At 45.7% G+C, this 72,089-nt stretch overlaps 2 protein-coding genes across 2 annotated transcripts; one reads left to right on the plus strand and one right to left on the minus strand.

Moving 5' to 3' along the window:
* Positions 1–3,572: 3,572 nt before the first annotated feature.
* CYB561D1 (cytochrome b561 family member D1) lies at positions 3,573–13,837 on the plus strand (the record flags this gene model as incomplete). Its single annotated transcript, XM_081010660.1, has 3 exons — positions 3,573–3,702; positions 6,708–6,745; positions 9,721–13,837. 3 exons carry the CDS (start codon positions 3,573–3,575, stop codon positions 10,216–10,218), a joined length of 666 nt encoding a protein of 221 aa, XP_080866786.1. The 3' UTR covers positions 10,219–13,837.
* Positions 13,838–31,505: 17,668 nt separating this feature from the next.
* AMIGO1 (adhesion molecule with Ig like domain 1) lies at positions 31,506–40,286 on the minus strand. The gene has a single exon (XM_081010913.1). The coding sequence runs from the start codon at positions 39,143–39,145 to the stop codon at positions 37,568–37,570; it is 1,578 nt and encodes a 525-aa protein (XP_080867039.1). The 5' UTR covers positions 39,146–40,286; the 3' UTR covers positions 31,506–37,567.
* Between the last annotated feature and the right edge of the window lie 31,803 nt (positions 40,287–72,089).

The following is a 72,089-nucleotide window of genomic DNA, read 5'->3' on the forward strand; positions in this document are numbered from 1 at the left end:
GAGATATGGGGCAGTCACTGTGGCCAAGCAGCCATTTTGCCCCCACCCCAAAGACAGCGAGGTGAGATGTGCCACAGAATAGTTGGGACTACAGCAACTATCAGTCCAGTCAGCATGGCCCAAGGTTCACAGATGATTGGAGTTGTAGTTCTTCAGCAACACCTGGAGGGCCACAGGATTTCTGATTAGGTGCAAAAGTGTGGTAAGATTCTCCACATGGCAGGACAGATGGCCAGTTAACCAAGTGACAACTTAATGTATCTGTGCATATGAGCACTTGGGAAGCTGCCCATCTATTGCCTTGCCAAGTGGTTAGAAGAAGCAGACCAGTCTCCTTTTTCTCTTAATCAGGTGCAGAAGTGTTAAACAATTCTCACCATCTGGTTGGGCAAGATATATGAGGCCTCATCGGGGGAGGTGGCAACATTTTCTGGGCCCAGGGATGCATTTTGAAATCTAAGAAACTTGTGGGTACCAGAAAACACCCATTTCATAGAAGAAAGACTGGTGATGCTCAGCTACCCCCGAACAAATGAAACAGTTTTTAAAGGCAGCTATCGTGCCTCTCTGCAAGAAAAGACAATCATCCCAAACAAAAACAGCTCAACTTTAAAAATAAAATTGAGAAGGGGGCTGAGTGGGTCACAAGGGAAGTGCCTGAAGGTGCTGTGGTGCATATGTGCATCAGGTTGGGGACTTCAGGCCCGCATCCATGCATTGGTGTCTTACTGTCTGTATTCTCCCCACAGTATGGAGGGGAAAATAACAAGATGCTTCCAGCCAGATCCCATGCATTTTTATTCCTAAGCATGCCAAGCGTTGCAGCCTCCATTGCATGACAAACTGCCCCAGACCCACACAATGCACCCATTGGTTGTGTGAAGCAGGCCTCTTATGCCGCCTTTGTGCATTTCCCCTGCTATGGCTTTAAAGCTGGTTCACAATTTGCATTTTGAATTCTGGTACAAGCCTTGTTTGAAGAGCAAAATACGCGTGTGGAGTTGTCAATTGCAAACGGCACGCGTTTAAATGGCTACTTCTGCAATAAACATGAAAATGGCGACCAGCAAAGAATTAGACTTGTGCTTCAGTATTTGTTGTGAATAAAATCCAGCCATTTAAATTTATTTGTGCCATTCACAACTGCTAAGACTGCAGGTGTATCTGGTACCTGTTGTATTTGAAAGTGCAGATTGGCTGTTCTACCATAGACTTGTTCCATGTGAGGCCTGGAGCTTCCTGACAGAGACTTTATGTCACTAATGCGTCATTAAGATTCAGTTTTTCTATTCCCTGTCGGTACATGGCCACACACACCTTTTTTAACCTTAGATTTTTCAAAGGTATTCCACTGCCTCTCCCACAGCAGTGTGCAATCCTTGATGACCTGTTTCTGTGCAATGTTTCCTGACTGCTCCCTCAATCACTACTCTCTTTCCCTCCACCACATGCATGCATATAAATCTGTACTTGCTTGCATGCACCTTAAACACACACACACACACACACACAGAGAGAGAGAGAGAGAGAGAGAGAGCGCACCAGGAGAAACATTACCAATCCCTAGTTCTCATGTATTGCCAGGAGGGAAACTGAGGCTTGTGCTTTGGAGGAGCTGAATGGGAAGGGCAACATCAGTGCTGTTTTTCATAAATACAGAGGTCTTGCACAGGACTGATACCCAGTTATCCTGCAATTCTGATAAAGAGGTTTTGTGCAATATCTCTTGTGTTGCTGCTATATCTTCACCACACACATTACAACCTTCCCTCAACGCTTCAAAAAGTGCCTACGAGCTCCCACACCAGCAGTAAGGGCAGTTGTAAAGGTAAAGGTAAAAGACTCCTTACAATTAAGTTCAGTCACGAATGACTCTGGGGTTGTGGCACTTATCTTGCTTTATTGGCCGAGGGAGCTGAAGTTTGTCCACAGACAGTTTTTCCGGGTCATGTGGCCAGCATGACTAAGCCACTTCTGGCGAAACCAGAGCAGCGCACGGAAGCGCCATTTACCTTCCTGCTGGAGTGGCACCTATTTATCTACTTGCACTTTTTAGCGTGCTTTCAAACTGATAGGTTGGCAGGAGCTGGGAACGAACAATGGGAGCTCACCCCATCGCGGGGATTCGAACTGCCGACCTTCCGATTGGCAAGCCCAAAGCTCAGTGGTTTACACCACAGCACCACCCGCGCTGTGGAACAGTGGGTGGAACACTGTGGAACAGTTGTAGAACAGGCTATTTCTATTTAACAAAATTTCTGTACAAGAGGAAATCCTGATAAAATCGGGGGGGGGGGGGCGTTTACAGGCTGGCATTTTTATAATGGCAATCTCACTTGGACAGTGTGAAAAACCCATGTGCATAAGAGGCACCGATCCCACAATAGTGCTCTTAGTTCTCCGGTATCTTCAGAATGGAAACCTGCTTCCCCCAAAATTGAACTTTTGGTGACGGGGGAATGCACTGGAAAGTATGGGATATTTGCTTGTTGTAATTTTGTCTAACCTCCCCACAAACAAATCGGAATAAATGCTCATTAAATATAGCCTGCCCCACCTAGCAAGCAAATCAGGTTTGAATGCTCAGGGTCCTCTGGAAACAGCCACACATATAGGGCAGTGGATTAGCAGAGCCCCCTTTCTCCCCATGGTCGCATAGCTACACCAGGAAGAACTTTCTGATGGTAAGAGCTGTTCAACAGTGGACCGGACTCTCCCGGAAGGTGGAGAGAGTCCTTCCTTGGCGGTTTTTAAGCAGAGGTTGGATGGCTACCTTCCAAGGATGCTTTAGCTGTGACTCTTGCATCGCAGGGGGTTGGACTAATATCCGTCCAACTCTATCCTTCCTAAGGTGAGAAATCGCGGAATTTCCACCCTACTTGAAAACGACACCCTTTCCCCTAGAAGCCTTACTCCTTTGGGGCCTCAGTCCAGTATGCCTGAAGGAGCGTCTCCACCCCCATCATTCTGCCTGGACACTGAGGTCCAGCGCCAAGGGCCTTCTGGCAGTTCCCTCGCTGCGAGAAGCCAAGTTAAAGGGAACCAGGCAGAGGGCCTTCTCGGTAGTGGCACCCGCCCTGTGGAACGCCCTCCCACCAGATGTCAAAGAGAAAAATAACTACCAAACTTTTAGAAGACATCTAAAGGCAGCCCTGTTTAGGGAAGCTTTTTAATGTTTAATAGGTTATTGTATTTTAGTGTTTTGTTGGAAGCCGCCCAGAGTGGCTGGGGAAACCCAGCCAGATGGGCGGGGTATAAATAAATTATTATTATTATTATTATTATTAGGGCGGGGATGGAGAGGGGTTGCGGGTGGGGAGAGACGAAGCCTGCCCCAGGACGGAGCCGCATCTGCTGCCTGCCCTCAAGGCGAAACGGGTGAGACCAAGTGGTCACGCCGCGCCCACGGTGGCCCTTTCCCGATTCCCTTTCAGCTCCCCCCGAGAGACCCGCCCCGTGGCCTGGGCTCCGCCTCCCTCCCCGACAGGTGTGCGTCGCCACCTGCAGCAAGCCGCACCCTGCCGGCTCCTTTCCCCGTCTGTAACAACAGCCCAAGGCGGAAGCGTTCTGCAATGTCAGGCGCCCCGGCGAACGCGGAGCGGCGCACCCTGCGCTGGCTGCGGCGGGGCTGCGGGGTCCTGGCGCACCTCGCCGCGCTGGGCACCACCGCGCTGCTGCTGCTGCTCTCCAGGCCCGGCACCAGTGAGTTGACTCTCCCTCCCGCTTCCATTCCCAAGGCAAAGTAACGGGACGAAGGGGGGGAAAGGGCACCGGTTCCTCTCCTGGCCCAGGATGCGCCTTGGAAGACGTGCGCCACGGCCACGTTTTTAGGGTACCCAATTGCTGGTCCCGATGGCTCGCTTTCACAAGGTTAAGTGGCTCCCTGCGTTTTCTCCATGGTTAGGCCTGCTCTGAGTCGACCCACTGAAAGTAATGGGCTTGGCTTTAGCAGAGTTGAAAGCTTTAGGTTCCCCTTACCTTTCCAGGCTACACACAGGAGGGATTCTACGATCTTTGCAAGAAGGAGAGGTCGATGATTGATGTAAAAATGAGCGGACTGCAAGTGATTTGACAGGGTGGTTGAAGGGATGTTAACAAGGCGACTACACACACAGGCAAGAGACCTGCCACTATCACCACCGAAACAGCATTAAACAAATGTGCACACAGCATTGGCTTGGCTGTAGTAGCAGTTTAGCCAGATGTCCTTGCTCCATTTGCAGTTTCACACTTGTGAATGGACAGCCAGCCCCCAGACACAATTATTCTCCATACTGCACCCACATTTGAATAATGCACAGGTAATTCTAAATGGAGCTTTGTCTAAGTAGTTCACCTGAAACAGTAATCCCAACCCAGTTTGCTTCAAGATATCCCTGTCACTTTCTGCAATGAGCTCAAAAACTGGTGGATTAAAGATCTTACACCCTTGTATAAGCCACTTTGTGGAGCTACTTCAAATGTTATTAACCTATGTAGTAGTAGTAGTAGTAGTAGTAGTAATAAATAAATAATAAATAAATAAATAAATACATACATACATACCAGTTTGGTGTATGTAAAATTGTGCAGCCCCCATATTGATTTGCATGTGCAGCAACAGTGTGCATCTTTTCACTGATTATTGTGTGTCTGTGCTAAGCTGAAGCCATTTATGGTAAGGTTACCAGACGTCCCCGTTTCCTAGGGACAGTCCCCAGATTTACAAATCAGTCCCCTGACAAAATCCATCTATTTAGTAGGAAGTTGAAAAGTGTCTCCGTATTCACTGAAAAAATATCTGGTAACCTTAATTTATGGCCTCAGAATGCTCCACCTTTCCCCCAAGGAGCTCAAGGTGGCATACATGACTCTCCATATTAACCTTGCAACAACCCTGGCTGGTTACACTGACGTACAGTGACTGGCCCAAGGTCATCCAGTTAGCTTCATGACTGAGTGATTGGGGCTAGAACCTCAGTCTCCCAGGTCTTAGTCCAGCACTCTAACCACTACATCACAGTGGCTCGTATACATGCAGGAAAAAGGCATGTGCTTAACTGTTGCATATTACAATACCTGTATACACATGTCTTTTCCTACATGGAAATACAGGAGTTCATAATATTTTGAGGTGGATACAACAGCTAGTTGGGGCTTTGTATTGTAAGAGGGCAAGGATATCCATGTTCTGGCTTTCTAAAATCCATGACTGTAACCTCATGAAAGGTATTGGACTTAAGCTTTTAACTGAGCAATTCAGTCCCATTTACTTCAATGGGAAGCCAAAATTCTGGGCATAATTTCCCAGCTTGCTACTCTGTCTGGCCCATTTGCATAGTTCAGTACAGCTACTCAAGCTTGTTCCCATATATTTTAACATAGCATTATATTCTGCCTAGTTTTCTGCAATCATTTAAATGCTATAGCTGCCTTTTGTAATTTATTAATAGCCAGTGTGGGTGTTTTTGCGAGTCCTTTCTAGTGAAGTCTGGAATGGTTTTTTATCTTCCGTTCTGGCTGCTGGAAGTCTTATTTTAGAACATGACAGCTCTATAGTACATAATGGATGTTTCTTATTTCAGAATCCAGCAGCTTCAGTGAACTTTATAGGGCAGACACACCAGATCTCTGCAGGCTCTTGTTTTTGAAATTTTGATCCGGCAGTCCTATTGTGTCTGTCTGTGTTAACATAGTTTGGCATTTTTTTTAGGTTTGAGCTTTTTATACATGCTTTTAATAACTGGGCATGAGTCAACCACAGCTAAGCACTTTGAAATGGAGAGCTTCCATTGGAATTAAGCACATGCATAAGTCTTCCACTAAAATCAACAAGGCAATTAATATGCAGTTACAATCTGATTCCTACTGAGTTTGAGTGGTTCATGCTGTATCTTAGGAAGATTGGGTGGTATTCAGCTAAGTTTTTTATTCAGAGCACTGCTATTACAATCAATGGACCTAACTTAGCCATGTTTATTAATTTCAGTGGGTTTACTCTGAGTAAAACTTGGTTGAATATCACCCCTTGTTTCTCCTGAACTAGAAAGGAATAGCTGAGGCCCGCCCATTGGGAAAAGTCTTTTCCTCCTTCCAGCTTTTGAATTAGAATATCTTTCTAACCCTAGTCTTAATAGAACAGGAACATGGGGGGGGGGGGGGAATCCACCTACTATAGAGCAGAAGTTCTAAAGTTTCGTATGGTTGGAGAAGTCTTTGTATGCTCACTGGACTTTTTAAGAAGCCCTCCACTTCTGCCATAGAACCCCTGACTGTTGCAAAGGATGCTTCAAGGGACACAGTCCACAGATACAGGATTCTGGCTAGGCCTGCACAAATTAAAAATTCATTTTGTGTTCCCTTGTGGGTGCTTATAGCAGGGGGAGAGCAGTAGCGGTGGCCATCGTGGGCAAGATGCCTATCAGGAAAGTTTGTTTGCTGCTACAGGTACTGACTTTATATTGAGGTGAGTCTGAAAAGTCCAGATCAGGTTGGTCCAAGCTATGGCAAACACTGCCTCATCTGAAACTCTTGCAAGAAGCATTAACGAGAGTTCCTTCCACATGCCATATGTTTGGAAAACTTGCAGTGATGAGCAATATACATGGTTATGAGAGATCAGACTTCCTAGCTTGAAGGGGCTGCTGCAATCAAATCTGTTGTTGAAGTCATGTTTGTTTTTGGACTGGAACACAGTTTTGGCTAAGCATTTTCTCTCTTTCTTATAGGTTTGTTTTCCTGGCACCCTGCGTTCATGTCAATAGCAGTAAGTTGCTTCCTGCTTCTTCAGTACATCTGAGGAATGTTGTCTGTTTTTGCCTAGGGAGAATATAGCAGAAAGCCTAGAGATGTGTACACACTCTAATCTTTTAGAGAGGTGGAAGGGCTTCTGTCCTCCTTTCGCAGCTGACAATGCACGCATTAATTTCTCCCTGTAGTGAGCCTTTCAGATAAACCTGTATTTGCAGTGCCTTGGGAGGTACTTGCTAAAATCCAAAATGCTCTCCAGAAGCTCTGCCAGCACTTCTAAACGGACATGTGTTTTCGTTGTGGCTATATTTCAAGCACGTTTGCGATAATGGCTCCAATAGGACTCTCTTACACATGCTTAGTGGGGTTTTCTTTAAGGCGGGAATGGGGAATCTGTGACCCTCCAGATGTTGCTGGACTTCCATCATTCCTGGCCAGTGGCCCTGCTGACTATTGGGAGGCTACATGTTTCCCATCCTTGTGGTTTCCCCCCACACTTTTACAATGACATACTATGGCCAGCATCATTCTCCTTGTCACATCACCCCAACCCCCTAAGTCTTTTCACTTCTGACCTTGAGTCACTTTCCCCCTTCATGTGCTTCTTGGGTATGTACTAAGTAAACGATTATGTTACAGCATTGTGTTGAGCTGTCAAGCTATCAAACAGAATAAAGGTAAGTTGGGGAGGCTATTGTTCTTGCAATAACATTTCTTTTTGTCCTATCCTATTCTTTTTATCTGCTGTAGCGGATTGGTGTTTGTGCTTCTTTTAAGAAAGAAAAAACTCTGCAAAGCTTTCTGTATGCTATTTCAATATTTTTTAATAATAATAATAATAATAATAATAATAATATGCATGTGCCTTCTACTGCTAAAGAGGGGACATCTCCAGAGATGCCTCTCCTCTGACAAAAGGAGCAAATTGCCTGCCAAAGATTTTCTTCCCCTTCCCCACAGCATTACATATGTACAAGTGGTGACACCACTAGACAGAAACTGCTCCCACTCTCCTGAAAAAGTGATTAGCTGTTCGTAACCTAAGATTGCACATGCCATTTCCCTAGCAGATAGTCTCTGTACTCATAATACTGAACTATATTCTAGTAAATTATTGTGTTTAATTTGTGCATTATTTTTTTACAAGCCACCTTGGAGGTTTCTTTGGAACTGAAAGATGGGATTAAAATGGTCTCATAAATAAACCCCAGACTGGAACCATCTAAAGTCTTGGCAGCTAGTCTGTTGCACGCACTTGCAATAAATAACTTTTCTTTTGTTGCAAAATGGCACCTCCTAGCTTGGCCCCTTGAATCTTCCTTCAGCAGTTATGCTGCATCTGAAGAGTCAAATATGCCTATCATTGCCAAGAATGAAAGTACTGCCCTATATCAAAGCTTCTCTGTGAACATCTTGCTCTCAGCCAGGAGCCAATAACGTTTGGATTTCAAATAAAGGCCACAACGTCTTACGTTATGCAGCTTTTAAAAGAAGCTGTGGATTGGTAAGGCAGGTCAGTATGATAGTGACCTGTACTTTTGATTCAGCACTAAAGTGCATACCAAGAAGTAAAGAGAAAGTGTCCTGGGGAAAAACTGGTATCTTTCCCCACCCTGTGGGATGTCCACAAATCTCAAGAGCAAGCTAGATGTGTAGGGCTGCACACTTCATGCAGATCCCTCAGCCATCTAATTCAGGCATGTAGAGGAGCATGGCTGAAAGCCCACCATGACTGTTGACAGTGCTGTGAGTGCATATGCAAAGGATTAATGTTATGTGCTAGCAATGCCTTTACAGAGCTGTTGCCATAAAGCTGTACTTCCCAGTGTTCAGGGAGCTGTGATAGTTAATCCAAATTAAAACTGCTTTTAAGCATACACTATAGATGTACATCTCATTTCTCTGTTCTTCCTCTGCTGGAGGAAAATGACTTATTCCACTGCAGGGCCACTGTGCAAATAGCAACAGATAGGTAGTTTCAATGGTAGGTTGACCATATGTTTTCTTTAAAAAGGATGCAGCCAATACATGCCAGACTTGGCATCTTGACCAATCCTCAGATCCATTATTATTATTATTATTATTATTATTATTATTATTATTAGAAGTGGGCCTAATAGGTGAAGCAGTAGCGGAGCCCAAAATGGTCCAGCAAGTTCAGAACCAGCACCAGGCTTTGGAGTGCCAATGGGAGGATGCCCCTCCTCCTGGTCACTGCCAGTCCTGCCCATTTGCTTAGCCTCTCCCTATGGACCCAGTCTGCACAACCACCCCAAGGGAGGATGCATAGTAAGAGAAGGATGTTGCTGGTAGGTGAACCAGCAGGGACAGCAAGGAGGAGGAGAACCACCTGGGCCAGGAAACTTCAGGGTCAGCAGCATTCCTCTGCACAAGGATGTCAGCAGATGCCCAGTGGTGCTAACTCCCAATGCCAACCCTGTCCAACTCTTCTTGGTATGTTATAAGCCACCCTAGATAACACCAACTCATGAGACCCGTTTATGTACTTGGCAGAAGAGCTCCCCCTGCCACACCGGACTGTGTCAATTCAGGTTGCAAATGAGAAGTGTGTTCTGAATGCTCTTGAAAAATGAACAACACTCCCCATAATCAACACCCATACCTGGATATAGGGAAAACAACATGCCGGGGAGAAGGCTGGGTTGAATACTTTCCCCTGAACTGCTAGTCATAAGTGTACAGGGAGTTTATTAGCTATTGGAGCATTGCAAGCATGCATTATTTGACACTTGGCTGCCCTGAGTAGTGAATGAATGAAAGGTGTAGGGTATAGCTCCACTTTTAACTTAAAAACCAGCCAATCTGCAGTCTGAAGTGGTGCCATAGAGGCTTACTGCCTGCTATGTCTAAGTACATAACTGGTTCCAAAGCTTTGGCTGTGCTTCTGTGCTTGTTGTTTTGAAGATTATTTGATTGGGAAGGTGACTCGGGCTCCACTGCTAGGTTGCTAATGGGTTCTTGTATTCCCAGTTCTGCCTGTGCCTGACGGAAGCCATCCTGATCTTCTCGCCAGAGGGCCTCCTCTTCTGCTCCTGCTCCCAAAAAATGAAAGTGCAGCTGCACTGGACTGCCCAGACGCTGGCCCTTGTGGCTGCCACACTGGGCTTGGCCTTCATTGTCTCCAGCAAGAACCGGAGTGAGCTTCCACACTTAGTCTCCTGGCACAGTGTTCTGGGCCTCCTGACTCTCCTGGCAGCTTGTGGGCAGGTCTTGTGTGGATTCTGCCTTCGCTTTCCTCGGCTGCTGAGGATCTCGTCCGTGGGTCGCCTCCGGCTCGTCCACATGATGTACGGACTGATCGTTTATCTGCTAGCCACCTTCACTGTGGCCCTGGGCATTTATTCTGACTGGTTTCAGGCCCAGATTAAAGGGGTGGCTTGGTACTTCTGCCTGGGGTTACCTTTTTGTCCTGCTTTGGTTATTGTGAAACAGATTACTAGAACTTGTAAGAAGAGACAGTACATTTGAGTCTTGGATCCCATCAGAACCCACTGGAATCAATATCTCATCCCCATTGTTTTCTCCTATCCTTAGTATTTATAACAGCTGAATTTAGCCTTCTGTTGACACCTGATTCTGTGTTTTGTGTGCTGCGCCGTGTTTTGTCAAAGTGACATTTTGTTTTGTTTTAGGTCAAGTACATGCTAATACTAGTACTCCAGCATTCTGGAAATATGCTGATTCAATTTTCCAGCTCATTGATCAGGTAGACTCAAGTGCTTGGCTGAGCCTCATGCTTGAATCTAGGGTGCTTTTCCAGAAAACAGGATCAACAACTTGCTGCCTGCATGTTTGCAGTAGGACTTCATGACTACTGTGTCTTCAAAAATAGATGCATAGAAGCAATGGGGTTGGTTTTGAGCAATGTTTCATAGTTTCTTGTGTTTCTTAGATTCTGAAATGCTTCAGTAATTAGATGTGTAGCTACCCACAAGCTAGGAACTTCATGAGTTATACTCACCTGGTTTCTGTGCTTCTGGAATTGTTCTTCCCTCACCTGTCCAACGCCTGTGCTCTCCTCATGGTGATTCACTCCCTCACCAGTTCCTTCTTTCTTTTTAGAACCATAGAATTGTAGAATTGGAAGGGACACCAAGGGTCACCTAGTCCAACATCATCATCATCATCATCATCATCATCATCATCATCATCATTATCATTATACTATACACCACCTTTTCTTGTGGGGAGTGGGGAGTTTCAAAGTCTGGGAGCAGCCACTGGGAAGACCCTCTTCTGTGTCCCTACAAAGTTTGTCCTGGAGGGTGATGGGACCAAGAGAAGGGCCTGCCCCGAAGATATCAAAACCCAGCCAGGCTCCCAGAGTGGCTTATATATTATCCATTAAAACAAGACAGCCCCTGCCTCAACTCTGCCTTGCAGGCTTACAATCTTAAAAAGAAGATGCTATGCCACACAAGGCAAAAAGGATGTGGAAGGAAGGGGGCAGGGAATCAAACTCAGGCACCAGTTCTTAAAATGACTAGCTGCCATCATTCAAGACTAGGAGGTGCCTGGGGGAGCTTGTCTTTCAGCAGAGCTGATGGAACGAGCTTTGCCTCCCATCACTTCCACTGATGACTCAACATGAGAGCGCTCTTAGACCTTGTTGCTTAAGCAGCTGAAGCAGCAGATAGCTTGGACCTCAGCTGGGTAGGGCTTTATAGGTCATATCCCACACATTGAACTGTCCCTGGAAGCAGACCCACCTTACTTCTGTGATTGTAAGTTGTTTCAAATTGTTTTTAAGTTTTAATTGTAACCTGCCCTGGAACCTAAGGGTGAAGGCTGGGTTGTTGTTATTCTTAAGGAATGATGTGTATGCGTGTGTTATAGAAGTTAGAGGTCACCGCTTCACTGGAACACGAAAGAGCAGGGTTAAGTGGCTAGCCCAAAATCAGTCAGTGAATCAATAGAGAAAGTGGAAATATTTTGAATACCTCTAAGGATGTGCAGGGCAGCCTCCCCCTGCTGGGAGCTGAGCAGCGGCACAGACTGGCTGCATGGATTAGTGGCAGAGCACATTATGAGTTTGCAGAAGGCCCAGGTTCGATCCCTGGCTTCTACACATAAAGGGATCAGGCAACAAATCACAGAATCATAGAGTTGGAAGGGACCACGAGGGTCATCTAGCCAACCCCCTGAAAATGCAGGAATCTTTTTCCCAATGTGGGGCTTGAACTCACAACCCTGAGATGAAGAGTCTCATGCTCTACTGACTGAGCTTCTGCCCAAGACCCTCGAAAGCTGATGTCAGTCAGAGTAGATAAACAACAACAACAAACCTATGGCTACGTGAAACATACTCAATAAACACAGGACGTAACCGGGTGTGTTTTTGAATAAATAAGGTATACTATTCATTGTATCAAATTGTAGATTTCAACGGAAGTCTCATAAAGTTCAACAAAAAAAAGCAGAAGACCCAGTGGATCAATTCATTCTCTAGTCAGTTCATGCATAAGGTCCATACATGTATAAGTATCTATTCCACCTGTCTGTTCTTAGAGTCCAATAATCCACATGAAGGGTTGTTGCAGTTCCACAGAATCCTTTCACAGAGTCTAAGACAAGGATTTCTGGAATAAGCTAGTCTGAGCTGGAGCTAGCTGGACAAATAACCTGACTTGGTATAAGGCAACTTCCTTTATTCCTAGACTTACAGCAATGGCATATCTCACACTCGGCTTAATGTACCACCTCTGTTGATAGTGAGCTACATAGGAAGAAAAGATGCATTCTCTTCTCTGGTGCACAACAACCCGCTCTTCACCTCCCTCCCCACCCCATTTGCTTCCATCACAAAAATTCCACAATTTCCCATTTCTTGTAATAACTAAGCTCTCCCTCAAAAGTAGCACCAAGCCTGTGCTGAATACCCATCGCTCGACACCGAACATCAATTTCCTGCTCTCCAAATATTCATGTTGTTGATAAACTAGATTTCTCACCTGCCCTTCAGGTGCTTTTGCCTGGGTAGAATGTGCCTTTGAATAGTGGCAGTGCCTCTTGCTTTCCTGAATGCAGAGATGGGAGGGTGTTAGTGTAGAAACCCTGTTGTTCGCATAGCTGGAATGTAGTCTGTTGTACAAAGTTGCATTGGTAGGTTGACCAACTTTTGGACCAATCAAATCTGTTGGACCCGCCCACCATTAGCATGTGGCCACCAGAAAGTGGTCCATGAGGCAATGCAGTCCTTTGGGTGAATAGGCTTCCTCATCCCAAGTGTGCAGTTTAGCTAACGGAATCTATAATAGCCTCCACTTCTGTCTTGGGGTCAGTTAAGAAAATTCCCCAGGGGTTGGATAGACAAATTCTGGAGCTGCATAGTTTTCCTCCACGGCTCAGAAATGTTGAGATTTCCCCTCTGACCACTAGTGCCTTTCAAAGGCCTTGGAGTTTTTGCTACGTAAGCAGCCATTGCTACCCAGGCTACAGCCTGTGCCGTCACATGTGGCACAATATCTTTTTTCATTTAAAGGAACTATTAGTAGGGTGCTACTTTCTTAGGTTTTTTGACTTGACTCACAGGTAAGCAGCTGGAACTAGGCTTTTATGAAAGACAATTTTACTTGGCTACGAGTGATCGCCAAAGAAGAAGAAGAATTAGAATTCCTGGTTGAGGCTTGGGAATACACACTTGCTGCCAGGATTTGCAGTTTGGTGAATTCTTTGTGGTAGAATTGGACTAAGTACGGTAAGTAAAATTTTGTAGCCAGGAAGAAACCTTTACTAGGGTGGTCTTTGTCATGCAGCAGGTTTCCAGATGAGAAACTGGTGGTTTGAATAAGAAGCTGTGTGGAAACAGCGACAAGCACACAGAGTTCAATGAGATTGGGTGTTTGGGTAGGGGGAGGGAGGCTCAGTTAATTTCATTGTACACAGGTTGTACATTGACAATAAAGGTATTATTATTACTATTGGAAACAGGAAAAAAAAAGTAAAATCCAAATCTAGCTTTTAGGTACAGGTTATAGGTCTTCTATGCACATTCACAAGACAAATAAAACACAGATAATCATTTTCTAAGGCTACCATGTTATTTGGTCAATATTTTGCACAATAAATTCATTTCTACCGTGTTTAATACGTTCTAGGTGTCTTTCCTTAAGGGTTGTGTACAGTGGTACCTCGGGTTAAGTACTCAATTCGTTCCGGAGGTCCATTCTTAACCTGAAACTGTTCTTAACCTGAAGCACCACGTTAGCTAATGAGGCCTCCTGCTACTGCCATGCCGCCGGAGCACAATTTCTGTTCTCATCCTGAAGCAAAGTTCTTAACCCGAGGTACTATTTCTTGGTTAGCAGAGTCTGTAACCTGAAGCGTATGTAACCCAAGGTACCACTGTATATCTTGCAGGAATTTCATAACCCAAGGTACCACTGTATATCTTGCAGGAATTTCATATTTTCTCAGCACTAAACAACGTTTTGCAACTTGTTTCCTCAGCTAATCAGCATGTAATGGTGGCAGGGAGCACAGCTCTGGGATTTCTTTCAGGGCAGGAGTGATGATGTCATCTGCCAGAGTACCAGGGTAATTGACCGACCCTCCTTGCTCTGATCAGTGAATGAGCTCAGGCTTCTCCACACTTACTTTTCCTCCGTACTTTCCAGGCATGGTCCACGCTTTAAACCTCCATGTCAGAACACTCTTCTTTTTTTCTTTTTGGAGCTTTCTGCCCCAAATCCTGCTCTTTACTGCTGAATTGGAGCAAACAGCAATCTGTGGAAAATCTGAATTGTCATTTGTTGTGTTTCAGCTTTAATGAGCAGGTTTGCAGGGTGAAAAAAGAGCACTAGGGGAGAGCCTTAAAGTGGAGACCTGCGCCTGGAAAGCACGGGGCAAAGGCCAAGTGTGGATAAGCCCATAAAGTCCTCTTTAGCTGGTGGTGTGTATTACTTCATTCACTTCCTTCCAGGTGTGGTAAGCCAGCCCTGCTGCATTTCAGGGCCATTCTGATTCATTCTGCTGAGTGGGTCTCTGAACCTTTGCCCCAAAGTCCTTCCTTGATGACACTGTGCTTGCTCTCTCTCCCCTGCATTTAAGACACTCCTTGGGGCTGTTGTTATGAGCCTATTATGACGAACTTCTGCTCTTCAGACGTCACCACCACATCACTGTAGGCAGTGCTTGCTATGCTATGTAGAAGGTGATTACCCAAGTGATCTGGGTCACTGCTGGCCAGTTTCTATAACTTTGTAGTGATGGACAGTCCTAGATCTTGCTGAACCAGCAACAAATTTCAGCCACCGCTGGCATTAGGTTGGTAGGACTCTGGAAATGGAAAAAGGTGTAGCTCCTCTGATTATAGATGTTTCAGCTGAAAACCTAATTCACTCTCCTTTAGCAGCACAGTAACTAAAATGGGTAAGGATTACAGGTGAAGTAGAGCAGAAAGAAAACACTTTCCACGTCTTCATTCCCCAGCAAGCTTCTGCTCACTCTGCATAGTAATGTTGACACCAGGGTGTCTTATTTCTCACACCAGGGGCTCTTTCCTATCCATCTCTGATTTGCACATTTGCTTCTGATATTTATCTTTTGCAGCTCCCTGCTTCACACTTTCGTTTAGCTGCCATACCTGTTCTTTGGGAAAGAGTGCTCTTATCGTTTTATCCCATCTGCATTTTTAGCCTGTAATGGCAATGGTTTTTGTATTGAATTTTGAGAGAGTGCTCTGAAACAACTAAGTTGACAAGTCCTACTGAGGACCAAGTCAGTCACATGTGTACCCTTCTTGGCACACATTTCAGGTGTGCAGGCATGTATGAAATATGTATAAGAGCATGCATTCAGGTTTGCAGAAAGGAGTATGTGTGAGTACAGTTATCTTTTTATAAATGAGCCCTTGGAGCTGTGACTGAAATCCTAAACGAACTTAACCTTAGAGAAACAAGTTTGTGTTCTTCATAGACATGTATAGGATTGCATTGTGAACTTGACCAATCTAGATGGGACCATCTAAGAAGGAATGGATTTCATATGAGGATGCAAGGAATGCCACGTGGATTGGGGCGGGGGGAAGGAATGCTGCCTTTTGCAATCTAGTGCCATCCAGATTGAGCTACAACTCCCCGTTGGCATAACCAATGGGTGGGAGTGATGAGAGTTGTAGTCCAAAACCATCTAGAGCAGCGGTTCTCCACCTGTGGGTCCCCAGATGTTGTTGGACTACAACTCCCATCATCCCTGAACCTTGCTAGCTAGGGGTGATGGGAGTTGTAGTCCAACAACATCTGGATACCCACAGGTTGAGAACTGCTGATCTAGAGCATGGGTAGCCAAACTAAGGCCCGTGGGCTGGATCAGGCCCAATTGCTTTCGCGATTCGGCCCGCAGATGGTCCGGGAATCGCTGCATAGATTGCCAGCGCGTGCGTTCTTTCCCTTTCCCTCACATGGCAGTGCAGCCTCCTCCCCCCTCCTGCTGGCTTCTCCCTGCCCTGCCTAGAGGAGGAAGGGGGCTGGGCTTTGTTGGTGCCAGCAGCAGCAGTGCTTGAGCGGCCGCCATTTTAAGCAGCCCCTCTCCGGAGCCCTTCCGCGTGCTGCTCATCGTCCCTCTGCCGCCGCGAGCCCCTGCCACTCGCAAGACACAGGTAAGCAGCCACTGGGGCTCATGGTGCTCTTGCATCATCATTTTTTTTCCAAAATATAGTCTGGCCCCCCACAAGGTCTGAGGGACAGGGCATCGGCCCCCTGCTGAAAAGGTTTGCTGACCCCTGATCTAGAGGGCACCAAGTTGGGGATGGCTGCTTGATGGAAAAGTACCACTTTCCAGGTTAAAGCAGCCTTCATAGCTGAGAGAGGAACCAGCAGGTTGAAAGCAGCCAGGAGTCCAGGTTGGGTGCAAGAGAAGGAAGCTCCCTCACAAATGATTAGAAGAGAGAAAGCAGATCGATGAAAGCCCCTGGATGCGAGTTGCTAGGAGTCTGAGACAAGAAATTCATTAATGAGGGGAAATAATATATAGAGATGTTGGGGGATAACCCTAAGTAGAACAGAATATAAATAAAATCTGAGCAAAGATGGCACATTGGGAGATGCTTTGTTCTAGATCAGGCATAGGCAAACTCGGCCCTCCAGATGTTCTGAGACTACAACTCCCATCATCCCCTAGTTAACAGGACCAGTGGTCAGGGATGATGGGAATTGTAGTCCCATTCCAATTAGATAAATTCCAATTAGATAAATTCCAATTGGATAAATTAACTGGGAAAATCAGATATACTAAAGACCAAAAGTTCATCGAAGACTGGGGAAAGTTCGTAGACTATTTGAAAAATACATGTGGCATGAACACAATGCTAGTGGGATTTCAAGAGGCACTGTAATAATAGAGAAGTATTGTTTATATGGAACAGCGGAGAAGGGAAGTATAATGGCAATACGAAAGAAGGGAATGTGTAACCAAAGTTATAAATAAGGATGATTGTCAGAGACGCTGAAGGAAGTTCAAAAAAGAGACAATTGGATGTATTTTGGATAAAAATGTATAATTGTATGGAAAATTAATAAAATTTATTATATATAAAAAAAGGGAATTGTAGTCCCAAAACATCTGGAGGGCCGAGTTTGCCTATGCCTGTTCTAGATGCTAGAATGCCAAAGTCTACCAAAATGCAGGGAACAAATATGGGGGGGGTATGTTTGAAGGTAAACATTTTTTGTGCTTTTTTTTGTTTAAGGTGAGGTGGAGTGGTTAAAACTTTAGCAATCCGAAATGCCAGGATACCCCACCTCTAGAAATGGGGTTGCTGTTAACGCTACTTTCCCTGAGATGCTTGATAAGCAAATCTGATAAGTGGTTTACCTCAGTGTGAAGAGCTGCCACTTCAATAAATGAAGGAATGTTGGAAGACCCCACACTACTGGCTACTTCACAGGCTGGTAGAAAAACAATCCACACAATGCAGCACTGGGCAACTGTCATCTCGGGTACCAATTTGTTTGCAAGTGACTCTCCAGTAGGGATGGATGGGAGCTAAGCTGTGCTGTCGTTTTTTGTAGAATACCAGAGCTCACAACGAGAGGCTCTGCATTTGAAAACTGATCACGCGTGAAACATGATTGACAGTCACAGGGAAACAACTTTAGGAAAAACAGCACCTGCCCCTCACAAGCCATTGGGGGCATTCTGTGTCAAATGGATCTTCTTGGAGCCAACGCATGGCAGATTGTGTTATTGCCACCTCATTAGTGTTGCTATCCTATAATGCATGTCTGCCTCTGCCTCTGCAGTATTATATATATGTTGTGCTCCTCAACTGCCACAAGGGTTGGCAGCATTGCCTGAATCCAGAGTGATGGTGCCCCTGACTGTATTAACCATGTATTAACCCCTGAATCCCCAAGAGTAGAAGAACCACCCAGTGCATGATTCTAATTTAGAAATCCACAAGGGGGAGCCATTTGCAAAGGCTTCTTATAGGCAGCATTTTTTAAAAAAAATCCCAGTAGAAATAATTCACAGTGGAAATTGGATTCTCTGTCTCTGCTATATCCTCCTGCAGTTGTTTTGAGAGACACTCCATATAAATTGTGATAATTGGTACAGGCTTCTCCAAACCTGAATGCTCATGCAAGTCAGATGTGTCGGAAGCAGTTGCAGTAGCAGGTACTACAGAGAACTTCGTTGTCCAATTTACAGTTTACAGCATGAGCAGCAAAGTAACTTTGACATCTTGTTGCCACCAGGGCAAAATAACCCTTGTGTCCTCTTGCTTGTATTGCAAGCAAATATTACATTTTTTGTTGGCTGGATCAAGGAGCTTGTCCCGGCAGTAATCATGAAAACACGTCTCGTTACATTGGGGAGGAAGAAACGAAACATTTTAATATGGGGTAACCATTATAATACATTTTGTGCAAACACAGTTGAAGAGTAAATAAATGTGTTAACAGCAGTCTTGAACTGCTAATAGCCTTTGGGTAAAGTAAAGGCTTTCCTCAATGGAAACATGTGGGAGATTCCACTAAACAGTACAGTGGTAAAAGGTAAAGGTAAAGGTACCCCTGCCCGTACGGGCCAGTCTTGCCAGACTCTAGGGTTGGGCGCTCATCTCACTCTATAGGCCGAGAGCCAGCGCAGCACACAGAACGCCGTTTACCTTCCCACTGGTAAGCGGTCCCTATTTATCTACTTGCACCCGGGGGTGCTTTCGAACTGCTAGGTTGGCAGGCGCTGGGACCGAGCAACGGGAGAGCACCCTGCCGCGGGGATTCGAACCGCCGACCATGGGATCAGCAAGTCCTAGGCGCTGAGGTTTTACCCACAGCGCCACCCGCGTCCCACTAGTACAGTGGTACCTCAGGTTAAAGACGCTTCAGGTTACAGACGCTTCAGGTTACAGACTCCGCTATCCCAGAAATAGTACCTCGGGTTAAGAACTTTGCTTCAGGATGAGAACAGAAATCGCGCAGCAGCGGCGCAGCGGCAGCGGGGGGCCCCATTAGCTAAAGTGGTGCTTCAGGTTAAGAACAGTTTCAGGTTAAGAACGGACCTCCAGAACAAATTAAGTTCTTAACCCGAGGTACCACCATACAGGCAACTCCCAATATATGCAGGGGTTACATTCCAAGGCACTGTGCATTTGAGTGAAATCGTGTATATTTGAAACACAATTGAAAAGCCTGCAAACACCTCATTCTACCCTCACCCCACCCATTTTGTGATGTTTTCGGATCACTTTCAGGTGTGGACGATGCATGTGTGTGCAGTGGCGCACATATAAAATGCAACAGTCGCTATTAGAACTCTAATAGCGCAGAATTGGAAGACACCAAGAATCCCAACCATAAATGAATGGCAATCGAAACTACTCGACTATCTAGAATTGGCAAAAATGACACAGAAAATAAGAAATCAAAAAGACACAAAGTTTAATAAAGATTGGAATAAATTCATGGCATACATGGAAACAGAGGTAAAAAAAACTAAAAAACACAGTAGGTGCGATATAACACTTGTGATGTAAAGAATTTTTTTTTGAGGAAAAGAAACTGCAGATAGAAAAATTTTATAACACATTCCGAAACCGAGATGAAGGGAAGTCAGTCAGTGTTGTGTGTTATGTAGTTAATGTAGTTAATTTGTTGTTGTCTTATGTCAGGAGTATATATATATTTTTTTATATATATATTTTTTTCTTTATCTAGTTTTTTTGGTGTGAATGTGTTGTGTTTGTCTTTTTTGTTTGTATGGTGTTATAAAATAAAATTTATATTAAAAAAAAATTTTTTTTAAAAAAAATGCAACAGTCGCTGCCTGTATTCAAACGCCATGACTACTCTTTATCATGGGATATAATGGAGCCATCTTGGAGATACAAGTCCTGTTGGATAAAGTTTGTCATGAACACTTTTTATTTTGGGAATATCATGCTTAATTTCACTGAAACAATTCATATGAATAATGGATTTTTCTAGGAAAAGAGGTTCAGTAACTCATCATGAATACCTCCCTCATTCTCTTAGAATGGCAATGGAGCCCACCTGAGAGATGCCGGAACAGGGAGGGTGCCAGTCTGACCTCAAGTGGGGCAGAGTTCCACAAAATTGGACTCACAATATTTAATGCCTGGCTCCTCATGGGTATGAGCTGTGCATCTTCTGAGCCATGAGGGAACACTATCAGTGACTCCACCCAACGATCTCAGTGACTATCCTGAGGTACCCTGGACCCCCCAAGAGCCTTGTCACTTAATACAAGAACCTTGAATGTGGCCTGCAAAGTCGCACTCCAGCCTGCAGAAACACTTGGGGGGCAAAGCAGGATCTGTGAGGGGTGTAGCCTGGGGAGAGTTTGGAGGACGAGAGAAACCTCACAGTCTACATTTGGACCGTGGGCTTGAGGTTCCCCAGGCCTAGTTTAGTGGGAAAGAGCTCCTTCTTGGCTAGTGGAGCTCTGTTCCCCCCTCAGTTTATTGCATAGCTGTCAACTTTTCCCTTTTCTTGCGAGGAATCCTATTTGGAATAAGGGAATTTCCCTTAAAAAAAGGGAAACATTGACAGCTATGGGTTATTGGCTCTAAAAGCTATCTGTGTGAAGCGACTGACATTTCAGTACAACGCACTGCAAGATTGTTACTTCCCCTCCACTATATGAAACATGAAAATATACAGTGGTACCTCAGGTTAAGTACTTAATTCATTCCGGAGGTCCATTCTTAACCTGAAACTGTTCTTAACCTGAAGTACCACTTTAGCTAATGGGGCCTTCTGCTGCCGCTGTGCCACCGGAGCACGATTTTTGTTCTCATCCTGAAGCAAAGTTCTTAACCTGAGGTACTATTTATGGGTTAGCGGAGTCTGTAACCTGAAGTGTATGTAACCTGAAGCGTATGTAACCTGAGGTACCACTGTATTTTAGAAAAGCTGCAGAAGCCTTTCAAGATGAGTACATGGTCCTGAGGGAATAACATACCCAGTGCATTTTGTGTTTTCGATGTTCCTCACAGCCCTTCACAGATATTTCCGTTTCCCACCACCGCGCGCACACGCACCCACCCCTACAATGGGCTCTGTTTTCTCTCTGCTCCTCTCTGTGGCCTTGGCCTGCCTGGCAGCTGCCTCCCCATTGCAGGATGTCAGATGGGAGCTGAGCTGAGCAGGCCACACGGTTAGCCTGGGTGGATGCAGTGACAGATGGCCAGACAATGGAGCTCAGCAGGGCTTTTCCCATAAGTGACTGGTGCTTGCCCATTAGCTTCTTTTCAGTCATTTAGCTCTGAATTAAAGCTGCGGTGCTTGGGAGGCCTCTTGCGTTTTTGATCTTTTGCTCCCTCTTGTCTGCGCTGCCTGCCTTTCATCAGCCTGGTAGACTCCTGAGTGGTACTTGAAGGAATTTGCTCTTTCGTGGGGGAGTTCTGAGCTGCTTTCATCCACATTCGGGAAGGGGAGGGGGGCACTGGCTCAGATGCTTTGCCTTCCCTTCCTTTCAAATGCCGTTCTGGACACACAGGGCATCCTGCTTTCTTGGTCGGTGATGGGACCCCTCTCTGCTCTCTCTCCCTAATGAGATAATTCCTGCCCAAGGCCACCTAATTGTCTCTTCCACAGAATTTACGGATGAGGGCTTCCCTGATGCTCTCTCCCAGCTTTTTGACTAGTGTGCCTTTTGAAGGCAAGGGAGAAGTAGCTCTCAGTCAGAGGGGCAGTCAGTAGGGAATCTGGAACATGGTGATTTAGGGCCAAATCACTGGAAACTGATGGGGAAGTAGTGGCATACCTGACAAAGGTGACATACCCTCCAACATGCCTCAGATGAAAATAGGGACAATTCTCACTTCCACATCAACTGAACCTCCTCAAACTCCACCCCCCCATTTTTTGTCTCCCAACCCACCCGCAGAGCATTTCCTATCAGAAGAAGGGTGACCCTCCATTAGATTTTAACCCTTGCTAGATCCAGGAATTAGAAGGGACTCAGGCATACAGCCTAGCCCCACCCCCAATTTACAACTAACTGTCTGTCTGTCTGTCTGTCTGTCTGTCTGTCTGTCTGTCTCTAATCCACCAGGAATCCCTGGATTCATCCATCCCATTTCTCACACCAATAGGTTTCACCAGGGTGTTCAAAATGTTCTGTACTTTTAAGACAGAGGTGTTTGCTGGGTCAAGTATGAAGTGTGTTACTGTGTACAAAATACATGTTTGTCCCATATGAGAGAACTGGATACAAGTCAGGGCAAAAATAATTGCTTTGGGTCACAAGGGTGGTAACAGTGGGAACTGGCAAGTGCTGCTGTGTGGAACCTGAGCTGACTGCCATTGACCTGTTACCACCACAAGCCTGCAAACGTTCCTGCAGCCTCTTTCAGTTCCACAGATCAGTGTCCATGGGAAGTTTGCATGATTGTGGATGTCAGTCAAGCCAGTTGTCCCGTTCCACACCTTTGCTGATCTCTGTGCATGTGGTAGAGAGCAAGCTTTTGGGTTTTTTTATTCTGAGGGAGAAGCAGTGGCTCCCCGCTTCTGGAATGCTATTCCCAGGGAGGTACATTTAGCACTGTCATGATCTACTTTTAGGCACCAGACAAAAACATTTCTATTTAACCAGACCTTTGGCTCTTAGTTTGTAGGGTTTCTAGGTATCTGTAACTTCCAGTGTGAGAGCCAGTGTGGTGTAGTGGTTAAGAGCGGTAGTCTCGTAATCTGGGGAACCGGGTTCGCGTCTCCGCTCCTCCACATGCAGCTGCTGGGTGACCTTGGGCCAGTCACACTTCTTTGAAGTCTCTCAGCCCCACTCACCTCACAGAGTGTTTGTTGTGGGGGAGGAAGGGAAAGGAGAATGTTAGCCGCTTTGAGACTCCTGAAGGGGAGTGAAAGGCGGGATATCAAATCCAAACTCTTCTTCTTCTTCTTCTTTCAGCGGGTGGAATGTGCCTTTTATATGTATAAATGTGGTTTTGAATTTTTCTTCTTGGTTTTTCTTTATTAATTGGTTTTAATATTTGCATTATTTTGTAATTCACTTTGGGCTATATTTTGTAAAGAAAAGCAATAGATAGATAGATAGATAGATAGATAGATGATAGATAGATATTTAGATGGATATTTAGATATTTAGATGGATAGATAGATGATAGATGATAGAGATAGATAGATGCGCAAAGCATGGGAAATAAACAAGATGAGATTGAGCTCTTGGTACAGCAAACTAAATATGACATAATAGGCATCGCTGAAACCTGGTGGGATAAGTCCCATGATTGGAATGTAATAATGGAGGGATACAATCTATTTCAGAGAAACAGACCAGACAAGAAAGGAGGAGGAGTGGCGTTATATGTCAGGGATGTGTATACCTGTGAAGAGATCCAAGATTTAGAACCTCAAAGCCAAAGTGAGAGCATTTGGGTCAAAATTAAGGGAGAGAAGAATAACAGTGACCTCACTGAGGGAGTTTACTATAGATCCCCAAGCCAAACGGAGGACATAGATGATGCCTTCCTGGAACAGACGGCCAAGCATGCAAAAGGAAGGGAGATAGTAGTAATGGGGGACTTCAATTACCTGGATATTTGTTGGATGTCAAACTCAGCCAAGAGCATAAGGTCAAACAGATTCCTCACTGGCCTTGCAGACTTCATTGTCCAGAAAGTGGGAGAAGCAACAAGAGGAACAGCCATTTTAGATCTGGTCCTAACCAATGTTGATGACCTGGTTAGTGGGATAGAAGTGGAAGGATCATTAGGCGCGAGTGATCATGCTCTTCTGAAGTTTACTATGCAGCGGAAAGGAGCAGCCAAGCTTACTAGGACTCAATTTCTTGACTTTAAGAAAGCCGACTTCATAAAACTTAGGGAAGTGCTGGGTGAGATCCCATGGACAGTAATACTAAAAGGAAAGGGAGTTCATGATGGCTAGGAGTTTGTTAAGAGGGAGATAGTAAAAGCACAACTTCAGGCAATACCAATGAGACGGAAACATGGAAGGTGCCTAAAGAAGCCAGGGTGGCTATCTAAAGAATTTTTAACTGAGTTAAGATTAAAAAAGGATGTGTACAAAAAATGGAAAAGGGGGGAAACCACCAAAGAGGAATTCAAACAAATAGCCAGCACGTGTAGACACATAGTCAGAAAAGCTAAAGCACAGAATGAACTCAGGCTTGCTAGAGAGGTTAAAAGCAACAAAAAAGGCTTTTATGGGTATGTTCGTAGCAAAAGGAAGAACAAAGAAACAGTGGGGTCACTCAGAGGAGAAGATGGTGAAATGCAAACAGGGGACACAGAAAGGGCTGAACTCCTCAATGCCTTCTTTGCCTCAGTCTTCTCCGATAAGGAAAACAATGCCTGACCTGAAGAATTTGGAGCAAATGATTCAGCAGAGGAAACACAGCCCAGAATAACTAAGGAGATAGTACAAGAATACTTGGCTAGTTTAGATGTATTCAAGTCTCCAGGGCCAGATAAACTGCATCCAAGAGTATTAAAAGAACTGGCAGATGTGATCTCAGAACCACTGGCAGTCATCTTTGAGAATTCCTGGAGAACAGGCGAAGTCCCGGCAGACTGGAGGAGGGCAAATGTTGTCCCTATTTTCAAAAAGGGGAAAAGAGAGGACCCAAATAATTACCGCCCAGTCAGTCTGACATCAATACCAGGGAAGATTCTGGAGCAGATCATTAAGCAAACAGTCTGTGAGCACCTAGAAAGGAATGCTGTGATCACCAATAGTCAGCATGGATTTCTGAAAAATAAGTCATGTCAGACTAACCTGATCTCGTTTTTTGACAGAATTACAAGCCTGGTAGATGAAGGGAACGCAGTGGATGTAGCCTACCTTGATTTCAGCAAGGCATTTGACAAGGTGCCCCATGATATTCTTGTAAAGAAGCTGGTAAAATGCAGTCTTGACTATGCTACCACTCAGTGGATTTGTAACTGGCTGACTGACCGAACCCAAAGGGTGCTCATCAATGGTTCCTCTTCATCCTTGAGAAGAGTGACTAGTGGGGTGCCACAGGGTTCTGTCTTGGGCCCGGTCTTATTCAACATCTTTATCAACGACTTGGATGATGGACTCAAGGGCATCCCGATCAAATTTGCAGATGACACCAAACTGGGAGGGGTGGCTAACACCCCAGAGGACAGGATCACACTTCAAAATGACCTTGACAGATTAGAGAACTGGGCAAAAACAAACAAGATGAATTTTAACAGGGAGAAATGTATAGTATTGCACTTGGGCAAAAAAAATGAGAGGCACAAATACAAGATGGGTGACACCTGGCTTGAGAGCAGTACATGTGAAAAGGATCTAGGAGTCTTGGTTGACCACAAACTTGACATGAGCCAACAGTGTGATGCGGCAGCTAAAAAAGCCAATGCAATTCTGGGCTGCATCAATAGGAGTATAGCATCTAGATCAAGGGAAGTAATAGTGCCACTGTATTCTGCTCTGGTCAGACCTCACCTGGAGTACTGTGTCCAGTTCTGGGCACCACAGTTCAAGAAGGACACTGACAAACTGGAACGTGTCCAGAGGAGGGCAACCAAAATGGTCAAAGGCCTGGAAACAATGCCTTATGAGGAACGGCTAAGGGAGCTGGGCATGTTTAGCCTGGAGAAGAGGAGGTTAAGGGGTGATATGATAGCCATGTTCAAATATATAAAAGGATGTCACATAGAGGAGGGAGAAAGGTTGTTTTCTGCTGCTCCAGAGAAGCGGACACGGAGCAATGGATCCAAACTACAAGAAAGAAGATTCCACCTAAACATTAGGAAGAACTTCCTGACAGTAAGAGCTGTTCGACAGTGGAATTTGCTGCCAAGGAGGGTGGTGGAGTCTCCTTCTTTGGAGGTCTTTAAGCAGAGGCTTGACAACCATATGTCAGGAGTGCTCTGATGGTGTTTCCTGCTTGGCAGGGGGTTGGACTCGATGGCCCTTGTGGTCTCTTCCAACTCTATGATTCTATGAGATGATAGATAGATGATAGATAGATAGATGATAGATAGTCTTCACCTGTATTTGGCTGCTATCGTGTTCCTTTTCTCTGCCTCTCTGTCAGGCTCTTTATAAGAAACCTGCTTCTGCAACAACAGAGAGTGGGGAGTGTTTTCACTGTTCCTTTGGGAAGGAGGAGTGTGACAAAAACTTTAAGTAAGTCTATCTGCCACCTCAGAGTTTTGCTTTGTTTCCCAATCTGCCTCCTGGTGTGGCCTGTTTTGCGGAAACATGTCCCTTTATGTTGGGTTGAAAGACCATCTGTGTGACTTTCTTGCTCAGCATTTTTGCCAGCTGATCAACAGCTGCTGAAAAGCTTTGCCTTAGAAGGTGATTTTGGAGCACCAGTGCCACCCGGAGGAAAGTTACGGTATCTTATCTGGAAGTAATGTGTACTGCATTGCTAAAAGCAGCCCGTTTCTGAGAAGGTATCTATGCATGCATTTTATTTATTTATTGCATTTATATCTCACCTTTTTTCTCTAAAGAGATCAAGGTGGCGTACATGGTTCTCCCCCTCATCATTTAATCCCCACAACAACCCTCCGAGGTAGGTTAGGCTGAGAGGCAGTGACTGGCCCAAGGTCACCCAGTGAGTTACATGACCAAGTGGGGAACAGAACCCTTGTCTTCCAGGTCCAACACTCTAACCATTACACCACACTGCCTCTCCATTTATTCAGGCACTCTGGATCAAATAGAATAGAAGACAGAAAACCTCTTGGACACCAACTCATCACAATCCATCTGCACGGGGTATCCATTACATTCCTGCGGGTGGGTTTGTGGCTTTTAGCGAATAATTATGACAAGTGATATGGGAATGCGCTTTCCACTCTTGCACAGAAAGGACCAGTGAAATGAATTTCCCCCTGAATCAGCATGTGCCAGGAGCAGTGCATTGTCAGAGCCATATTGGTTGTGAATAAAATGTTTGGATGGAATTTAGCTCCAGAAAACATCGCAAAAGGGAGGCATCTTCACGAATTCAGCAGCCTTGTGACACTTGTGTTTGTCTTTGAGAAGCAAGCTGGCTAGCCAAGCTTCTACTGCCTTCTGCAGAGGACGTTTTAGCAAATTCTAGGTACAATACTGTATTCTAATATATACCATTAAAGGGCAGGTTCTTAATTCTCTTTACAGGAAGTCAGTCAATGCTTTCTAATTCACAAGTGATCTCTGCAAGGCTTGACCGGTCTTAAAGTCCAAGCGGTAGCATAAAGCTCTCAGTCAGAGAGGATAAATTAGGTCTTAATACTTTAACTGAGAGTTATTATCCCATTCATATGGAGATGAATCTAAAGCCCTTCTAATACCTGTCTATGAGCTCAGGGGATTTTTCTGCAGGGACTCAATCCTAGTTTAAAGCAATGAATAAACTATTGGCTTCGTTCTTAGAATGCCCTTGTTACTAGACAACTTACAGTGATCTATTTTCCATCAGTCTTTGTCTATCAATTTGCAGCTAGCCAGTGAACCAATTGCTGGGAATTTTCATACATTAGTGCCAACTTAGGTGCAAATATATGCTTCCAATCCGTGTATACCTGTGAAGTTTTCACACTCTTCCTTTGTCCTGTTTGAACCACCTTTTCATCCATTGGGATGACTTTTCATTAAATTCTCAGACCTACCTGGCTCCACTGCAGAAACCACGGGTGCACACATCACATAGGTGTGTTCACGTGTATGTACAAAAGCCAACATGGGACCTGTTTTTGAAAGCCACGAGCTATATTTATTTATTTCTACTAGGCTCCAGACGGTTAGGCTGCCCCCTTTTTAGTGGCAGGGGTAGGATATAATCTCACACCAGTAAATTCAAGTTGCACAGTTATATAGGTGATTGTGCAGCAAACCCACTTTCCCAAAAGGTCAGGTTTTTGTGATAAGAAAAGTGATGGGGGAAATGCAGTGTGATAAAACATGCTTTGACACATCATCATCATCATCATCATCATCATCATCATAACTCCCCACAAATGAATTAGAATGAATGCAATATTAGATAGCTGGTGTAGTTTAATCTCCCTGAAAGCAAATCAGGATGATTGCTCAACAAACGGTTTGTCTGGAAGCACCCTTAGCACCCCATGAGCAAAAAAGGTTAGTGCTTAAAGATGTTAGTGTTTCAAGTTTAAATAACTTATGCCCCAAATATCTGAAAGACCACCTCCTTCTGTACAAACCCCCTCAGATGTTTTGTGGAGACGGCCTTATTGCTCGTTCCATCACCCTTGGAGACTTGGGACCGTAGTGATGCAACAAAGGGTATTTTCTATGGCAGCCTCTAAGTTGTGGAACTCCTTCCCTGCAGGGGTGCATCTCGCAGCATCATTATACAGCTTCCAGCAAATGCCAAAGACACACCTTGCTATCCTAGTTTTTCCCCACTCAAAGTGTGTATTTTTAGGATCCACCTTGTTGTTGTGACTGTAAATTGCTTTGAACTGTTTTTCATATTGTGCTTTAATGTTACAACCTCCCTTGAACCTTAGGGGAAGGGGTAGGTGGTTATTCTTAGAAATGAAATGGCCATTACCCTCCTTGGAGAGCCTGCTGGATCAGGTCAATGGTCTATTGATCTGCTGACAGGTCTGTTCCAGTATCCTGCTCTCTCACAGTGGCCAACCAGATGCCTGTGGGAAGCCCACGAGCAGGACCAGAGCACAAGAGCTACTCTCTCCCATGTGACTTCCAGAAACTGGTATTCAGAAGCATTACTGCCTCCAGCCATTAAGGTAGGGAGCATAGTCATCCTGGCTAGTAGTCATTGATACCCTTATCCTCTATTTCTCCAAGGTGGCGAGTCATCACTGCCTCCTGTGGGTTTTTTGAGGATCAGCTCACAGTTGTGCAGCTTCTTTTGCAAAGGGGAAAAGCCCCCTTTTTTGAGGATCAGCTCAGAGTTGTTGAGCTTACTTTGCAAAGGGAAAAGATCCTGTTTTTATGGGGTTCAACTCAAAGTTCTGCAGCTTCTTTAGGAAAGGAAAGGGAGCCGTTTCTACAGTTTCAAGACAGATAATCTAATCAGCCAGTCACATGTCGCTGGGGAAACAAACAGCCTCCGTCTGCAGAACATTAAAAAATGGAGGCCTGGGCAAGGGGGCGGGGCCAGAAAGGGAGCCAGCAATCGACCACACATTCGCTCCATAAGACGCACAGACATTTCCCCTGACTTTTTAGGAGGAAAAAAGTGTGTCTTATGGAGAGAAAAATACGGTACTTACTTGTGTCTTTCGTGCATCTCCCAAAGTTCAGTTTCTTTATATGTCCACAAGTTCTAGTGTTATGAGAGAGGGAGGAAAAATTCCTCTATCCAATTTCTCCATGCCTTGCATATTTATTTTTTTTACATTGCCTGACTCGCCTCTTACTCTTTTGTGGTAAACTGAAAAATCCTGAATGCCGCAACCATTCCCCATAGGGAATTTCACAGGCCCATTTTCCCTGTTGCGGAACACGATAACTAAGGTTGGCGTTTGCACTCGTATGAATTTCCTGGGATCTTTCTTTAAAGATTTCCGTGGGGACCCTGCTGTGCATGCCCAGGAAAAGGCAGTGGAGGGTGGTAGAGAAATGGTTGGATGGAAGGACAAAACAAAAAAACACAGTCTGGATACATCCCATCCAGCTCTGCCCACTGGTGTGGATGTCAAGTGGCAGAATGCCCATGAATGTTGTGTCTGAAAAGGAGCATGTGAATGTTCACGTGTCAGTTGTGCCAGAAAAACTGGATCTGAAAGACCAGTTTACAGTATAATGCCCTTGTCTGGAAGCACCCTAAGATTATGAGAGGGCAACTCCAATGGAAACCCCTAGCCATGTGCAGTTGAGGTGCATTTTCACAGTACACACACACACACACACACACACTGCATACAGCAGTACTATCTTCCTTGATATAAATGCCTGAAAAAGATGATACCTTATTATGTGCTGACAACTTAGCCTATGGCAACTTCCAGCCATGAATGCATGAGTGGCCCCTTCAGCGAGATTGGTTACTGTCTGCTCAGATCAATCTCTTCTGTCCAGCCAAGTGGGGAAAGGAAATGCTTTTTTTTTGTGAATGAATGAACTTCATTAGTGGCTGTTCATACCTTACTGATGGAAAGCCCTGGCGAGCACAATAGTCTTTCATGCTTGAATAAATACAGCCACCCCTTGGGTGAGCATTGCTGTCTGCTTAGATCAGGTGTTTTCTTTCTACATGAGCCTCTTGCTCTCAAAGGATTGCACGTTTTGAATAATGGAAACGATTTTGCATGGCCTTATGCTATATCCAGATCTTGCCCTGTGTCTCTAGGTTCAGCTTGCCATATTTTACTTGCTCATAGTTCTATGTTATGTCAACAGGTGTTGCATGGGTGGCGGTGGAGGAATGATCTGGTAGTGTGACTGAGGAAATTCTTCTCTTTGCAGCTCTGAAGGGCACTGAACCAGAGAAATAGGCAGCAATCCCAGATTTGCCACACAGTAAGCCGAGTTCAGATATATGAAGTACGGTGCCCACTATCCTTAAACAAGGATACCAGGGAGCTGTCCAGTCCTATTGGCCTAAAGCGATAGCAGGTCTCAGGCAGAGGTCTTTCAGAGTCCACACCTGGGAGGCGTGCTGTGGACTGCCCGCGCTCTGCCATTGATACTTTAGGGCTACTCTATAAATTCATTGCACTTCTGGGACGTATGTGGTGTTGAATCTTGCTAGCTGAGGCTTGATGGGCAACACTTGTGTGACATGCATGAGAGAAGCTGCCATGAGATCCACATTTGACCCTAAAAAACAAAACATGTGCTGGATCACTGCTGGTGTGCTCTAGGGATGCCAGATCTACACTCAGAGAGAGCAGTCAGCCTTTGGACCAAGGAGGACCCTGGTGTTTGGTCCATAGCAGGTATGAGAGCAGGTGAAGAGAACCATCTAATAACACAAGGTGCAACAGCCATTTAGGCCTTGAGTGCTGCAGAGCTTTTAAAGGGAAAGACATTGTATCCAGGTGAATGCCCAGCAACCCTACTCTTTTCCGCCTTCATGGTCTGTGGATTTCGACTGAAAGAGTTTTACCTGATTGGGCAGGAAAAACCTGAACAACCCCAACCCTGGCAGTTTTTTCCTCTGTCTCTTTTTGCAGTGCCACACATGATACGCCACAAACCACGTCCCAAAGCATCCCTCTTAACTATGTTTAATTCTGGTGAAAGCTTACTGAAGATCCATGCCTCTGTGTTCGGGCCCAGACTGAGAACGCCGAAGTCAATATTCATCATGGTGGTGGAAAATGGGGGAAAAAAGAGACAGGCAGGTGCATATTCCTAAAACATGTTTTATTTTCACCTATGTCTATGCTGGAGAGTACAGACTTCTCAACAGAAATGCAGCCCAGGTACTCTTTGGGATTGTTGTCTCTGCCTGGAACAGATAAGCATGTATGCATCCTCTGCAGGTTGGAATAACATTTTGCTTGACCTGCAAACCACAGAATGGGGGGAGTGAGAGATGGGGCCATGCTGTACTACAAGCATTGGGCAACCTTTCTTGGTGGTGTGAGGGGAGCTTTCTTTGCTGTGCTGTATGGATTCAGAAAAGTGCAGTAAAACAGTGGGAAGCCTGCCTTTGTTTTGCATACGTAAATACATGCATCCCTAATCTTGTTCTTGCCTTGCCCTCCCTCCATTATTTTTTTTTAAGGGGTGGGGGTGGGGATTTCCAGTAATCTCCTAAGAAACCATCTGCTGCCAGCCATTCTGTCTAGGCCCCAGACTCCCCCTTCATCTCCCTTCCCAAGCATGTTTGCAGCTGCACTGCACATTTGTCATGCTCACGCATTGCCTAAGGCACCAGGAATGGTGAGCACATACAAAGGTTCATTTAAAAAAAAGGATGGTGCTGTGTGCAGCTTGACTTCTTCCCACTGTGCTGACACTCTACATTTGACCTTATCAGTAGGGCAGACAGATTCAGGGCAGATTCACGTTTGACCACTGCAGATCTGACAGCGCAGCTTTCGTCCCCGAAGTCTCATTCAACTAAAATCCCTCAAGATGCTTATGTGGAATGTTGGTAGCTGACCCAGGCGTGGGAGCAGGAGCCGACAGCAAATGAAACCAGTGGTGACGATTTGCATATCTTGGTTTAAATAGATGAACCTTCTAAAATAGCCTAACATTCAGGAGCCTTAGAAACCCACAAAGATGGCAATCATTAATGAGCAAGCCAGAAGGTCAAACTAAATGGGGGAAAGCCTATTTGTTTTCTGCTTGTCTGAAGGAGCGCACTGTATATTATGGCAGTGGGGGGATTTCACTCACATTCTCTCTCTTTAAACAGCTAGGAAGAGGAATCAAGGGATTCTTTTCAGTTAGGATTGAGCACTTTATGCTGTTTAACAAAAGTAAATACCAGGCCCAGTGCATGATCCTAAGGAGGACTTCAGTACTCACAACCATAGCGGAGCTATTTCTAGCTGTGTTCCTTATTCTTACCTCCTTTGGATGCCCTATCCAGTAAGGGAAGGAAGATATTTCTCTCCTGGCAGCTTAGTGTGGACTCAGAGCATATTTAGATTCTCAGCAGGGACCCTGTGGCACGTTGCACACAGACAGCAGGCACAAGCAGGTGGTTTGCTGAGAGGCAAGTGGTTCTGGCACCCTGTGGAGAGCAGGCAGAGCCTCCCTTTCAGCAACCAGCCTAGAGCTTACAACAGGGAAACCATGTGGGTGGCATCCACTCGTGACTGTGCCAGTTTCGATGGAATAAAAAGGTTGCCTTAGTGATGAGGCGTAGCAACATCCACCTGTAGGACAGGAGCAAAAAGAGCTCCTTTCTTCACTGCTTTGACCAAGAGGGTGCAAGGAGTGACCTGAGCGGTCACAAAATAGGATGGGGGTCCTGCCACTCTTAAGACTTTGGCCCCCAACCCAGTCCCTGATGGGCACCAGAAGAGGGCAGCTATGAAATCAAAGCTGAGAAAAGCGCAGAACTAGTTTGACTAGGATTCAGCACCTTGCCATGCCAGGGTTAGGGTTCATGGTGCAGGAATACCACCAAGCCAGAGCTAAGCGCAGGAGAGATGGGAGGGAGGTTTGGATCCAGGGGTCCGGGGTGGAAGTCTTACATCTGCACTAGACCGTTGATGTGCTTTGAAACAAGTAGTCAATGGTCCAACCGGCAGCTCTCTCATGCTTACCTACTGCCAGTGAGATCAGGTAATGTTTGGGTTGGTCCCAGTGGCTTTCTTGCACCGGGCCTTTCAGAAATATCTCCTCCCAATGGTGCTAGCTCTGGGTTTCAGGAATGGGCTACGCTTGGATAAGATTGTCCCTGCTGCCTATTTTGACTGTTGTCACACAGCCACCCAGATGGAGAATGCAAGGCACACAGCAGATACTGCTCCGTCTGCTCCCTCTTCCCATTGCGCATGTGCTCTGAGTGGGTAGGAGAACAGGCAGTGACAGCAAGGGGGAAGAGTGGTAGGGCCAGAAGGCTCAGAAGGAAGAAATGGTGTGGACCTCAGCAAGTTCCCAACAATGTCAGCTCCTGACAACCAGTACTTGCAAGGTTTCCTTCTGCACATTTCCCTGTGATCAAGCTAAAAAACACAACAACACACCCCAATGAATCCTTGTTCACAGCCCAGTATGAGCTGTTCATGTCACACGTGGTGGTGCCTAAAACTCTGGGCTCCTTGCCTCACACTGCCAAGGGTATTTCCACACGAAGAAGTAAATTTGCCAGGATCAAGCTCAGTGATATGGGGATATCCCAGAGTCCTCTGTTCTGCTTCCTCTTTGGTGGACCAAGGAATCCTGAGAAAGCATCACAGGGGATTACTCTATTAACGAGTATGGGTATTTATGGCTCTCCAAAGAGGAACAGGAGTGAAAAAGGTTTGCTGAAGCAGATTGTCCATGCAATGACAATCCTACTAGTCCATGTCCCTTTTCCCTAGAAAGGTTCTGGAGGTTAGTCCTGCTACTTGCACAACTTAAGCACCAAGCTTTTCTAGCATAACATTAGAGGCTAGGAGGTGTTCTGAACAGGGGTTTAAAAGTGTGGGTACCCACACATGCTAATTCGTACTTGCACACATGTGCATACTGAAACATAGGCTGCTTCCATCCTCGCTTCAACTCATGTTAGCATTCTGTTCACCCATCTCCAGTAGACAAGAACTGGGCATTGGGTGGCTGCTTAAGAGAACATAGGCTTGCATGCAAAAAATCCCAGGTCCAATACCTGGCATCTTTCATTAGCAGATATCAGATACCAGGTTTGGGGGAAACCTTTGTCTGTGTCCTTGGGAGAATCCCTGCCGGCCAAAGTGGATAATACTTGGCTAGTTGGACAGATGGTCTTATCCAGCATGAGGCAACTTTGTATGTCCCCTCCCCTCCCCATTAAATGTGATAGATACATGCTGTGCGCATGAGAGAGTTGACTCTGGTGCATCTGCACTATGTATCTGTGGCCCTTTGGCCATATGCTGATTGAGGGCTGTAGGGATTCAGGCTGCAAACCCTTCTCCCTTCATCCCATCTATAAGAGCTTGCAGATGGGGAAGGCAGATAGCTTTCTGCTATGAGTGCAATCTGTGAATTTTTTTCATTATCTGCAGCATGGATCTTTCCAGCCCAAGAAGCAAAGGGGTTAAGCAGCAGTGAAGTCAACAGGTAGCCAAAAGGAGCTCTCACGTTCCCTGAATGCCCCCCCCCCGAAGTATAAGAGCTTCACAGCTATTAAATGTCCTAGCATGAATAAATATGTAGCCTATACTGTTACAGTACAAGGTCATCAATTTTTTTGTATTTACATCAACAGCCCTAGTTGATATGTTTCCTCATCCAGCAAACATGCACAGGGAAAACTCTGTCCTGTCTTTTGCTTACTCTAAAATAGTTCTGATTTTGCTCCCCGTGTCTGGAAATTTCAGAAAACAGATTGACAGAAGAGATCTGTAAAGGGACGAAGGGGGTCAGAACATGGCAACCTACCACGGTTCCAGATGAGCTAGAGAATTCAACCACAGATTTATAAAAATCAGCTGTCTTATTGCTAAACTTCCCTGCTTTCACCATCCTCGCATTTCATTCATCTCATTCTCTCATTCTCATTCATTCATCTCAGCCTCTCCTTTTTCTCCCTCTTCTGGCTTGCAGGCACCTCACTTGGACTGCTGCTTCAATTAGAGGACTTCTCCTTCCCAATAACATGCCAGAGAAAGCAAGAAGCCCCAGAGTGAGTCAGTTAAGATGGGAGATTTGCCTCTGACAGCTGACTTCCATCTTCACTTTGGGCTCTGGTTGTTCTTGGGCGTCTCCCTAAGTGACTGATTGCAATGAGCCTCAGGGCTGTGAGCAGGGTTCATATGGCTATAGCACAGAGCTGTGCTCTTCAGGACTTATCGCTGCTTTGGACCCATTCACAAATTTGTGCAATACATTCTTATGGCTTATAGTGTCGCCCCTGCACGCCAGCCCTGAACTCTCCCCTTTCATTTCCCACTTCAGCCAACAGATAAACTGATGGAGCCTGAATGCAGATCAAAGGGAAACCTTTGCAAGGGGACCGTCTCAAGGGCCTTCCCCCATCCTTGGCAACCCCACATGGCTTTTCAAATCCACCCATTTCCAATGGAGCATTCTGAGTTGGACAGAGCAGGTGGGATTCAGCCTTCTCTGTTAGATCCCTTGAGAATAGGTGCAGGGTTAAGTCCCCTGCTTTGCACAGGGACCTTCTCACTGCAATTGCTTCACCTCCAGTGACGTCATGCCAGCTGCCCCACAAAGAGCACAGTCAGTGCAATTCCAGATATTTAATACAGAGACTTATCTTGTCTTTCTCCCTCTTCTCTGCTGCTTCTACACCCCACTGCCTGAGTCACATACAGTGGTGTCACAGGGCGAGGCTCAAAGGCAGCACATGCACATTTCAGGAAGGCCTCTCTTTGGGTGGAAACGCTCCTAAACATGGCTGTTGACGGGAGCTGAGCGGCACCTTCATTTCAGCTGCTTTCCCCATCAAGCACCTTGGGGTTGTCGACCGCTTGGTCTCCTAAAACAGGGTGAAGAGGCTGCCCAATGGCTTTGGGATTTCCAAGATCTAGATAGCCTCCCACAGTCTCCAAATTTGCCAAAGTTTTGCAAGGATGGAGAGCTGCGCTCTGGACCCCCAGCTTGACCCATTGGGTGGCCACAGTAATGGGAATCTGCCAAGCAGGCTGCGGAGAGGGGAAAGCAGGAGATCTGGGACATGCCACGCCATGTTCTTGCTTCTGCTGCGTCTTGGAGCAAGCAGGATGGGTTTTGGATGAGTGGGGATGTGGAATCCCACCTTGCCAGCTCCCAAGGCTGTTGGTTCCCTTCTTGCATTTTGGTGCCACGAAGGTTAAAAGGTTTGGGTTTAGCTCCTTTTATGTTTTAACAAGAGCTTCCTAGTGAAGAAAGACTGCGTAACTAATCTCTCCTCACTACTATGTTTCTTTAAAAAATCAGTTTTTATCTCTGTCATAGTCCCACCAAAAGAAAAAAAAGGAAAAAGGGAGAGCAGAGGATTCCAAAACAGGTCTGCCTGCTTACTAGAAAAATTATTTGAATTATGTCCTGAAAAAGCCTGGTAATGGTGGGAACCTCCGTTTCTGTAAAAATAAATAAATAAATAAGTGTTTGTAGCAAGAGTTTATATATATATATAGATATAGATATAGATATAGATATAGATATATAAAAAAAATATTATTGAGCCATTTTTAAAAAGTCAACTTCCCCCACCCCACTCCCACAATACCGTGGCTAATCGGGGTTACTGCCATCTCTGGAGCTACTGTGGAGATGAATGTGATTTAATTTGCATGAAGGTGAACAAAAACCTTGGTTTCTAGGCCCACTTTGTAACATCCGATGGAGCAGGCTGCCACCTACGGAAGCTTATGCCACCCTAATATTGTTAAGTCTCTGAAGGTGACACTGCCATTTCTGCTGCAGCGGATGAGCCGGGGCTGCTCTTCTGGTATTCATACCTGCACAGAGACTTGGGAGAAAAGTCCCACCCAGGAAAAGTAAGCAAAAGCGACAGCAGGATGCAGGAAAACCTAGTGAAGTCTGCTGGACCCTTTTGCCTGTGGCTGAGATGCTCACAAAGGTTCCCATGAGGGCGATCTGAAAAACCATGTCATTCCAAAGAAACAGAGGGCTGAGGAAAGACTGTGCTTGGGAGATCAAGGTTTTCGACACTGGACTGTGGGCTCAACAGGAGGAAAGTAACAAAGCCATTACATACTGTGGCAGGTCGGAGAACTGTACCAGAGAATATTGTTATGCCTTAAGGGTTGTGGCTGCATCTTCCATCTTGTTTCCCAGTGCCAGAACGATCACAGCAGCCCCACTAATTCAGCCCCTGCCTTATCCCTGCCGGATCCTCTCCCGCCTTCGCCCTGCGAGGCCCCCACAATGGGTGTGTCGGAGAAGACGGAACTGACCGAGTCCGCATCCGACATCTTCCGCTCTGCCTTCTGGGACCCTTTCGCCGCCTGCTTGGGGGAGCTGTTGGCTTTGCATTTGCCATTCTGGCCTTGCGCGTTGCCAGGCGCCATGTGCCGGTTCAGCCCTTCCTTGCCCCCGCCGGTGTTGTGGTTGGGCGTGGTGCTAAGCACCGAGGAGTTGATGCTGTCCTCGCGCTGGCTGGCCTGCTTCTCGCCGTTGCGGCAGCAGCAGCGGCAGGGGGTCAGGTAAAGGTAGATGAGCACGAGGATGACGCTCAGGATGCAGCCCACCAGCGTGGTGTAGGCAGTGTTGAGGGTGTCCGGGGTCCCGTGCAAGGAGTAGTTGTGGACCGTGACGTGCACATAGAGGGTCTCGTTGAACACCTGGCTGACCGCATAGCAGGTATAGGGACCCATGTCCTCCACGCTGATGTTTTTGATCTGAAGGCTCCCGTTGGTCAGCATGGTCATGGAGCTGTTGTCGCCCTCCTGGGGGACACGCTCGTAGCGGGGGGTCAGCCACTCTCTGATCACCACCCCTCGCTGCCTCGTGTCGCAGTTGATGATCACCTCTTCCCCGCGATGGACCTCCAGCACTTGCTCCTTGAACTCGCTGCAGTTCAAGCCCCCTGGGTCACTGAGGCTGGAGATTTTGATGCTTTTGCGGTCTTTCTCGAGGAAGCACTTGAGCTCCTCCTTGAAGTCCGTGGCGGAGCTCAGCTGCCGCTTCTGCCAGTGGGTGAAGAGGTTGTAGAGCGGGCACTGGCAGGTGAGGGGGTTGCCGTGGACGTAGAGGCCGTTCTTCACCCAGGCCGGGAGCTTGTTCACCTCGTCCACGGAAATATCCTTGATCTTGTTGCAAGAGAGGTCCAGCAAGGCCAGCTCCGGGAAGCCCCCCTCGTCCTTCTTCAGCAGCTCATGGGGGAAGCGGCTGATGGCGTTATGGCTCAGGTACAACTTCTGGAGCTTGGTCATCTCTTCAAAAGCCGTCCGGTCAATCTTGGAGATCTTGTTGCTGTAGAGCAGCAGCACCTCCAGCTTCACCAGGTGGCTGAAGTGGTTCTCCCCCAGCTCCTGGATGTTATTGGACGAGAGATCCAGGTACTTGAGGTGAGGGACATTGGTGAAGGCCTCCGTGGAGATGAAGGAAAGGCCGTTGTGGCTGAGGAACAGGGAGTGCAGGTGGCGAAGTGGGGAAGGCGCCCACTCCGCCCGCAGGCGCGTCAGCTGGTTGTAGCTGAAGTCCAGGGCAGCCGCGTAGGAGGGAAGGGGATGGGGGAAGACACTCAGGTTGGCCTTGGAGCAGCTGATGATGTTGCTGGCGCAGACGCAATTGCTGGGGCAGTGTGCCGCCGAGCCCCCTTTCCGGGCAAGGGCCAAGCTCATCAGGAGCGCCAGCAGCCAAGGAGCGCCCCTGCAAGGTTGCGCCAGGCGACGTCGGGGCACCGAGGCATCCTGACCCCACATCGTCAGGCTCAGCCAGGGAAGGTCACGTCCCTGTCACAGAGAAGCAGGCGGGCGGGAACCATCGGGGGGAGCGCAGAGTCCGACCCTGGCGGCGGCGGCTGCGAGCGCGTGCTGACCGGGGCGATAGGAGGCGGCGCGCCCGCGGGGCTCATCCCCGGAGCCGCGCCTGCGGGATCCACCTGCTGCGGAAGGCGAAGGCCGAGCTGGCGGCGCCCGCTCCCTCCAGCCCTGCTGCGGAGCCGCCGAGCCCGCCTGGCGCTTTCCCGCCGGCTCCTCCCCTGCTCAGCATGTCCGCCGCGGAGCCCTGCAGGCGGCCACGCGGTGTTGCATTGCACCAAGCGCACAGCCTCCCCGAGCAGCAGCGCCAACCAACCAGCCGGCCGGCCACTCACTTGTTCGCCGGCCCACGAGCTCCTCTCGGCTGCTTCTTCCCCGGGCGCTCAGCCCATCCCGGCTCGCGGGGGCCTCTCCTGCCCGACGAGGGCGCGATCGGGTCGGAAGGCGAAGCAGCCGCTGCTCTGGACGGAACCCGCGCAGCCCCGCCGCCGCCGCCGCCAAGTGGCGAGGAGGGGGTTGCCCAGCCGGGCGTATAGTGCTGCACTTCCCGCTGGAAGTGCCCAGGGGGGCTTTTCCTGGTGCTGGATGGCGAGGAAGGCGGAGCCTCAGGCTTCCGGTGCGGGGAGAATCGGCAGTGAAGTGGAAAGCCCGACGAACAGGAGCACCAGCTCAGCCAGGCTGCTGGAGTGCAAGGAGGGAGGGAGAGAGGCTGGCTGGCTGGCTGCGCGCGCGCGTCTGTGCGCGCGTCCAATGAGAGCCTGCGATGCTCCTCCTGTACACCAGCTCCCGGCACACTCACACCCACCCACAGCCTGTCAGCAAAGGAGGCTTGGCCCCGCGAGACACAGTTAGTGGAGAAGGTTGCTGCCCCCTGCTACACGCACACCCCACTCTCTCTATAGCGACGTGCAAGGAGCTGTGTGTTTTGGGGGGGGTGCCGGTGATGTGCACCCTAGATCTGCGAGGGGAGGCCAGTTGGAAAGGTGCCCCCTGGCTCTTCCGCCGGGTCCTCCCCGCCTTCGTTGCTGGCCCCGAGGTCCGCTTGGAAACCTCTCCTTGGCTGGCGCTGGAGAGATGACGAGCGAGAGCAGCCCGCGCTCCTCTCTCCAAGGCCGCGTCTGCGCGCTAGAGGAAAGGATGCTGCTGCTGCTTTCTCCTCCAGAAAAGAAAGCCGCTGCAGAGTCGTTTGAATCATGCGATGATATTGTTTTGAGAAACATGATATTTATTGAGAGTGGACGGTGGGGGGAAATGCAGAAATGGGGAAGCGCACCTCCAGTCCGGCTTAGATGCTGCCTCTGGAAGCGCGAGGTCGAAGGGTTGGAGGCGAGCCACCCAACCAAGGAAGTGGGGCAGGCTTTTAACCGGCGAATTGGTGGCGAAGAAACCCCCGGCAGGAGGAGATCTAGCTACTGATGCTGCAGGAGGAGCGCAGGAAGCCTGCGCTGCGACAGGCTGCGTTAACGTGGAATTACTAGGGTGGAATCTACACACACATAAAAACCGTTTTGAAAATGCTTGTTTTTAAAGCGTTTTTAAAAATACATTGAATTTTCCATAAGGCTCACTATCACCATCTAGTGTCACATTGTATATTGCACTTAAGGTAAAGGGACCCCTAAGTCCAGTCCACAAGGACTCTGGGGTTGCGGGGCTGATCTCACTTTACTGGCCGAGGGAGCCGGCGTTTGTCCGCAGACAGCTTCCCGGTCATGTGGCCAGCATGACTAAGCCACTTCTGGCGAACCAGAGCAGCGCAATCTTGCTCCGGTTTGTGGGAAGAATCCAAGGTACAGTTATACCTTGGAAGTCAAATGCCTTGTGAGTCGAATGTTTTGGCTCCCGAACACCGCAAACCCAGAGGTGAGTGTTCCGGTTTGCGAATGTTCTTTGGAACCCGAACGTCCAACGCAGGTTCCGATTGGCTGCAGAAGCTTCCTGCAGGCATTCAAGAAGCAGGCATGACACTTGAATAAAAAAAATGGGGGGGGGAGGAGGTAAGCCCCGCTCTGCATAATTGATCACATGACATGGTGTATGCACACCATTTGAATGGCAATGTCCATCAACTTTGAGAGGGCCCAGCCCCTTCAAATATTTTTATGGGGGCGGGGCTGAATGGACCTTGGCCCCTAGTGGTTGCACTAGTATTCAATACAAGAGTTGCCCCAAGCAGTAAATCTGCTTTTAAGGGGGAATACTACCCCATCCAAACCGGGGGTTCACCTATTTCTAAATAATTTAAAACATACCTGGAATTTTCTTCCTAGATAACAGGCAAGCATAAGGATGAGGTGAGAGAAAGGGTTAAGGCTGTTTTTGCAAGTGATGCTTAAAGTGGATTTGCATGCCCCACATTTACAATTCAAATCTAAACCTTAACATTGGCTGTAATTTCTTCATTTCAAGCCACAATAGAAGGCGTATCTGTAGTTACATTCCTCCCTTGCTGCTATCTTTGCCTTTCAGTCCTTCTGTTCTTTTTTTACATTGTCAGATCTCGGGCTGCCAGGTCTGTGGGCTACAGACCTGTCCTTTTCTTTACATTTTTGCTTAAACTGCAAAGCCCTGGGCACATAACACTATATAAGCCAATAAGGGGAGCCGAGAGAGTGTGCATTCAATTTAAAATGGTGTTTGCCTACTTTTTATCCCTACTCAGCAAATCCAGGGTGTGTGGGGGGGGGGGTAGTTTTGAGACCAAAAGGTGTTGCAAGGCCTGCCTCTCACTTTGTGTCTTTTCAACATACATGTACAAAATGTGTCCCTTCGGAGATGCAAAACAACAAACACAGAGCGACAACAAACACAACCACAAGTGTCATGTGTGATCCTCCTGCCTGTGGTGGAATTGCCTACAGTGGCACACAGTGGTGTCGTACAGCGGTAAATGTGTGTACTCAAATGCAATGTGTAAACCATCCTTTAGCATCTCTTGAAAGCATCAGGATTTGTATAGCAGGAAGCAAGATATGTGTTATCTCACCGGGTGTTTTCACAAATAACTCTTGAGAATGTCTTTCTAGTCTGGAATGTGTCATGAAGGCTGAATATTGTTAAGAAGGTACAGAAGGGAGAAGTGAACTATTTTAAAATGGAATGCTCTTGTCAACCAGGCGCCTTCATTTGATTTACAGATGCTGAAAATGCAAAAAACAAAACAAAAAAACTTACGTGCAGTGTGTGAAATGGCCTCCCTCTCATTACATCGAGACTTCCCATTCCAGCTCAGGAACTGACAGGTCTTCACCATAATAATTTTCGCTGCCACAGCTTCTGAACTGAATTTAATACAAGCGCTAGTAGGCAAAGAGCAGGTGCCCTATCTTGTACCACATACGAAACCTTCATCAGCATTTATTATTCATCATGCATTTGTTAAAAGTAATTTATTGGCCACCTTTCCAGTTTGCCTAGAGCAGTGTACAAGAAAAAGGAAACAATTACAAAAAAATCTGCAAAGAACAAAATAAACCACACGGATAAAGCAAATATACCAGCCTGGTGATCTGGAGGTCAAATAGAAGTTGTTTTGCAAGCCCTATAAAAGGCGAATAAAGAAGGAGAGTGACAGACTTCATGGTGGATGCTAGGCTTGGTGCCAGACTTTAGTGCAGGGGTCAGCAACTTTTTCAGCAGGGGGCCGGTCCACCGTCCCTCAGACCTTGTGGGGGGCCAGACTATATTTTGAGGGGGGGGGGGAGGAACAAATTTATATGCCCCACAAATACCGGTAACCCAGAGATGCATTTTAAATAAAAGGACACATTCTACTCATGTAAAAACATGCTGATTCCCGGACCATCCATGGGCTGAATTTAGAAGGCGATTGGGCCGGATCCGGCCCCCAGGCCTTAGTTTGCCTACCCATGCTTTAGTGGCTATTGTCATGGTGTTACCAATGGGACCTTATCCAGCACCAACTTGGGGCCTTGCCTGGTACTGCTGCCCTCAGAGCCCCAGGTGGTGTGGTGCGGCTGCTGCTGCTAGTCACCTCACTGTCTCCTCCCCACAGATGTGTTTTCCTTCTGGGGTTTTACTACGGAAGCGGCACTGGTGCTTGACTCTGCCTATAATTGGAGGCTGCCAGAGCCTCCAGTATACAATGTCTGGTGTCAATATTGTGTGTTGTTTCTTAGAAAATCTTTAAAAAAAATAAAATCCTACACACTCTGTGGAAGGAGACATTTTAGGAAGCTCCTGTCATTGTCATGGGTGTGGCCAATCCTAGCTATATCTACTCAGAAGTAAATCCTACTGAATTCAGCAGGGCTTATGCCCAGGTTACTGGGATTAAGGCTGCAGCTAACATGGTCCTATCACCAGACATATGGTGGTTGGTCACTGTGAGAACAGGATACTGGACTTAGATGGGCCATTGGCCTGATCCAGCAGGCTTTCCTTATGTTCTTATGTTTTTGCATGTACAGCATGTACAAATGCTTCGGGTTACAAATATTTCAGATTACAGACTCCACTAACCCGGAAGTAGTACTTCGGGTTAAGAACTTTACTTCAAGATGAGAACAGAAATTGCGCGGCGGCAGCGGGAGGCCCCATTAGCTAAAGTGGTACTTCAGGTTAAGAACAGTTTCAGTTTAAGAACGGACCTCCGGAACAAATTAGGTTCTTAACCAGAGGTACCACTGTATAGCTTCTCCCCCTTCTAAATAGGAAAATTATTAGCAGATTCTCAAAATCTTTGTGGTACTATCTCCAGTTGCACATTTAAATAATATATATATAAATCAATATTTCCATTATGGGAGATTGAGCAGAGGGTGGTGAGAGAACCATAGATTCCCAATCTCTGTAAAAGATGGGTATTTAAATTGCCATAGTCTAATGCCCCAGCTTGTCCTTCACACTGGGTGGTGATTATCTTCATTCTAATCACTCCAATGGACTCCCAAAAATATTTTAATAAGGAAGCACATCTGTTGACCGATGATTCCCTGTATGAAATCCTTGCTAATCTTTGCTGTCCCTTGTAGACTTTTGCAATGGAGTGTCTGACAGAGGAATTAAACAAGCTCACACCGTCCAACAGACAGCTGGTGGTGGTGCTCTGATGACCCACTGCTGGATAAATCTGCTAAACGGATAAATGTGCATATATGTGCATGCCACCTACCGGTGCTGCTGTGCATACCATGAAATAATCTTCTTAAATGAAACACCCGGCAGAAAGATAATTGAAGTGGTTCCCCTGCACTAGAGGGCTGAAGACTGAATCGCATTAAGAGTAATTGCTAATGCCTGCCTGTGTGCGCATGCTGTGTCCTGGGAATTATTGACTGGAAGTCCAAAAAATCCAGTTCACTAGTAATCATCTGAACAAGCAACGTGAGTGGTTCTTACACAATAAGCCACACTTTTATGTGTGAACCAACCAGTAAACTTTTTATTAATAAGACATATAGAACTATTGTATGTAACGGCCTCAGCCCAGTGTACCTGAAGGAGAGTCTCCACCCCCACTGTTCAGCCCGGACACTGAGGCCCAGTGCTGAGGGCTTTCTGGCGGTTCCCTGACTGCGAGAAGCCAAGTTACAGGGAACCAGGCAGAGGGCCTTCTCAGTAGTGGCACCTGCCCTGTGGAACGCCTTCCCACCAGATGCAAAGGAAATAAGCAACAATCTGACTTTTAGAAGACATCTGAAGGCAACTCCATTTGGGGAAGTTTTTAATGTTTGATGTTTTATCACATTTTTTATATTCTGTTGGGAGCCGCCCAGAGTGGCTGGGGAAGCCCAGCCAGATGGGTGGGGTATAAATAATAAATTGTTGTTGTTGTTGTTGTTAGCATTGCACAGACAGTAGGATATTAGACTCTTAATCTCAGGGTTGTGGATTCGAGTCCCATGTTGGGCAAAAGATTCCTGCATTTCACAGGGGGTTGGACTAGGTGACACTCGTGGCCCCTTCCAATTCCCTTCTATGATTCTAGGTAAACAAATACCACTTTCTTGTACCCAAGACAATGATGGGATCACTAGGAGATCTTCTAGGAGCAGTTAGTGATATTACATCTATCAGGCTATTAGAGAGCTCCTGGCACTCATGATGGGGTAAAGAAGGACAACACAAACTGTGCTGGATGTTAAATTTCTATCAGAGCAGTGGAACCTTCACAGCAGCCGTGCAGTTACTCTGACCATACTAAAGTGCCATGCAGCATGCACACAGCTGTGAATGAACAGTGAATCTTCTGAGACCAGATGTTCAGAGCCTGAGAACAGACAGCAGGAGAATGAAGAGCACAGCTGCTCATTCACATAAAGTGATCCACATGATATTAGCAGACACTCTTGTCTGCTGAGCATCCCCTTATGTGCACCTGCAACTAAGCGCTGGTAATCTTTACCTTCCTTTACCTCTGCCTTTCTCTTCCTCTTTTTCCCCGGAAGTCGCTCTATTCCTTGGCTCTCTGTCCTCTTTTTAGCTGCAAATTTTCCTGAAGTTCTTTAGTCCAAAATGAGAGGGGAGGGAAGTAAGGCAGCAGAAATATGAGAAAGAGGTTTTGGTGAATGACGAAAAAAGATCTCCAAGCTGAAAGAAAGCACACCATTTGAATGAACCATACATAAGCCCCCAGTATCATAACCCCCTCCTCCTGCAACCCACAGTCCCCATTGCCACGACAGGACACTTGCCAAATAACACAAAATCTGCCGATTGATTTTGTTCTTCCAGCTGAATCATTCTGATGACTTAAGGCCTGCAAAGCTTTATGAGCAAAGCCTCCAGGGTGGTTCTGAGGTTTAGGAGACCCAGGAGGATGTTGGCAAAACATAAAGGAATTGTAGGCAAAGATTTTAGCAAGAGTGTTTCAATAAAGCTTGAGCCACTTGAAAACAAATTATTTGCCCCAACAGAGCTCAGACTTGAGGCCATTTGTTTCACAGTTCTGGTTGCCTCACCTCAAAAAGAACATTGCAGAGCTGGAAAAGGTTCAGATAAGGCCAACAACCATGATCCAAGGGATGAAACAATTTCCCTACGAGGAAAGGTTGCAACACTTTGGGCTTTTACATCTAGAAAAAGGGTGATGGGGGCACATGATGGAGGTGTATAAGATTGCGGAGAAAGTGGAAAGAGAAGTATTTCTTCCCATGAGCTTGGAGCCATCTATGAAGCAGAATGCTGGAAGAAAAGAAAGTACAGTGGTGCCTCTGGTTAAGAACTTAATTCGTTCTGGAGGTCCGTTCTTAACCTGAAACTGTTTTTAACCTGAGGTATCACTTTAGCTAATGGGGCCTCCTGCTGCCGCTGCATGATTTCTCTTCTCATCCTGAAGCAAAGTTCTTAACCCGAGGTACTCTTTCTGGGTTAGCAGAGTCTATTACCTGAAATGTCTGTAACCTGAAGCGTCTGTAACCTGAGGTACCACTGTAATTCTTCTTACAGCCCATAGTTCAGCTGTGGAATTTGCTGCCACAAGAAGTAGATGGACACCAACACCAAGGGCTTTAAAAGAGGATTAGACAAATGGCAGGATCCCCAAGGACATGCTCTATGGGGAGCTAGCTTCTGGCACCAGGCCAATTGGCTGACCAACTCCGCGCCACAAAGATGCCTGCCAATGTGACAAGAAGGCTGGTAAGATCAGCCCTGCCATGTGGGTATTCCTTGCAGATGACCGCAATGTCTGGAGACAGGCAGTCAAGTTGTGTATCCATAGCAGTGACCAGAGGAGAAATGCCCCCTAGGAAGAGGGCAGAGAGAAGAAATGCCATGGTGCATCTGCAGCAGCACAACCAGATGCCTTCATTTGCCCCAGCTACAACAAAACATGTCTCTCCTGTATCAGTCCCTACAGCTTCAGAAGTCGCTAAAACCTCCAACAGCTTGGAGGCGCACTCCTCCACTGTCTCCTGAGACAGACAGAGGCCAGCCAACCAGATAAATGCATGAAGCTATCAGTGGCTTTGAGCCCCAATGACCTCCATGCTGAAGGCAATTTAGCCTCTGAATACCAGTTGCTCAGAATCCTAAGTGCGGCTGCACTCAGGACTTGTTTCAGGGCTTCCCAGAAGTATCTGGTTGGCCACTGCGAGAGCAGGATGTTGCACTACATGTGCCTTCAGCCTGATCCAGCAGGGCTCTTTTTGTGTACTTAAGTAGGCTTAGCACAGGTTCAAGGTACCCAAGTAGGATGGAAGATCCACTGATACTGTTTTTATTTGGTCAAGAAATACTACTGTGTGAATCATCCCAGTATAGAGGCCTTTTTCCTGTTTAAAAGCTTCAGTAGAACTTTGGGGTCCCGCAAGCCCTTGTCTCCTTCAGATCTTTGTGTCCTCCTTTCCAGGAGATGGCCTCCAGTTCTCCTCCCATAATTTCTTCTTTGGCTTCCTCTCTTCCACACACCCCAATATTCCTTCTCCAGCTCTTCACACCCCCCCCTTCTCCTCCGGCTTTTCTCTCCCTTGTACTTTCCTTGCCTTTGCTCTATATTTTCTCGTTCACTGTCTCTTGCACTTCTCTGTCTCTTTCGTTTTACACAGACGCCACCCTTCATCTTTCCATGGCACCTCCTCCTTTGGGGCTCTGCACATCCCCCATTTCTATTCCCTCCTCCTCCTCTGGATTCATCTACAATCCATCCTTTCCTTTTCTCTCCTCCCCCCACCCCTTTATCTCTCCTCCGCTCTCAAGGTCACCCTTCTCTGCAGTCTAATAAATGTCACTTTCTCTAAGGCCTACCCTGAATGCGAGGATTTGCCTCCAGTGAAGCAGAACAAACTGAGATGAGAAAGCCATTCATCTATATTGACTAAATCCATCCCTGTTTGAGGGTGGGTGGGGGGAAATGCACAGGGGGTGCCATCTGGGAAGCTTTAGGAATAGGAGGGCACATTATCTTCAGAGCCCAGACTGTTTACCCCTCCTCCCCAAGCTTTGGGTTTGGATCCCAGCCCCGTAGATCTTTTCTTGCTTTCTAAGCTGTTTGGATACCAAAGGAAACCCCTGGGAGTCTAGCTCTGCCTGTTGTTCATCGTGTTATGTTATCAGCAGGCTCCTGATTAGTGCACAGAATAAATAACAGTGAGATAATTATCTCCCTGATCACCACTCAGCTGGAGCAAAAGAATCTGCCAGAGAGTTGGGATAAGAGGAGAACTGCTGTGCCTCTCCAGGGGACCTGTGCATTGCCACCCCTGACATGCTAAAGGTTCAGAGCACTGAGAGAAGGCTCTGCCTTTTTATCCTCCCTCCTCAGAGTCAGTTCCATCATCCGCAGCACAGCTGCATGGGACATTTTTACTGGTGTGGAGAATAAATAGATGGGCAGAGTCAACCGTGGATCTTGGCCAGCCTGCTGCCAACCACCATTTAAAAACAACACCACCACCACAATAATTAAAGAAATATCCACAATATTGGGAGTCACATTTTAGTCTAAATTCCATGTTAGGTATCCTTCAGGGTTCACCCCTTTGGCCCAAGTTTTAATTCAATTTCCGGAGTGTAAGTGGGTGAAATGAAAGACATTATCTTTCAATACTGTTTTCAGGTGAAAAGGATGTTCAGACACATATTTGAATACTTCAGCAGGTATTAAAATATTTTTCTTTATCTCTGTACAGGAATCCTTATTCCTGTATGCTACATTTTTGGCAACAAAATAGGTATTCTGCACTCTCTCTCTCTCTCTCTCTCTCTGTGTGTGTGTGTGTGTGTGTGGCTAGTGACAGATAAGGAGAAAGTGCAGCTCAGCAGGCAGGATTAGAGGATGGATTATGTAAAGTTAACAGGGACCAGAAATTACAGGAGGAAGAGTTAGTACATTGCTCTCCATCCCAACCCCTCGGCTAATCCCCCTGGTGATCAAAAACACGGAAATATGCTATCCTTGACTGGGATGTGAAAGTTGGCTGGTTTTACATGGAGCAGATGAATCCAGAGTATTAGAAGACAACTAATCTGAACTGCAGTGTAACCTGCTGGGAAGGAAGCACCAGCATGAGACAGCAAGGGGAATTTATTTGGTGTATCCTTAAGCACCACTGAGATTCTGGCTGCATGAACAGGTTAGGGTGTGTATGAGACTGTCAGCATCTCCTTGTGACTATCAAGAGTAGCTCTTTTTTTAAATATTCAGTGTAACATGGACAAGGCAGTGGAACTTGTTGCAAGTAGCAGCTACTGCTCCACCAACATTTAAACCTATGCATGCTCTACGTTTGAGGACCAAACTACAGTACACATGTATATTACTGTAGCCCAAGGGTGGGGAAAATTCAGGCCCCAGGGACTGAACTGCTACGAAACTAATGAAGCTTGAGAAACTTCAGGGACCCAATCCCAGAGGGATCCAGAAGAAACTTTAGTCCACACTGCTTAAAATTTTGGAGTTGAGCAGACCCAAATTGAGTCACATGACTCAAATTGATTTATTTATTTTTTGGTATATATTTTAACAATCCCCAAATTTGAGTTGGTAGCACAGATGTTGTAAAGGTATGTTGGCGTTACGGTATGTTGGCTGTTCTACTGTGACTAATGTAATTGTTTTCCCCTTTTAACAGAGGTAAAAACTCTAGAGAAATAACAGTGAGTCCACCAAAGTACTTAAGTGAATACCCAAAAATGGAAATTCGTGGAAAATTTGTGGTGGTCTGTTGTGGAACAACCCCACTGAAGAAGATATCAGTGGTTAGCCAGACCTTGTTGCTGGTTGTGAATGGGCCCCCCAAAAGTAGGTCCACGACTGTCAGGCCCAGCGGTCAAATATGGCCCTCCACCCAAGCTTCTTCATCTGACTCTTGGAACTCCTCCATGGCCCTTTTGCCCTTCCTAGGCTACACATCTCACCAGCCCTGCTCCATGCCCTCCTCAAGTGGTTTTGCCTGGCTGGAATGGGTCCATAGAATCACATTCTATGAGATATACCAGCAGGCTTGGGAAAATCGCAAGGTTTGCAGAAGTAGAGAAAAATCCCTGGGAAGAAAAGAAACCTCAGAATGGTGCAATGAGAACTAAGTGTTGCACATGCTCAGTGAGCATGGTATGCTGAATGTCGCAAGGGGAGTGGAAAATCGGAGAGCGAACGGAATGGAGCAATATTCTGAAAGAAGGTACAGCCAGCTGGAACACAGTGCCCTTGAACTGCGGCAAAGATGGGGAGCCGGTGGCCCTCCAGATGGTTCTGGACTCCAATTTCCAACATCCCTGACCATTGACCAAGCCGGTTGCGACTGAATGGAGAGTCCAATAGCATCTTAAGTCTGGAGAGCCAAAGGTTCCCCATCCCCTAAAAAAGCTGGTTTCCAGGTGGAAAAATCAAAACTGGAAACAGAATTGTTAGATCCCAAAATTAAGAATTTGTCAAAAATGTATAACTTGCTGTTGAAATGGAACACTCAGGATGAATTGGTGAAATCTGCTATGATTAAATGGGCACAAGACGTTGGACATAACATTATGATGGCTGACTGGGAACAGTTATGGACCACAGGTATGAAATTTACGGCATGTAATGCCTTAAGAGAGAACTTAATGAAAATGATTTATAGGTGGTACATGACACCAGTCAAGCTTGCAAAAATTTATAAGTTACCTGACAATAAATGTTGGAAATGTAATGAAACTGAAGGCACATTCTTTCACCTTTGGTGGACATGCCCAAGGATTAAGACATTCTGGGAGATGATTTATAATGAAATGAAAAAGTTATTTAAATATACCTTCCTGAAGAAACTAGAGGCCTTCCTCCTGGGCATGGTCGGCCAATTGGTGCCAAAGAAGGATAGAACTTTTTTTATGTATGCAACAACAGCAGCAAGAATACTTATTGCGAAGTATTGGAAAACACAAGATTTACCCACCCGGGAAGAATGGCAGATGAAGTTGATGGACTATATGGAAATGGCGGAAATGACTGGCAGAATCCGAGACCAGGGAGAAGAATCGGTGGAAGAAGACTGGAAAAAGTTTAAAGATTATTTACAGAAATACTGTAAAATTAATGAATGTTAGAAAAATGTTGGAATGAAGTTATATGGCTTTAGTAGAAATGTTATAAGGAATTAAGTATAAATAGATTAATAGAGTATTAAAGGGAAAAATAAGGTTAGAATGTGTTAAGATAATTATAGGATAGAAAACAGAGGAAGATGGAAAGGAATTGCTGAAATAATTAACAGAAGTGGAATACAAAAAGCGAGGTATGAGGAGGTCGTGGAAACAAGTGAACGAAAGATAAGATAATGAAATGGTTTTGTTTTTGTTTTATTAGTTTTATGTGTTAGTGTTTTGTAGTGTTTTTGTATTGTATTGCATTGTCTTTTTTTTAAAAAAAATTCTTTTGTAGTGTTGTGTTTAAATTGTTGGAAAATTAATAAATATTATACAAACCAAAGGCTTTCTGGGAAATGATATATAATGAACTGAAAAAGGTATTTAAATATACCTCTTTAAATATACCTTCTTGAAGAAACCAGAGGCCTTTCTCCTGGGCATAGTCGGCCAATTGGTGCCAAAGAAGGATAGAACCTTTTTTATGTATGCCACAACAGCAGCAAGAATACTCATTGCAAAGTATTGGAAGACACAAGATCTACCCACTTTGGAAGAATGGCAGATGAAGCTGATGGACTATATGGAACTGGTAGAAATGACTGGCAGAATCCGAGACCAGGGAGAAGAGTCGGTGGAAGAAGAGTGGAAGAAATTCGAAGATTATCTACAGAAATATTGTAAAATTAATGAATGTTAGAATGATGTTGGATAGAAATTAAGTGGTTTCCAGCTGTAATGCTTTAAGGGAATATGAAAAAAGGGTTATAAATAGGTAAAAATCTAATGCTATTATTTTTAAGATCAAGGATTAGGATAATTAAAGAGGGTAAGGATTTGCTGAACCAACAGATTGAAGTGGAATACAAAAAAGGGAGGTATGAGGAGGTCCGGGAAACAAGCTAAAGGAAAATAAGTAATGGAAAATCTGGGTGTTTTTAACCATTTTTATTTTGTATTTTTGTTATTTTTTTTTCACTTTTATTGTAATATTTTAAAAAATCTTAATAAATATCTTCTATATATATAAAAAAGGTTCCCCATCCCTATTTTATATGCTGTCGCAGAGGCAGCCAATTGTATGTCGTCAGGCTGCAACTCCCCTCTGCTCCAGCCAGCATGGATGGTGGGAGTTGTAGTCCAACAACATGTGGGAGGTCAACACATTGTCGACCCTCAAACTAGAGGCAGCAGTTCCGTCTTATTCATTCTCAGGGATTTCTGCTTGGATAAACTGTCTTCTGTTCAGACTATCCTCCTAGGTAGCCATTTGGTTCTCTTGCAATAGCACAGTTCACACAAGGTATATTTTACTTCCTACAGGGAAAACAGGCCCATTCTGCTCTAAGGCCTGTGCCTGGCTCCTCACCATTTGCCTGCTCCACGTCTGATATTGCCTCTGATGCTCACAAATGAGGAAGCCCTGTTATGCCATAATTCTGCACTTGGTTGAGGGTGTCCCCCCCCCCCCAACACTGAATATTTAAGCTGCTTAGTGTTCCTTTTTAAACAGTCACTGTCTGTAACACCTTTTTTTTTTTAAAAAAAATGGTCTTCAGTCCCATCTTAAGCAAGGATTCTGTTGCACCCCTCCTGCGCGGAGCCGGTTGCCATGGCAGTGCTGCATTGTTACTAGGTTGCTGTCATCTGTTTTCAGGATCCTGCTGGGTAAAACGGTGTTGATAAAAAGGTACTGGCTCATGTATATATAAAAGGAGGGCCTCAAGTCAGCTCCATCTCTTAAGCGAAGAGGTGAGGGTACAGAAATGGGCAGGGGGTGGGGCGTTCAAACAAAATGAAAGGGGCCTGAAATGCACGTGTGGGAGAGCGGATGAGAGTCTCTGTCAAATTGTTCTTGGAAGTCATTTAGGTGTTAGTGACTGCTGCCTGGCTGGCAGAGCGGGGAAAATACCACAGCCTCAAGCTCTCCTGTGCAATCCGGAAAAAACCACTTTCACACTAGCATTAGGATTTTTAAAATGCTCCTAAAACGGCTGCAAAGCTTCTGCGTCAAGAATAGTAAGGATTGGTAAGCAGGTGTTTGAAGAGCCATCACTCACAGTGCTGTTGTGGGTTGATGTGATGGAACACAAAGCCACAAGTCTCCTTTCCTGAGGTATTTTCTTTTCTGTGCAATGTACATCTGGAACTGGACTGACCCAAGAGTTACAAAAAGTCTCCTTATGGCTGAGAGTCACAGCTCTTGCCTCTGAACCAAGTTGTAAAGGTAAAGGTACCCTTGACCATTAGGTCCAGTCGTGGACGACTCTGGGGTTGCACGCTCATCTTGCTCTATAGGCCGAGGGAGCCAGCGTTTGTCCGCAGACAGCTTCTGGGTCATGTGGCCAGCATGACTAAGCCACTTCTGGTGAACCAGAGCAGCACACGGAAATGCTGTTTACCTTCCCGCTGGAGCGGTACCTATTTATTTACTTGCACTTGATGTGCTTTTGAGCTGCTATGTTGGCAGGAGCAGGGACCGAGCAACGGGAGCTCACCCCGTCATGGGGATTTGAACTGCCAACCTTCTGACTGGCAAGCCCTAGGCTCTGTGGTTTAGACCACAGTGCCACCCACGTTGTATCTTGGTGTAATAAGTACTTTTCAGTTCTTGTTTAGCCTCCTGATTGGTGTGCCCTCTAAGCTTCCTATGACAACCCCCTTCTGTTTTGGTCTTTTGCAGCCAGGCGAAGCCTACGTGCCAATACGTTGCTAGTGGGGGCTGGAGGCCCAGGCCCACCATTACAGCAAGGATCCTTGCCCCTTCAACCTCCCCCACCCACTTCTAGGGGTGCAATATTCCCTTCCCTTTGCAAACCAATGCAGACATTGCTGACTCCATTGATTTACACGATTGAGAAGGTTCATACCCAAAATTAGCAGTCAAATATAGAATACAGAAATCAAATTTCAAATCTTGTCAAATCAAATACTAACACCACACACAAAATATATAGTCACCATCTGAGCCTTGGGTGAATCTGTTGAATAAGATTCGGCACTAGTATTTGCAGAGGAGATGAGGCATCAGATCAAGTCTTGCATTTTAAAATGAGCTTAAAAAAATATATTTGTAAATGTTTGGCATAAAGCAGCTGGCTGGGTGCTTTGGCAGATGTTTATCTTCCTAAACAGGGCCCCTCTGATCTATAAGCAGTGCCTCAGGGTTGTAAAAGGAAATTACAGGCTGGGAGCAAAAGGTCACACTGACCATACAAATTACAGAATACAATCAAGCTGCAAAAAACACTAATTAAGAGTTGGTAAATAGTGAAATTTATTGTTTAACAGATAATATACCATGTACCTCCCATTAGACTTGAGCCACATCTTCCTAAGGTTAAAGGGCAAAAGCTAAATAGAAACAGCAGATGGCTTGAAAGGGGGGTGTAGATCTAAGGGGTTGCTTCTGGGCACTGTTTTTATTAAGTTCTTTTTTACTTTGAAAAGACATTTCCTTCTAAAAATCTATCTATGTTATGTATGAAATATATTGGCTTAAATGTAATTATGCAAAGGATTTAGAAAGTAAGAAATGTTAGATTCTTATGTTAGATTCTTATTTCATTGATGGTGTGTGAGAAGGTGAACCCAAGATCTCTGTTTAAGATAAAATTAGAACCATTAGCCATCTGTTTTGGAGTGAATAGGGCAATAGGGCAATAGGGCAAAAAGGTTATCTGGTAATTAAGGTGCCTGGTCGAGGCAAATGCAAGATATATGGCTACTTGTCTGCCATTTATGGATAGAAGGAAATATAGCTGTTTGTCTCCCATAAAAGGTAATAGGAAATGGGTGTATCTTTTATGATTGGTTCTAGCAAACAGCCAATAGGAATTTCAACCAGGCTGATTGGACAGAGGCAGCCAAAGGAGGAGCAAGGGGGCTGGGCTGAGAGAATATAAGTGCTGGCCATCAGGGCTGGAAGGGCAGAGCTTTGGTATCCATATACCACTGTGTCTCATTTATTTGTCTGACAAATAAATTATTATTTTAATTTCTCTATTGCTGCGTTGAATATTTCATTCCAGCTAAGCGTTAACCACAAGCAGGGTGCTACAGAGAGACTTGCTGCCCAGGGGCGGGGAAGAGCAGGGCGGGAGGGAATTCATTTGAGCTCTGTTCAGGTTTATATTCCAACTACTGTACTGCAACCTTCTCTTGGCACTAGCTCCAAATTGGCCCTGAAGTCCTTGCTAAATGATAATGCTTCCTTTCCTCTGGATTTCCACATCCTTTCACCACTCATTTGCTCTCCCCACTTATTTTATCTTGCCTATAGTTGGCTGCAGAGCCTGTTGGCTGCCCGCCCTTCTCGTAATCACTCCTCCAGGTCCCAAAAATTATATTCAGCAAAACCTTCCTTCTCAAATGCTTGCTATTTTCCCAAGGAGAAGCCCAGTCTACCAAACAACATCACTATTTTTCCATCTCTGCCTCCCCGCCCTCCTGCTCCTCCTGCATCACCACTTATTTTGCAGCAATCAGAAAGGAAAGAGAAATAGGCATCTTCTTTTCTCCTACCAGTTCAGAAAGAATTGTCTCTCCACTTTATTGACTGGGTGGCAGCCTTAGCAATGAAAAACAACAGCCACAGGAAACCAGAATGACCTTCCAGAGCAGAGCTGCTTCATCCCAAGAAGAAACAACAAATGCTAATAAATGTAGGAGGTTTGCATGGTGCTGTGTCTGCTTCTAGATCCTTGCTAATTTATGTTTTCATGTACATATAGTTTGAAGAAAACCTCATTGCTCTAAACTGAGTCTCACGCTTGCTGGAATTTCTACAGGTAATGGAGACTTAGTCAGAAGTGACTACATTTGCATATAGAATATATCAGGGGTGCCAGAGGGCCAGATTTGATGAAGTGAACATGTGTGAGGGCCGACCAAAGCTGTTGAGCTTTTTTTAGGATTGAAGTTGTTTTAAATGCTCCTAAAACTGCTGAAAAGCTTCTGTATCAAGAATGGTAAGGATTGGTGAGGATTTTACCCCAGGACATATACTGCCACAGGGGCCGGATTAAATCAAACAGACTTTGGACATGCCTGGAATATATAGTTGGTAACTAGGATTTCAATGGTTCAAAAATGGAGGACTTACAGAAATGAGAGCACTATGATACATGTGCATATTATTCAAGAATCAAAAAGAAAGTATGTTTCAAAAATACTGTTTTCACTAACATGCACATTCAGTGGATGACCAGTTAATTTATTAAAACTCAAGAGTTAATCAAGTAATATTTTTTTAAAAAAATCAAGTTGCAGCTCTAATGATCAAGTTTTTGCTGCTGCGTTCTTCCTAAAATGGCATGGCTCTTGGTCAGCTATGCAGAAAGCAACAATGCCCAGTGTTTACTTCAGTGGTGGCCAAACTTGGCCCGCCAGCTGTTTTGGAACTACAGTTTCCATCATCCCTGACCACTGGTCCTGTTAGCTAGGGATGATGGGAGTTGTAGTCCAAAAACAGCTGGAGGGCCAAGTTTGGCCACCACTGGTTTACTGTATTGAACTTCTCTAGGGTATATTAGATCTATTTGGGAGGTGGTGGTCGCATTAACTTGAGAATGGGTCTCACCGAGTGCTTCAACCGTCCCTCTGCAATTATTTCAGGAACTGGATGTTCTCCAGCATCACGTCCAAGTCTCTACACTTTATCCACTCTAGGGACTTCAGTCTGTGCTGACGGTTGCTTCCCACTGTTACAGATGCCTTTAGAACCAGAACAGGTTATGCAGTCCTTCAAACAGACAGCTTATTCCTTTCAATAGGAACTGCCATGTAAAAAGATGTCTGTTTTTTTAAAGACCACTACCAGTGGTATCACATCCAGCCATTAATGCAGATAGCTACCATGCAGGTATTCCTGTGAGTTGCACAGCACCACAAATTGAATCTAAGCAAGGTCTGATTTTGCTGCCCCTCATTTTGCTTCCCCTGCTCCAACCACATCTTCACAAGGCTACCATAAATCCTTGCAGTGACTTTGACTTAGGCCTGACCACCCTTATATCCAGAGAGAGAAATAATCACTAATGTACTGGTTTGCACTAAAAATCTCTGCCCATATAGCAATGATAGGTGGGTGTGGAAGTTCCCTCTGCCTGCAAAAGTATCTATATTAATTTCCATGGCTGGACCTGATCCCTGTGTGCAAAGAAAGAAATGCAGTTCAGACCCGCCCCCCTACAATTCACAGAAAGGACCCTATAGAAAATAACTTTGAACTGGGCTGCATACGTTTGGCTCATGCATGTGCAATATGCAGACTGGATCAGTCACAAATGCAGAGTGTTCTCACATCTAGAGCAAGGATACCCAACGCGATGCTCTCCAGATGTTGCTGGACTGCAGCTCCCCTCACCCCTGACCTTGCTGGTTGGGACAGGAGTGTTGAAGTCCATTAACACCTGGAGGGTACCACATTGGCTACCCGGATCTAGATGCTGTATTCAGTTATCTATCTCTGGAAGTCAATGAAAGGTCAACCTTTTAGATGTGTGTGTGTGTGTGTGTGTGTGTGTGTGTGTGTGTGTGTAAAGCTTAAGGGATCCAACCACCAAGCTGTGACATAACAAGCTTAAGGGGATGATCACTGCCGATTACAGGATTCTAATTAAACGGAGTATCCAGCTTGGGTGTGGATAATTCCTGTTATGTAAAAAAGGCACCCACTCCTGCTTACCTCTCTCTCCCTAACCTCTTTTGTAAGCTAGAGTTGCTTTCCAGCAGCAGGGGTGTTATTTTTCAGCTGAGAAGGTCAAGACTGACTTTCCAGGATGAGCCAGACACCAATATCCACAAGAGATCAAAAGGCGCAGTAGCACACAGAGTTGCTTTGCAACCTCATTGACAAGGATATGAGCCCTTTCTTTCTTTCCTTCGCCTCTGGGATCAGGTACTCTCTGGAACTAAGGCCTGTTCATGTGATCAGTTATCCTGAGAAAATAATTATTGGACTTTCCTAAACCTTAAATTTATTTACATTCCAAAAGGTGGGCAAGGTCAGGGGCTGCTGAAGTGCTTCTTTTTCCACCCAGAGCAAATTATCATGAATCTTAAGAACAGCAGGGTTGCTTCCTCTGAAATGCAGAGGTGGGTGCAGTTTGTAGTATCTATACCATAGAGCAGGGGTCTTCCAACCTTCTTGAGCCTGGGGACACATTTGGATATTTAGGAAACAGACATGGGCAGCACAAAGTACCCATTTCATTGGAGAAAAACTGGTGATGCTCTTCCCACCCCCAAAATAGGCAAAATTAAACTTCCAGAAGCAAGTCAAACACGGGGGGGACGGGACGGGACAGGAAATGCTCCCCTAGACAGACACCCCCCATCCAACCAAAAAGCCAAAACATCTCATTTTTTAAGAAAGAATAAAAACTGGGAGGGAGGCCAGGGGCTATGGCAAGATACCAAAGGCATAGAGAAGCACAATGGCCTGTGAATAACCCAGGATAGTCAGCAAAGGGCATGTGAGTGAAACACAATGGGTTTCCTTGTTCATGTAGGCAGGGCTGTTGTCTCAGGATTGTTCTCTGAATTTTCATGGTGCAAATTAGCACTGATCTACACAGGAAGCTGCCTGTCCATATAGCCCAATTTTGTCTGCTCTGGCTGGCAATGACTCTCCAGGGTGTCAGGCAGAGGGTTGTTTTCTTCTTATCATGTGCTACCCAAACCTTTTAATGGGAGAGGCCAGGGGTTGAGCTTGGAACCTTCTGCATGAGCTCTGCCACTGAGCTATGGTCCCTCCCGCTCCCCCCCCCCCCACGCTGATGTATTTTTAAGAGCAACTGGGAATTGCAAAGAGCAAGAGGAAATCATTGCAACTGTTAATCGAAGTATCAAAGTGCTTTCATTATAGATTAAAAATAATGTATGCTTCCTCTTATTATTGTAATTATGATGGACAACAGCATTAGCTCTCCACCCTAGTTGAACTTTCTTCTCCCCAACAGAAACTCGGGCAAAGGTCCAAACTAAATGGTTTTTAAAAGTATCAACAGCAGTTTTGTGGGGTGGGGGGCAGGGGGATAGGTAAACCTCCCTCCAGACCATGGGTCCAGTCCAAACTAAGGCCCTTGCCATAGCTATTGATACTCTATAAATATCCTCTGAACCAGCATTTTCTCCTTATATTATGGGGTATGGTTATACTAAGTCTCAAAAAGCAGCTGAGGTGCAGAACAAACATAACTGCTGTTCTCATGGACAGAGGGAGGGATGCAGTTTGTTTGTGTGTCCACAGAAATTGACTAACCAATGAATTTGAAGGCAAGGGGGGCATCATTTCCTAAGCCCTGATGTCTTGCTTCAGTCATGGTACAAGGTTTGTGGTGGTGGCAGCATTCCCCCTTTTCCAAAACAAAAGCAAAAATCCTCTCCTTCTCTTTGGCATTAAACATCACCACCCCATTCCTACCACTGATGTTACCTCTATGCCTGCAGAACCAAAGAACTGAGGGTACATCCTATGGTCCTTCAGCCAGTGTTTAGCCAGCTTTAGAATGGCATCCAGCATAAATTCATAGCACATGACTTCCCCCAAAATAATTATGTATATTCCCCCTCATGGAGCTACAATTCCCAGTACCCTTAACAAACTATAGTTCCCAGAATTCTTTGGAGGAAGTCGTGTGTTGGACGTGCTTCAAATTTACAGTGTGAATCTGCCCTAAGTTGCATAGCAGGCCTTTCGGCTATCCATATCATAGAAAAAGCAAAGTGCATTAGCTAGAAATGTTTAAAGTTCCTTTAATTTCATTTAAGGCTGCATCTCTAACTTTGTTTTTCTCCCTCAACTTCTAAGAAATTAGGCATTCAAGAAAGGGACCTCTTTTAGTTAATTAATCAATTACACTGATGCTTTTGATCATCTTAAAAGGAACTTTAATAATTCAAACAGCAATTTTTAAAGAAAATTATTTCTAATGCAAGTGCTTGGAAAAAATAGCAATGACTAGCACCATCTTAAAAGAGCATTCTAAAAAACAAAGGCAGTTTCCTTCAGCATTGCTTTCATGTGCATGCAAATTATATGCACATTTAATTGGTTAATTAACCAACTAAAATGCATGCAATTAATTGACTACTCTTTTTATTTTTAATCAGTTCACAGCCCTAGTTTCCTTGCCTAAACACTTTTGCCTGTCTTCCCAGGTAAACAAACTCATTGTATGAAGCATAAAATATCCAGTCATGACAGCCAACCCACCCACATTGCTTAACACATTGTGTTATCAGAAGAAACTGCCCTCCAGGTGTTTGTCCCGGGGCAAAAAACAGCCATAGGGATAGGATTCCAGAGTGGGACCACCACAGTGCAAAGGTTAAATCTTCACTCTTCCCTCCCCCACTTCTCACTGTCCTGAGCCCCCTGTCTACCCCTTAACTAGATACAGCGTCCTCTAACAGAATAATCGAACCATTGAATTTCTGCCCTCTGATCAGCCTGACTTTGATCGATGGTTGCAACCAAATTCCAGAAACTAAGAAATGACAGAAACGGGCAGCTACACCCCACTCCTTTAATTCTTGCCTGACTGAGCATAGCAACCTTCTTTAACCAGGTGCCCTTTAAATTCTATTGGACTACAACCCCTACCACCCCAACCATTGGGCAGGCTGGCTGGGGCTGATGGGAGTTGTAATCAAAAACAATGGGAGGGTGAAGGACGATGTATGGCCTCTTGTGACATGTTTGCAGAGAGTAGAACAGGGGTGGGGACCCTTTGGCCCTCCAGCTGCTTCTGAACCAGTGCTATATTTTTTTTCAGAAAAAAGGTGCCAGAACTCACCATGAACACCTTCCTGTTCTCTTATAATGGCGCCCACCTGAGAGGTGCTGAAACTGAGTTCCGGCAAGTTCCGGCTGGGAAAAAAAAGCCCTGTTCTGAACTACAACTCCCATCAGCCCTAGCAAGCAGGGCCAATGGTCAGGGATGATAGGAGTTGTTGTTCAGCAACATCTGGGGGGCCCCTAAGATTCCCAACACCTGGAACAGAGAATGGACTCCTTTAAATGAGCCTGCTTCTATAGTGGCTATTATTTTAAGGTGAGGCAAGGAAATTGCCAGGGGACATGGGTGGTGCTGTGGGTTAAACCACAGAGCCTAGGACTTGCCAATCAGAAGGTCGGCAGTTTGAATTCCCGCAACGGGGTGAGCTCCTGTTGCTTGGTCCCTGCTCCTGCCAACCTAGCAGTTCAAAAGCATGTCAAAGTGCAAGTAGATAAATAGGTACCGCTCCGGCTGGAAGGTAAACGCGTTTCCGTGTGCTGCTCTGGTTCCCCAGAAGCGGCTTAGTCATGCTGGCCACATGACCCGGAAGCTGTACGCCGGCTCCCTCGGCCAATAAAGCGATATGAGCGCCACAAGCGCAGAGTCGTCTGTGACTGGACCTAATGGTCAGGGGTCCCTTTACCTTTAAGGAAATTGCCACTCCTTATCCCTGGATTTCTTTTCTAACTTTCAATTCCGCCACTACTTAATTCCACAGATGGAAGTGAATTAAGAGCCCATTCCGCCTCGGGGAAATTAAAGTGCCATCTTAAAGCAGCCTAGAGTGGAAGATCTGCAGCCTTTTCATGCCCGGCAGTGCTTTGTTGCTCTGCAGTCAATTGACCTCCGAGTTATCAGTCTTCCCTCTCTCCAAGAAGTGTGGCTCCCCACCGTCAGGGGTGAGAGGAATGAGAAGGGAAGAGAGCAGGTTCCCTTCCCTTCCTCTGGGCCACTCTGCGCATTCACAGCTGCTGGGAAATCCACACTGAAGGAGATTATGCAGGTCCTTCCCACAGCAGGGAGGCACCCATGGAGCTGTGAGGAAAGCTGTCAGGAGGGTGCAAAGAGGTGGCTGAGGGAGGGGAAGCACAGCAGCAAAGTACTGCAGGAGGGAGGGCGGCAGAGTCTTTGCAGCAGAGGCCTGCAGCTGCTGTGAGCCTCGCCAACCAGTAATTACAAGCTGCCACTCTCAGCTCCAAAGAGTACATAGGCCGCCTAAGTAGGAGGAGAGGTGCATGGGGAGGCCTGCAGCTCCCAGGGATAAGGCTGTGGGGAGGCTGACAATTCCTGCTGTCTTTGCTTCACAGAGATGCAGGCTGAAGAGAGGGGCAATTATAGCCGGGACAGACAGCAGGGATGGGGAGTGCTTTGAGGCAATATAAGGGCTGGTTGTGTGCACAGACAGAAATAACAGCTACTCCGGTTCTCTCCCACCACTTGTGTGGGATGGTGGCAGGGGAGTTGTACGTGTTATAATAATTTTAAGGTCACTGTGTGTGTGTGTATGATGTTCATAAATGTACCAAGCAAACACATACATAAATGTATAGACCACATGTCTGAGACCCACGGAAAAGTCCTGAAACCATTTTCCCCCTTCCAAATTGACCTCAAATATTTATCTGCAAAGTCGAAGGAAATGGGCAGCCTCCACATTGTCTCTTTGCTCACAAATCCTGTCTCAAGGGCACATTTGAGATATGAATAGGGTGAGCCTGTGATCTGTGACCTGCATTCAGGAGTTGAGTAGTTATCGTAACAAAAGAGTGGCCAGGATGCCCAGGTAATCCAGTCAAGGAACCTAGCAGACAGAAGAAAAAACAGATTTCTGTTGTAGTCCGCCCCTTCTCTGATGTATTAAGGGGGTGGTCTTAGGCTACACCCCTTCTGTGATGTAGGTATGATGTATCTGGGGGGTGGTTTTGAGCTGCAGGGTGGGCAATTTCAAAGTCTATACAGTGGTACCTTGGGTTACATATGCTTCAGGTTACACACGCTTCAGGTTACAGACTCCGCTAACCCAGAAATAGTACCTGGGGTTAAGAACTTTGCTTCAGGATGAGAACAAAAATCATGCTCTGGCGGCGCGGCAGCAGCAGGAGGCCCCATTAGCCAAAGTGGTGCTTCAGGTTAAGAACAGTTTCAGGTTAAGAACGGACCTCTGGAACAAATTAAGTACTTAACCCGAGGTACCACTGTATAAGGGCTTGCACACCTTTGTTCTGGGTCCTCCTCCTCTCTCCTGCGTGTGGGGGGAGCACCCTGTTGCAACAGCTTTAATAAAGATCAGACTTACTAGCTGCTTTGCTTCTTAATATTCTCTGGATGGCCTCTGTTATTTCTTCCAACCAATGGAGAACCTACAAAGGACTCTATGAGGGCTCTTGCGTACCCCATAAGGGAAAGGGAACAGTTTTTGTTTACAACATATGTCATGAGGTAAATTATCATAAACTAGAGAAATGCTCACTGAAATTATGGCTGGTCAGTGGAGGGGGGCAGAGGCAGGGAGGGAGGGTCTGCATGTGGCAGCAACCTCCTCCTGGCTGCATTTTATCCAACAGGGACTGGTTCACAGCTTCCGACCCACAAACGATGTCCCCAATTCAAGTCTACTTTCTCCCACCAAACTCAAAGCGAGTGGGCTTGAGTCTCAATGACTCAGTCTATGTGTTTATTGTGGGAGGCAAACTCCAGAATCCCTTCTGTGGTGCTTTTCTTCTAGAAAAATAAGTGCCGCTACTGCGTACCCTTGAGTACCCCCAGGAAAAAAAGCACTGCCCTTCTAGGTTGTTTTCCTGTAGTGTCTTCTTTCAGAGATAAATGTGTGCTGCATAGTTTTGTTATATTTTCAAGGACACGAGAAAGCTTCGATGTCTTCCAAAATAGTATGAGGCTATCAGTCAATATTCTGCTTACTCATTGTGGTCAATAACTGTACGGTATCACTTTTCCTTTCCCCATCCCTGCTCCTTTCCTTTCCCATCATCTGGACTAAGTGATTTATTTTTATTATCACCGTTACTATTATTTATTAAACATTTAGACTTTCCTTTATCTTGCTTATATACAAACAAACAGCAAAGGACAACAGCCCAGCAAATTAAAACAAAATGTAAAAGCTAAAGCAAAACATGACATAGTTTGGCAGTAGCTGCCTGAGGTTCCCTGCCCACCTGAAAAGCCTGTATGTGTGGGATAACCAGCCTCATATAACCATCATGCTTAAGTCATGCTTAATGCATGAAGGGGCTAATATCACAGAGTAAGCTGTCCTGCCAGGCTTAGCCTAGCTCACTTCCCCTTACCTTGGGAGGAAATGGGTAATCAAACCTATTGTTCATCCATCAGTGTCCCTGAGAAGCTTAGTGTGTGCAGATGTTTGAGTTGGTTGCCCCAGCTCAACTGTATGGCTCTCACAAGACACTTGAGTTCCAATACCAATAATTTAGGAATGTTCACCTCTTTGTAACTAAGCTAAGTTTTACTGCCTGTGCAACTTTTCTGAAGCACATGATTCTGGCCTTTGGAGAGTTTGTAAGTAAACCATTTTTAACTTACCAAACCTGTGGCATTTTCCTATGCTGGGGAAGAAGTTAACTTTGGAAATGAACTTTTAAATGGGACATTTTGGAACTCACTTAGAAGGGCATATTTTAAAGGTCTAACAGCCTATATTTTCATGCTTTACTTTGCAGCATACTGTATTCTGTGATTTTAAATCTCTCTGTCTGTCTGTCTGTCTGTCTGTCTGTCTGTCTCTCTCTGTCTCTCTCTGCAGTCCTATGAACAGATATTAAATTCTGCTGGAGCCTGTAGAGATGCCTTGGCATGAGAGGCAGTTCAGATTCCAGGAAAGATCTGATTGTGCATTCAGTGAAAAGACCTGCTAGCTGAGCTTCACTGTCTTGTTGTAACACTTCATTGTTTTTTCCTGCTCCTGTTAAACCTGCTAATTAAATTTAGAACTGACAAAAAGAAGAAAGAGAAGAAGAAACCACTCTGGAAGCCATGGAGACATTAACAGTAATCATCCCTCCTCCACTCACAGACAACTCCAGTACAATTGTTTCTGACCAGGTACACTTTTTATATTCAAATGGGCACTCAGTGCTTCTTTCCACACACTACACACAACAAGCCTCAGCCACATACAACCCACAGTGTTGCCACACACAATAATATTTACACATTGGGATATTTCCACTTCAGCTCCATCCTGCTAGGTAGCTCAATTTCAGTGCTGTCATCAAGGCCAATTAACATCCCAGGAGGAAACTGAAGCTCCAAGAAAGTATCTTCAAATACCTGTAACTTGACAGATGGTGACATTTATAGCCTTGAAGCAACAAACATTTGCCTTGGGAGCAGACTCTATTTTTGCCATTTAGCTTTTTCAGCACAATTCATACCACCAAAACGGTATGTTGTAGATGTGGGCTGAATGAATTCCACACTAAAATAATCGCATGACTTATTTACAGCTAAGTCACAGAACTAATGGTCAAGCCACACATTACATTGAATGTGCATGCATTTGCAATTCTAAGAGGAGAGTGGTCCCTTTTGCTATTGGATGGTTGGGGTGCATGATCAGCCTGCTCCTCGGGGCTTTGCAGTACCTCCTTCTGAGGTATTGAACATTAGTACCTATATGAAACAGGACCTGCTTAAATGCATTAAGCAGTTGACTCTTCAGATACTGTCCATCCTTCTCTTACTGAGGTGGACATAAGATCACCTCCTCCACCTTAGTTTCTGAGCTGAGTTTGCCAACTCTTTACTAACAGCCAACAATATTAAATTGATCTCAAGCGTGTGTTCCTCAAGAGTCAACAATCAGCGAAGTAAACAATAACGTCCAAAACTCATGGAGGAAGCCTGCTTCGCTGACCAAGAATGGTTGGTAATGTTCCACAGGGCCAGCCCAATACATTTTTCTGCCTGAGGGAAAAGGACAAGATGGCACCTTCCTGTTTCTCTGACAGGACTGTCAGGTGAATCTTACTCAACAATGGTGATGGGTCGGCATCATCCACCATACCTGAGGGCAGGTGATTAGCTTAGGAAGCGTAAGGCAGGCTGCATGTCACACGTAGCTTTTTCCTCCAATGGAACAGAATGACCAGGGGGCTCAGAAGGAATAGATTGGGTGGTTGCTGCTGTTGCCCTCACCCTAGTATCTGCTGCTCGAAGCAGCTGCTTCACTTCCCTAATGGATCTGATGGTTCGTGTTTGTCCTCCACTATTTAGCCCCTTACTGGCATCCCTCTGGTGATCAGGATCAAAAATGACACTTGTGAAGCTGTATTCTGTAGCTCTCTCTCATTCATACCAATGCGCGTGCACACACACTGTGGGCCCATCCTGTGGAAGAGGAACATTAAATGCTTCTGGTTTCCATGAGGAAATAAGTTCATCAGACTCAAGCCTCAAATGAGGACTGCATAAGCCAAGCTTCATTGAGCTTTCATTTTAAACACAGGATCAGTCCCCCAACTTCACCTGCCCTTCCCAAGCAAGTCACAGCTTCCTAGTAGGTATGTCCCCATGTATCTACTCCAAAGATGCCCTCTATTTTAGCCACAGCTCTCCACATCTTTGCTCAAACGTTTTGGTTTTTTGGTCTACCCTAAAATGTCTGTAATTATGCCAATACAGTGGTACCTCGGGTTACGTACGCTTCAGGTTACAGACGCTTCAGGTTACAGACTCCGCTAACCCAGAAATAGTACCTCAGGTTAAGAACTTTGCTTCAGGATGAGAACAGAAATTGTGCTTCGGCAACGCGGCAGCAGTGGGAGGCCCCATTAGCTAAAGTGGTGCTTCAGGTTAAGAACTGTTTCAGGTTAACAGGTAACGGATCTCCAGAACGAATTAAGTACTTAACCCGAGGTACCACTGTATACAGTCAATATATGTTTCTTGGGATTAACAGTCCACTTTGTACTGCCAAAATGGCATCTGGGGTTGACTTGGTCCAGTGTATGGCAGTGTCAAGTGATTCCTCAAATGCATTTTATTCATTTCAAGATCCTGAGTTTAGGTTATGGATCAGGCCTTGAACCAAGTAAACTGGAAGTGATCCAGTTCGGATATTGCCAAGAGGAACTGAGTTGTGTGTATACTGACCTCTGGTGGCTAGACGGCCAGAAGAAATATAGATCTGGCACTTAGCATCAAGCAGATAATTCAAGGAGAAATGTTCATGTTTAGATCTGGAGCTGCGCTTTCAGATTTGTGCAGGAAAAGGACCTTGGGGAGACTCGCCTTGTGATGTCATCTAAAACTGTTGGCTTCTGCCATCATACATTGTCCCCCTCCCCTCCCTTTCCTTATATAGAGTCAGTGAAGGAGATGGCTGCTTGCCTGCAATGATAAATCACACATCATTATGATAGCTGCCAAGGGAAGATGTTACCTAGAGCAGAATTTCTCATTCTATTGCAGAAGACTCAGACTGAATGTGTCAGTTCATATTCTCTTGCCTCCTCAGACCCTGGCCCTTGCCAGGATGATGGTGGCTGTGGGGAGGGGAGATGGGTCTGATACATGGGTACATGAGCCCTATGCTGTCTTCAAACACTGGAGGAGTCCAGGAATTCAGGACAAAGAACTTTATGGAAGGCCATGTAGATTCGCCTTGAAGATCCATGGGGCAGTACTGGGCCTTCCCCATGTGCCACTCAGACAACAAGAGATTCTACATCACTCAAGCAACATGGCCAAGGTAATAATCTTAGCTCTTGCCTCTTGCAGCTTTCACCAGTTTGATTGCCTTGTGTCACAAATCAGGCACTAGCATTACTTTTCAGCACTCCACCCCCCCCCCCAGGCCCTCAGAGCCAGTTAATGCATTCGGCAGAACCAAGTGGTGAAGCTTTAGCTGGCTGTTATCACTTGAAGTTGCAGTTCACTTGGAGCTACTTTCCCAGCATTAGCAACAGATCACTTTTGACAGTGTAATAGCTAAAAGGTCCAGCTCCACACCCACATTGCTAGCTGGTAGCGTCTGTAAGTACTTTGCAGTTGCTATAGCAAAGCCACAAGCTCTTAGCAACAGAAGGATGTGCTTTGATGTGCTCTTTGGATGAGTCTTCTTGTTGGGCTCTGTAGAGCATGGATCTGGATTTATGTTCCTTTGCCATATAGCTCTGTTTTATTTGGCACTAAAGGTCTGGAATTCCCTGATTTGGCTGTCCTATGTTTGACCTAAGGAATTCAAAAATTTCTAGTCTCTGTTGCTGAAAGGTTGATGGCTGCTGTTTGTTTGCTTTATGCTAGAGCTGCAGTTTGCTACAGAGATATTCTCTGAGGGCTTCCACAAATGCTATAGGTATGGGTGGGCAAACTTCATGCTTGCAGACCCTCCAAGTGTCCCTATTTTCCAGGGATGTCCCTGAGTTAGAGAAGCTGTCCCGGTTTCTGATTTGGCCCCAGAATGCCTCACTTTTCCTTAGGATGTCCCTATTTTCATTGGAGAAATGTCAGAGGGTATGAAGTCATCTGACCCCCGAGCTGTCTGAAGGCAATATTTTTTAAATGTTTAATGTTTAATTATGTTTTATATATGTTGGAAGCTGCCCAAAGTGGCTGGAGCAACCCAGTAAGATGTGTGGGGTATAAATAGAAAAATTATCAATATGGAATGGGATGTCCCTTTTTTCATCAGAGAAGTGTTGGAGGGTATGGAATCTCAAGAAGTATACTTTGCTGCTAATTGTTTAATTTGAACAATTTACTCTGCATAATTTATCATTTGCAAAGAATTTCAGTTTCCTTTGCATTTTGCTTCATCTGCATCTAGTGAACCTCAAAGTCTAGCCTGGATAGGGTTGCAAGTAGCAAACTTGGAATTCCAAAAATAAAATAAGAAAATAAAATAAAATAAAATAAAATAAAATCTCTGTATTGCTGCATGAATTGCATATTCCCCATGCAACTCATGGGAAAGAAACTGCAGGCAGATGTTCAAAATGGGCATCCCTAGAGAGTTTGCCACTTGGAGATGCCTGGGAAGCAGAGCTTTCTGAGTTCTTTACTTTGTTTCTTGGGTTTCTCAGTTGTGGGTAGCAAATGATCACACTAATTTATTCTTGTGCTTTCAGGAGCAAAAAAGTACTATTATTCCTGCCCTAGAAAAAGAAAGAGAATATTCCTGCCCCATAGGCAGGAGACAGGTATTAATTAGAACACAGAGGACTGAAGCAGCAGAAAGGCAGCAGGAGAAAAAGAAGCGGGGAAAGACAGGTGGGCAAATGGAGATTCTTCAAGAATCCCCTTTCCAGTTCTCTCCTCCTGGCCTACATGACAGAACATCCCATTAAACTACAAGGCTATGGTTGATATTTGAGGGATTTAAGCTGCCTTGGTGGGGGGGGGGGAGTCATTGATTCATAACTAGGGATATTGTTTATTTTGTTTTTGTATTTAAAAAGTTAAAAATTAATGCCAGTGGCATTTCCAAATGAAAAGCAAAACAAAGCTAGATTTTACCCTTAGTGCGAAACTAGTGGACTCCCCTCCCAGGCCTCTGTATTGGAGAAGCTGGAGCTCCTAAGAGGGTTGAGGCCTGTCTCCTTTTGCTGCCCCTGAATGGGGCAATCTTAGGTGATGATGTAATGAGAATGTGCCTCTGATGATGCTCGGAATCAAGACCTTCCCATTCTGGCCATCCTAAAGGCAGAACTCAATGGGGCTTATGTTTGAGTATATATATAGGATTGCACTGTTAAGCTTAGAGGGTGTGCCCAACAAACTGTGCCAGCCTAACCTTGCCTACTCAGAAGTAAGCCCTATTGACTTCAGTGGAGCTTGCTCCCAGGTACATGGAGTTAGGATTGCAGCTTGCCCCATCATAATAAGAGTAAGCCTATTTAAATCAATGGATTTAAATTAGGTAGTAATTAGTACTTAAGGTACTACTTTTGTCATAGCTCACCTTCTCCCCCAAATATAGAGCAACAAAAATGAAAAAGGGTTATCCTATTGCCTTCAGACTACCCAAGCCTAATAGTCATATAATAGACCAAACCCCAAATCTAATGCGTGGTCATACTTTTGTCTGAGTCAATCGAAATGTCACGAAGCAGTGAGCCAAGCCTTTGAGCTCTGTAGACCCTTGCATCGGTAGGAAATAAAAAGTGAAATACCCTTTTTTTAGTCTGAAATACTCTGTGGCATAGACTTAATTAGATTAACTTCTGCTAGGTGCTAAAGGAGATCTTCTAGTTGCACTGAGGGTTACGGGATAATGAAACAAAGAGGGCTGATCTTCCATTTTCTACAACTGATGCCCAGGCTGTGGTTGTGTTGGGTGGACAGGGAATTTCCTAGGCTAGGAGCCTAGTTTTGGAAAGAAGCCCCTTTTGGAGGCTGCCAGGGAGATGCTCAGCTGAGCCAAAACGGCCCCAAGGCTGATGCATGCTGGCTGAAGAGTGACAGCAGCGGGCGGCGGAGAACATCTGGCGCAGGAGGGGGGCAGCGCCCCCACTAGCACCGCCTGCCCAGCTTCCCTGGCTCAGCTGAGTGTTAATCAAACACCAGCTGCTCCTGTAAATTGCAGGCCTGGCAAGCAGCAAGGCAGCTTATAGTACAGACTGGTGCTGGCAGGCCTGCTGAGGATCAGCCCAGCGGTTGTGGATTGAGAGAGACGGAGAGAAAACAGATCAGGGGAGGAGGAGAGAGAAGCTGGCTGACATAGCATGGCCCATTCCTGCCTGTGCCCTCTTTGTTGCCCTGACAAATAAAAGGGGACAAAAAGGAGGTGTCTGGAAGGGGAGCTGCATCAGTCTGTTGCAGTGGAGGTCTGGACTCTGGTGCAGGAAAGTTTATGTCTCAACAAATCTGTTAAGTTTTTCATGTGCCTCGGGAGGTATCAAACCTGACCCACTTCCCGTCTTTCCTTTTCTCTGACCCTTTCTGCAGAGCTTGGACAAAGAGTCCAGGAAACTGCCTGACATGGAGTCAGACCACAGAGCTGTGTAGGATGGCTCTGCAATGTTTCTCCCAGCTGGGTATTGAACACACAAAGCAGTTCCTCCGCCACTGAGCTGCAGCCCTTCTCCATATGGGAATGAGGCAGAAGGGCTCTGGCGACATCAGCAGCACCACCCCCATAGAGAGCACTTAATCAAAAGGCTTCAAGCATGAGACAGACCATTAGTGCAGCAGTCCTTACAATCATGTAAGGCCAGCCAGTAGGAGGATCCCCACAGTGCTGTTGTGAGGGCTGGACCTGGGAGACAATAGCTCGCCTAAAGTAATCTAAAAGTTACTTTATGGAGGAAATAAACTGGGGGACTTCCAACTTACACTCCTGCTCTTAACTACAATTTTCCTCTCAGTTGTTCAAACTTAAATGTTTAAAGGCCCCAGCCCTACATCTGTAAATAAACAAAGCCTTTCCCAAAGCATTCTCAGCTAGGTTTGTGGGGCTCTGTAGGGCATGCCATTTTGGAAGGTGAAATGTAATTTTTGCAAATTTCTTCAGTGAGAGGTCTTCAAAATATGGTTTCGGGTGTGAGGAATTTAAATATGCTATTATTTCCGTGATCGGACACCATTTAGCTTGGCAAGTCTACTTTTGATGAAGAAGCACACAAACTGTTTTCGTAAAACCAAAGAAATTTTATTTTAACTGCAACTATTTGGCAATCATTTCTAATGATTTCTATGTAATTTTACACACATTTTATTAACCAAGCAAAGCTAAATTATATTAATTTAACCAAAATATCTTATGAATTCCCAAGTCGTATTACAATCTTTTCAGCACCACTGATTTGGGGAATTTGAAAGTTGAAATATATTCAACACACCCTGCAATATCTTAGTAATATCCAGTTTCTGTTATTGGACCAGTAGTCTGGAGATAACTCCCTGCACTGCTGCCAAGAATATGGCTGAACAGCCAGTCTGTCACAGCATGGCCACAGATGGGGACCCCTATGCCTGTGTGCCAGCTTCTTAGCAAAAAAGCAACAACCTAGCATCAACACCTCCCTGCCAAAACAGTTGGCTTGTTTGGGGGTAAATGTCCCTTGTGACCTAGTGGGATATTGGAGGCTCGTCACACA

Source organism: Podarcis pityusensis, assembly GCF_964106645.2.
Source record: "Podarcis pityusensis genome assembly, chromosome: 6".
Taxonomy (NCBI): Eukaryota; Metazoa; Chordata; class Lepidosauria; order Squamata; family Lacertidae; genus Podarcis; species Podarcis pityusensis.

Coding starts and splice junctions, on each gene's coding strand:
- AMIGO1 (XM_081010913.1), bottom strand. CDS start 39,145: ATGTGGGGTCAGGATGCCTCGGTGCCCCGACGTCGCCTGGCGCAACCT.